The sequence below is a fragment of the Marmota monax genome, unplaced genomic scaffold (assembly GCF_021218885.2).
Source record: "Marmota monax isolate L192 unplaced genomic scaffold, Marmota_monax_Labrador192_F-V1.1 WCK01_AAM20220418_F8-fsc00015, whole genome shotgun sequence".
Classification (NCBI taxonomy): domain Eukaryota; kingdom Metazoa; phylum Chordata; class Mammalia; order Rodentia; family Sciuridae; genus Marmota; species Marmota monax.
The window spans coordinates 6262004-6334092 of NW_026692194.1; the positions used below are offsets into that span (position 1 = coordinate 6262004).

Below are 72089 nucleotides of genomic sequence, written 5' to 3' on the forward strand. Positions count from 1 at the left end.
TTGTTTCTCTTTTCTGTGGTCTTTTTTAGTGGATAAGCTGTCTATTAAAAACACCAGGCAGGGCTGGGGTTGTGGCTTATTGGTAAAGTGCTTGCCTCACATGTGTGAGGCACTGGGTTCGATTTTCAGCATCGCACATAAATAAATGGATAAAATAAAGTCCATCAACAACTAAAAAAAGAAAAACAAAAAACACCAGGCACCTGTCAGCCAGTTAAATGTGACTAGCATGGCTGCCGGTACTAAGACTAAGGTGACAGGCTGGCTGGGCAGGAGGGGCTGATAGCACTTCACCTAGGCATTGGGAATGTGGGTCCTGACTTGCTTCAGTTTCCCTTCTGTGGGAGAGAATTGGTGCATGGGACAGAGGAAGGCTTGAGGTACTTGACGACAGAGACCTGGGTGACTCCTTGGTGCTGCACAAAGATCTCATGTCCAGAGTGTGACCCTGAGAGCCTTCAGGGGTACCAAATATCAACCACTCTCTGTCTTTCTGTTTCTGACTGAATTGGCCCAATGGTAAGGGCGCTCTCACCTGATGAATCTTGGATCCTGAGATGAAGACTTAGTCTGATCCAAGGTCTTTGGGGGAAAAGGTGGCTTGTTAATCCCCAGAGCATGATCCAAGAGTGTCTCTCCTTCTCTACAGAAATGCCTCTTCCACACGCATACCCTGGTGCTCAGGCTACTTCCAACTGTTCTATATGTCCTACTGATCCTCAATTCTTTCATCTTCTCTCACTCTCAAGTGCCTAAATAGAGTCTCTAGGGGTCTCCAAGCTTTCAAATGCTTCCTGGGACCCAAACCCCAAGTTTGACCCTAGTGTCTGCCTCTTAAATAGGGACTCCTTATGGGAGATTTTCAAGATAGAGTTCCCCTAGCTTCAAAATTAGACTGTCTTCTTTGGACCTTCACAAAACACCTTTTCTTCTATATTCTCCCTTGTTCTTCAGGGAAATATCAGAAGTTGTTCTATTTCAATTATGGTGAACACTCACTTATCTCTTCTAGATCAGGGATTGTTTGCCTTCTGAATTGGGGATATCACCCAGAGCACTATCAGGCTTGCCTCTTTGTTCCAGAAAAGACTGTTTCCTTTTTTCTCATACTCTGGGATTTTGCTTTTTCAGTGAGTCCTTTGAACTCCCGACTGATAAAGATGTTCTATATGCTCCATTACTAAAGTAATTATGGCCATTTGGGAGGGTGGAGGAATCTCTTTCTTTCTTTTTTCTTTTTTTTTTTTTTTTTGAGTTCATTTTTTTCTGGTGAATTCACCTTTGACTCTGCACACCTAAACTAATATATTTTGTTCTAATTAGTCTTGTTTTGTCTAACTGTCATTTGTTTGCCTGTTTTTTTTTTTTTTTTTGTCTTCTATATGTATTTTTTTTCCTGTTGTCTTTATTCAGAAACCAAATATTCAAGGGTTAACTCTCAAATATGCTGGGAGGAAAAAAAAAAAAAAGAGCTTCTCCTTTGGGGAATCCTAAGAAGGGAAATGTCCCTAATGTACCACATGAAGGATGAGTGGCTACCTGAACCTTCAGTTTTAACATCCACCGTGGCTGACAGACCCCACTCCTAACATTCCCTATTGTACAAGCCAGTCCCATGCCTGGGTCATTCTGTAAAAATCTATGACCGGCTCTATTTTAATATTTAAAGGGCTAAATCTGATGGACATTGTGTAATAACTTTTGTCCCCTACTTATGGAGTATAAGAATTATTTCTGAATATAAATTTAAGAAAGGGTCTAAAACTAGAAAAGAAATATAAGAAACTTATAGATATGAAAATATATTTTAGTATGGAGAATTAAAAGGAAAAAGAAATGTTTCTGGATGAGAAAGTGTTTTGTATGGTAAACATATTTACCATATACAATATGGTAATATAATATATAATATAATATTCTTGTGCTAAAGTCCAAGATGAAAAGAAAGAACAAAACTAAGGATATAAACAAATTGTAGAATGTCTAAGTAAGTTGTGGAAGGTAAATCTCAAAAAGTTTGCAGATGTGATTAAATTGGCTATAATTAGCACAAAGGATTGCTAAAATCTAAAAACAAAATCTAAAATCTAAAACATTGATCAGCTCTTATCTATCAAGATAATTTTCTTGTATCTATTAGGTTTTCTTACTTAGGGAAACTAAGTCTTAAAGAAATTAGGTTTTATACCTATTTTAAAATCTTTTAAATGATGACTTCATAATTGGTTAAATAAGCAACTGTTATTTTGGGTTATTACAATATAGTTGACACCCTAGATATATGTGACTAGAGATATGTATAATCTGAGAATTAAATGTTCAAGCTTTGTCTAAGTGTTTTGTAAAAGTATATAAAATAAAAACTTATGTAGGTCTAGTGCATGTAAAGTAACCAATAAGTGCTATCTTATACATTCTCCATTATAAAACCTGCCTTACATCTGTTTGCTTTGAGTACATAAAGGTTTTATCATGTAAATAGGACACACCTATGTGTCCCATAAGGCAGAAATGTTAGGAAGAACTTGACACAACACCATTTTGAAATATATCCATTTTAGAACAAGAGTCACCTCATAGTCACTCGGGCTCAGCCTGAGCTTAAACCTCAGTCAGTACTCCACATCATGCAAAGAAAGGAAAGTGTTATCTGGGACTGGAATCCTGAAAACCACCTGGTTTGACATTGAACAGTGACCACCTCAAAGAATAGAGGTGATGACCACAAGGCCCCTTCTCTGAAAACTTCTTAGCAATGGCCTATCCATAAAAATCCCCCACTCCCTCACTCCCCTATATCCCCCTCAGGCTGCAAGTAGAAGAGAAAAAAATTCTTTTATAGAAGTTACAAAGTCTTGCATTTTATATTAAACTCTATAATTCTTTTTTTTTTTCTTGTGATACTGGGGACTGAATCCAGTGGTATTCTACCACAGAGTGTGTCTCAAGCCCTTTTTACTTTTAATTTTGAGACATGATTTTGCTAAGTTGCCCAGGCTCATCTCAAACTTGCAATGCTCCTGCCTCAGCTCCCTGAGTCTCTGGCATTACAGGTGTGTGCCACCATGCCAGATTCTATGATTTATTTTGCATTAATTTTTATATGTGGTACAAGATATGCCTGAAGTTTTTTTCCCCTGAGATATATGTGTGTATGTATATTATATATATATATATATATATATATATATATATATATATATATATATTATACATACATGATTTTATATATATATATATATATATATATATATATATATATATATATATATATATATAAAATCATTCCAGCATATCATTTATTGAAAAGATTATCCTTTCTTTACTGAATTGCCTTTGAACTTTCATTATAAATCCATTTCTAATTTCTCTTTTCCATTGATCTATATACTGTAGCTGCTTAACAAGTCTTGAAATTATGTAGTATGAATTCTCCAGCTTAATTCTTTTTCAGAGTTCATATTGCTATTCTAAGTCATTTGCATTTACACATAAATTTTAGATTCAGTTCCTGAATTTATTCCAAAAAGTCCAACTGGGATTTTATTTGGAATTGCATTGAGTATATGAATTGGTTGCTGGAATTCTACATAGTTGATCATGTTATTTGCATATAAAGGCAGTTTTACTTTTCCTTTATGATGTGGATGTCTTTTATTTTTTTTTATTGCTTGATTGTATCAGCTATAAGTTTTAGTACAATGCTATATAGAAGTGGTGAGATCTTACATCCTTATTTTATTCCCAAGCTTAAAAGGAAATCATTCATCTTTCATTATTAAGTACCATGCTGGCTGTAAGGTTTTTGTTTTTATTTTTGTTTTGGTGCTGGGGATTGAACCCAGGGATGTTTTACAACTGAGCTACATCTCCAACCATTTATATATTTTATTTTGAGACAGGATCCTGCTAACTTGCTTAGGGTCTTGCTAAGTTGCTGAGGTTGGCCTCCAACTTGTGATCCTCCTGCCTCAGGCTCCTAAGTTGCTAGAATTATTACCTCTGTGCCTGGTGATTACCTTTTTTAGATACTATAAAATTGAATGTAATAAATTCTGTTTGAAATTTTGCACCAATGGTCATGATGAACATTGTTCTGTAGTTTTATTATGAGGTCTTTCCCTGGTTTTAATGTCAGAATGACGCTGGTTTTATAAAATGAGTTAAATGATGTGCTCTTCTCTTCAAATTTCTTGAAGAATTTTGTGAGGTTGGAATGATTTCTTCTTTAAATGTTTGATAGAATTTACCAGTTAAGTCATCTGCTCCTGGATCTTTCTTCGTGGGAAGGTTTTTAATTGCAAATTCAATTTCTTTAATACATGTAGAACTATTCAAGGAGGCTATTTCTTCTTTTCTGAAATAATTTCACACTTTATATATACATTTTTATTGGTACATTGTAATTTTACATAATAGCAGGATTCATTATGACATATTTGTACATAGCGTATTTTAATAAATTTAATTCCCTGGTATCTTCTCTTTCCTCTCCCCTCCTCCCTCCTCCTGGTCTCCTTCCTCTGCTTTATTGACCTCTCTTCTATTTTCATGAGTCCTCCCCCTTTCTTCTTTTTTCCTCTTTTTTGTCTCTCTAGCTTCCACATATGAGAGAAAACATAGAACCCTTATCTTTCTGAGTCTTATTTCATTTAACATAATGCTCTCAAGTTCTATCCATTTTCCTGCTCATTACACAATTTCCTTTTTCTTTATGGACAAGTTAAACTCCATTGTGTATATATACTGCATTTCCCTTATCCATCCATCTATTGATGGACACCTAGGATGGCTCCATACTTTGAGTACTGTGAATGCACTTTTATAAATGCGGGTATGTTTATATTGCTGTAGTATATTGACTTTAATTCTTTGGGATAAGTGGTATAGTTGGGTCATATGGTGATTCATTCTTAGTCTTTTGAGGACCCTCCATACTGAATTCCAAAGTGGTTGTACTAATTTATAATCCCACCAACCATGTATAATCCTCTCCAGCATTTATTATTTATTATTATTTGTATTCTTCTTCTTGCTCTTTTTGTGTGTGTGTGTGTGTGTGTATGGGGGGGGGGGGGGCTGGGGATTGAACCCAGGGCCTTGTACATGTGAGACAAGCACTCTATCAACTGAGCTATATCCCCAGCCCTTAATTTGTATTCTTCATCAAGAAGAATTCTAACTAGAGTGAGATGAAATCTTGGTTTTGATTTGGTATCCCTGATTTCTAAAGATGATCAACATTTTCTATTTATTTGTTATCCATTTGTATTTCTTCTTTTGCAAAGTGTCTGTTTAGTGCCTTTGCTCATTTATTGATTGGGTTGTTACCTATTCTTCTTGAGAGAACTTTGGTAGTTTGTATCTTTCAAGGAGTTTGCCCATTTCATCTGAAGTGTCAAATTTATTGGCCTACAGTTATTCATAATATTCCTTGTGTTCTTATTAATCTTTATAGAATATGTAGTGAAGTCTCCTCTTTCATTCCTGATTGGTAATTTGTGTCTTCTCTCTTATTTCCCTTATGGTCTGGCAGGGCGTTTATCAATGCTATTGATCCTCTTTAATAACCAGTTTTGGGTTTCATGGATACTCTCTGCCATTTTCCTGTCATGGATGCCTGCTCTGATCCTCATTATTTCTTTCTTTTGATTACCTTGGTTTAATTTGTTCCCTTTTTTTCTATCTCTTAAGATGGAAGATAGGGTCATTGGTTTGAGGCCTCTGTTTCTTTCCCTCACACAGGTATTTAGTGCTTTAAATTTCCTCCTAACAGCTACTTGAGCAACATCCCACAAATTCTGATATATTTGCTTTTCATTCTTCTCAGAGAAGGCTTCCTAATGTCCCTTTGATTTCTTCTGTGACCATGGCTTATTTAGCAGTATGTTATTTATAAGTATTTGGGGATTTCCCAAAGGTCTGTTATTGAGTTCCAAATTAATTCCATTGTTTCCAGTGAAGACATTTGGTATGATTAATCTTGTAAAATTTATTGAGATTTGTCTTATCCCCCCACAATACCGTCTGTCTTGGCAAATCTTCCATATACACTTGAAAATGCGTGTTCTGCTGTTGTTGGGTGGAGCTGGTTTAAGCCAGATTGATTGATAATGTTGTTCAAACTTTCTAGATCCTTCTTAATGATTCTCTGTGTTCTATCAGTCATTAAAACAAGGGTATTAAAATCGTTAACCACGGGGCTGGGGTTGTGGCCCAGCGGTAGAGTGCTTGCCTAGCACGTGCAAGGCCCTGGGTTCGATCCTCAGCACCACATAAAATAAATAAATAAGATAAAGGTATTATGTCCAACTACAATTGAAAAAAAAATATTTTTTAAAATATTTTTTTTTTAAATTGTTAACCAGGGCCACGGATATGGCTCAGTGATAGAGTGTTTGCCTGGCATGCATGAGGCCCTGGATTCAATCCCTAGCCACAAACAAACAAAAAAACCCTTCAACCTAACTATGGATTTGTTTATTTCTCTTTGGTGATCTTCTATCAGTTTTTGCTTCACGTGTTCTGAAGATCTATGTGCATAAACATTTACATTTTTTGTCTTCTTGATGAATTGACCCCTTTGTCATTATGACTAGACTTTATCCCTATGAAATCAAGCTTTGTCTCATATCATATAGCCACTCCAGCTTCATTTGACTAGAGTTCTCACATCAATCTTTTCCCATCCTTTGTACTTTTATCTTATGAGTCTTTGTATTTAGGTCTGCTTCATGCAGCAGCACCTAGTCCGGGGCTTTGATATCCACTCTGACATCCTCTTCTGCTCTGTTGTGTGTGTGCCTTGCCCATGGTAGAAAATTGCTCCACCACTAAGCTACATCCCAGCTACTTTTACAGGTAATGAACCCCACAACACACTGTTGTAGTTGACTAAACAATTATCTCTTGAGTTGTTGAAGGATACAGCCCTGCCAAGACAGGTTTTTTTTCAGCCTGTGACCTGCAATCCACATTAGGACTGAGTCAGGAAATAAGATGGAGGCCTCAAGTCTTTCCCAAGAGTTCCCTATAAATATTTCTCTGGCAGCATGAGAAATATGTGAACCAACATAATGACAAAGATCATGTTAAGGTCACTGCTTTCTCTCATAACTACCATTTCAGATGTTTCCAGTAGCTACCCTAATGTTGAAGGCAAGAGAACTGCTGAGCAGAGCCAACTGTCAATATCGGAAAGATTTCAGAATTCGGAGCTAAGTTAAAATGAGATATTATGAGGTGTCTGGCTGAGTTTATATGTGTGTATGTGTATGTATGTGTATGTGTGTGCGTGTGTATATATATATATATATATATATATATATATATATATATATTTATATTCATATATACTCATTTTTTTTTCAGGTACTGGGGATCAAGTCCAGGGTTACTTAACCTCTGAGCTACATCCCCAGTCCTTTTTATTTTTTTTTTAATTTTTATTTTGAGTCAGGTCTGTTAAGTTGTAGACTCTGGCCTTAAACTTGTGATTCCCCCTGCCTCAGGCTCCCCAGTAGCTGAAATTACAGGCATGTACCAGCATGGTTACCACATAGAGGTACATGGTTGCAGAAAGTGGCAGAAAGACTTGTATCCCAAACAAGGAAGGAAAGCCCATAAGCTAGCCTTGAACTAGGGGATTCCACAGTTTTCCCAAATTTGGCATTTGACTTTGCTTCCTGCCTTCTGCTTAGCCCCTCCCCCAGGCTGGCCCTCTGTTTTTTCCTGAGGCCCAGATCTGTCATTGTGACCGGCTCAGCCTTCTCCTTATTACCTATACTGGATCCTTTTCTAAAGCTCTAGACAGCCGTTCCCACCCCACCCAGTTCTCCCGGACACCATTCACCAGCGCTGGCCCGTTGAGCTAGATGCTAAGTCTGCTCCCCAGGTTCCAGCTGCCCCGGTGCCAAGGCCAGTCTCCAGATACCAGCCCCTCCAGTCAGGCCTGAACCGCCACCCTCAGCATCCAGGTGTTGACAGAGATATCAGGGGATCTACCTGCCTGGCCAGGCAAAGACCTCGACAGATGGCCAACTATCAGAAGGTGCCCCTCAATTCATGGAAGTCTCTCGTTTCCACCTGAGGTTCTGCTTTTGCCATCTTCTCCATTTCCACAGGACACCCCTACTTCCCTGGCCACCTGGCCACCTGGCCACCATTCACAGGAAGACACTTTGGATCAAGTGTTCCCTCAAGAATACTCCTTTTAAAGGCAAGTCTTTTCAGCTGCATTATATTTAGAAAAAAAAAAAAAAAATATATATATATATATATATATATATATATATATATATATATATATATATTTAAAGCAAAAAGAAAAATTCTGATCCCCACATCAAGGAATTTCCCACCTATTTGGCAGTGACTAGAAAAGATCTTGGCTTTGTGAACCCTAAAGCTTATGTGCTTTGGTTGCTCACTTAAAAGAAAACACAAAACTCCAAATACACACACATATTTTTCTTTTACTATAAAAATAGGAGACAGCCAGGCACAGTGGTACACACATGTAATCCCAGCAACTCAGGAAAATGGCAAGTTTGTGGCCAGCCCTAGCTATTTAGCAAGGCCCTAAGCAACCTGGAAAGACTCTCTCTCAAAATAAAAAAAAATAAAAGTATTGGAGATTAGCTCAGTGATAAAGTGCCCCTGAGTTCAGTCCCCAGTACCAAAATGATGTGATGATGATGATGATAAATAAAATTTTTAAAAAAGAGTGAGCCAGGTATGGTGTCACATTCGGGAGGCTAAAGGAAGAGGATCATTGGAGACTGGGGGTTTGAGATCAGCCTGGGTAACATCTTGAGTCCCTGTCTCAAAATAAATAAATGAATAAATAAATAAGGAAGGAAATACAATTTTTTTTTTTAAAAACTGCCTAAAGCTTAGAAGTAAAAGAATAATAAAATTCAGGAAAATCACATAATATTTTTTATAAACTGCCTAACCCACCTCTATAATGCTTTGTCAGACCCGAGAGTGTTATTATATAACAATTTTGTGATGCAGTTTCCTATAGAATGGAAGAAGAATTTGTTCTCTTTTCTAGCATGTTTGGTCAAAATTAGATTTTCATTGACAGTTTAGAAAAATCTCTTTCAGGGGCTGGGGATGTGGCTCAAGCGGTAGCGCGCTCGCCTGGCATGCGTGCGGCCCGGGTTCGATCCTCAGCACCACATACAAACAAAGATGTTGTGTCCGCCAAATACTAAAAAATAAATATTAAAAAATTCTCTCTCTCTCTACCTCTATCTCTCTCACTCTCTCTTAAAAAAAAGAAAAAAGAAAAATCTCTTTCAGCTTCACAGCTGGTTATCAGTAACCTCCTGTATATTTTTGCAAATTTGGGGAAACTAACAAATACTTCTCATCAAGAAGTTAGTTACACAATTTGGGGGACTTTGGGGCTTTCTTGTCCATCAAAGCTGGATGTGATGGTGCATGCCTGTAATTCCAGCAATTTGGGAGGCTGAGGGAAGAGGATCACAAGTTCAAGGCAATGTCTCAGTAACTCAGCAAGGCCCTATCTCAAAAGATTATAAAAAGGGCTGATGATGTGCCTCAGACGTAGAGCACTTGCCTAGCATGTGTGAGGCGCTGGGTTCAATCCCCAGCACCACAAACAAAACAAAACAGCTCTTCAAATGACTCCACTCATCATCCAGTTTGTTATTAATAACTCCATTGTGGCTTGTCAGGAGTTTTATATTATGTCAGAATTTCATATCAAGACAGGAAAATCTTAGTAAGAATCTATATAAAGGGGATTGGGAGAGGTTCTTTTAGGCTAAAGGAGAAGAACACAGTAGGTCTAGCCCAGGTAAAAGGTCCCAGGGATTGAGTGAAGGGTGGAGGAATGGAGGCAATGGGTAATAAGACTAGGGCATGAGCCAGAAGGAAATGTGCCAAAGGTCTGAGGATAGACTCTCAAGCTTTAGGATAAGGAATCAAAGCCAGTGATGGATTCCTGAAAATATGAAAGCTAACTTAATCTGGTGTAAAATTCACAGAGTCATAATGGAGTGAACCTGGGATCAAATTCAATCCCTGCAAAGTCCTAGTCTGTGCAACTTTACTAGAAACAACATGGCTCTACACAGAACAAGAACCTCTTAGTCCTGTGAAAAATATTTCCAACTCCTCTTCCCCCTAGCCAAATCCTCAAACTACCCGCAGCCATTCCTGTAGCACAGACTCAACTGGGAAGTATGGGGAAGAAGAAGCTGAAGTGGTAAGAGGCACCAGCCCTCAAGTATTTTCTATAAAATTTACCAAAACATGACTGTGTGAACCCATGGCTAGAGATTCTCCCAGGGTCATGCAAGGGACTTGTGCAAGTGAGGAGCCCTGAGGCTTAAGCTTTACAAACTTCTTAGTAAATTCATATCCTGTTGAGAACATAAAATGCATACATGATGTCTAGTTATCTCTTATTGGGTAACAAATCATCCCAAAATTAATACTTTCAAACAACACACACTCATTGCCTCAGAGTTTCTATAGTCAGGAATCCAGGCACAGTGTAGGTGGGTCCTCTACTTCATGGTCTGACCCAAGGCTGCAATCAAGACACTTCCCTGGGATGCAGTCTCACCTAAAGGCCAGACTGCGAAAGGAATGGCTTCTAGGCTCATTCATATGGTTGTTGGCAGGCTTGGGCTCCTTGAGGATTGTTAGATTGAAGGCCTCATTTCCTAGTTTGCAAATGGCCAAAGATCACCTTTAGCACCTTGCCACATGGGCCTCTCCAACATGGCATCTTGTTTCATTAAAACTAGCTGACAAGAGTCTGCTAATAAGACTTTATCTTTCCTATATGCTATTGGTTAGGAACAAGCCACTAAGTCTTGACACTCAGAGGCTCCAAGAAGAAAATTGGTTTCTAGGAAATTTCCAATCACCTTTGACTTAGCAGGGACTCTAGGCAGGACAGGAGATCAAATGTCTGACTGCCATCCTCTGGCTCATGCTGAGAATCAGGTCTCAAAATGAACCATCAAATGTAGGACTGGGGTAGGTATTAAAGCTAAAAGGACTGGAATAGGACAGGCTGAAAGAATATAATGAAGAGGTAGTTCCCATGCACAAAGAACGCTTTCCTGCTTTTTCTTCCGCCCCTCTCTGGAGACCTTTTTTTTTTTTTTATTGGTTGTTCAAAACATTACAAAGCTCTTGACATTTGATTGTCATTAACTTTTCTTCTTTTAAGAGAAGTTCATTCACAAATTGCCTGTTGAACTCCTAATTACGGACAAAGTACAGAGCTGATCACAACAGATAATGTTCCTGTCTTTGCAGAACTTTCCACCTACTTTCACATAAAAGCTGGAAGATAACAAGGACTATGTTCAAATTTAATCAGTCTACCGGGTTAATACAAAATCTTATGAAAAACACTTTGGGAATCTTAAACTGTTATCTATTCACTCACATACTTCCTCCTTCAACCTCATTCTACAGCTATTTCTTGAACTCCTATTTCAGGCAATGTACAGAGGCGAACATGACAGGTGACACCTGCCTTTGCAGAACTGTCCTTCTAGAGGGTGAGACACAGTATACAAAGTAACAAGTTCTTTGAAGACAGTTAAGTGGAGTAGCAGGACAGGAGGCACCCGGGACTCAGGGACAAACAAGACAGAACAGGTGTCTATACTGTGAGAGCACCCTACCTAACAGAGTGACAGGCAGGAGGACAGGGAAGCACTTTGCCCAGGAAAATTCAGCCTCTATCCCAGACTGCACCCTGCTTCCTAGCAACCAGCTCACAAGCCGGCAGGGGTCTCAGGGCATCATGGGATCAGAATGCTGGTATTTCAGCAGCAGAAGAGGTCTTGGGTCTTTATTTTATCACCAGAACTTGGAAGGAGTTATGAAGCACACAGGGAAAGCCCACACTGATCCTGGAGGGAGGCAGGGGGACACCAAAAGGACAACTGTGGCCGGCAGTAATCTTATTAGAGCATCCTGGGAAGGCCCTGCCTGTTCTGGTACTGGAGAAGCAGTCTGAACTGATCCGTTTAATCTGCTTATTGCAAGAATCAGAATTATGTAAACTTTAGAGTCAGTGAAATTATTCTTTAAAAAAAAATATATATATATATATATATATATATATATATATATATTTTAGTGGTAGATGAACATGTTACCTTTGTTTTATTTTTATGTGGTTGCTGGGGATCAAACTCAGTGCCTCACACGCACTAGGCAAGTGCTCTACCACTGAGCCACAACCCCAGCCCTAAAATTTTATTTTTAGTACAACTTTATTGATATATGGTATATAAATCATAAAATTCAATTGTTTAAAGTATACAATTCAATGTTTTTTAGTATATACCCATTGTTGTGCAACCAGCAGCATAATGAAATATTTGAACATTTTGATTATCCCTAAAAGAACGCCACTCTCTACCTCCCTTTGCCACCACCTCCACGCCCTTGGCAACCACTAACCTGTCTTACCACTTACTATCTATTTGAAATTAAGCAGTGGCCTCTCCATGAGCCTCAGTTTTCTCATCTAACAGTTCTGTGTACTCTAGGGTGTCACACACCTGCACTGACAAATATCATGGCTGTGAATAGAAACCAGCCTTGCATAGTAAGCTACCAGGGTGGGGCTTGATGGGACTCGGGTGGCAGAGCCTCAGTGAGGCAGCTGGACAGATGGGCACAGTGGTGTACACTGTGTAATCCCAGCAATTCTGGAGGCTAAGGCAGAAGGATTGCCAGTTGGAGGCCAGCCTCAGCAACTTAGAAAGACCCTTCACTACTCAGCAAGATCCTGTATCAAAATCTTAAAAAATAATAAAAATAAATAAAAATGTCCTCCTTCCCCTGATGTTGATGGCCCATGTAGTGGACACCTCCACACTGGCTATATGGGTAGCTAAGCCCCAGTTCCCCCTCTCAATCCTTCCAGTCCAGTAGAATGGATCTCTCTCTCTCTCTCTCTCTCTCTCTCTCTCTCTCTCTCACACACACACACACACACACACACACATACACACACACACACACACACCTTTCTTTTCCTTTTCTTGGCTCTTCACATTTCACTAGAACAAACACCTGTAAAATTGACCCTGACCAAGAAGCTGCAGCCTGTCACCCAGCATGCATTGACCATACCAGGAGAAAGGCCAGGTACCCTCTGCCGCCCCAGTGTTCCCAGCAACATTCCCCACCCCAACACAAGGGCATCAACTCCCTTTCCCAGCTGCCTACTGCAGGCAACCTTCAGAGACCTGAAATTGGGCTTCTCAGGGTAGGAATCTGGTGGCACCCACAGAGGGTCTCAACCTAGAACCCAGGGAAGGAAGCAGACTCTCGTGACATTGATCAGGACTAAGATACCCAACTCTAGCTAGCTTAAGTGAAAAAGGGAAAGGGAGGTTCACACGGCTGGAGAACTTGCCGGAGGGACCTGGACCCAGGGGCTCAAAGGCTCACCTGTGTCACCACCACTTCCTGCCCCTCTTTCTCACCTTCTGCTCAGGGGAAGCTTCCTCCAGGTGGTTTGGGAGATGGCCAGTGACTCCATCACCCCCTTTAACCACGCCAAAGGGAGAAAAGCTCTCCTTTCCCAGGCCCAGGGAGGATTCAGAGAGGCCAAGCTCCTCACCTGCCCTCCCTACATCCTGGATCCCATCTGTCTCCAAGAGGAGGATGAAGGGCCACTACTGGGAAGGCAAAGGCAGTATACAGAGGTCCTCTCCTGGCAGCTATTTTCAAACATGGGAAACTTCCCGTCTCTGGTAAAAATAGAGGCAAATGCTCCAAAGTAGGGGAAGAGTCTGAGAGGCGGAGAGAGCTGCCAAGAACAGCCATCCTGTAAATAAAGCTGCCACTGGAGCTCCAGGGGCCTGGGAGAGCACTCGCAGCTGCTGCGCTTGGGCCTGGCGTTGGGGGACACTGCGGAGGAGGCCAAGGTTGCCCAGCACCGGCGGGGAAGGCTCCTTGGGGCTCCTCCACCTGACCCAGCTCTCCTCTCTGGGGTGCCCCAAAGGCTGCCTACTGTAGCAGCTCAGCCCTCCTTGGAGAACACCCCACTGTCGTCTCCATGAAGAGGTTCACCCCTGGCTCGTTCCTGCCTCAAGGGCTCCATCCCGTCTCCCCAGTATGGGCTTCGGCCCAGGTCTCCTATGCAAGGGATGTGGGCCCTCTGGGACCCCCACAGTCACCTCTGGCGCGGACACACCTTGCACAGAGGAATCCTTCCTCCTGTTAGTGTGACTTTGTCCCAGGCCTCCACTAACAATAGACTCTTCCTCCACCCCAACCACATGTGCTGAGGAGCACTGAGTTCTTCTGTGCCCCTTTTAAGGCCACAGATGTTTCGAATGCCACAGCCAACACTAATGAGAGGAAGTGAGCAGTCAGGGTGGATCAGCATTCAAGGAAGGGATAATAACAAAACAGTGAGCAGAGACCGAAATAATGACAAAAAGCAACCTCTATTCATTGAGCACGTAATACATGCCAGGCTCCAAACACTACATATGTTAATACATTTAATAATCTGTACATTTGTATATAAATGTCCCCCACATTACTTCTTAATTATAAAGAGAAAGATAGTATTTCACTATAGAGTAGCCCAGTGTACAAGGTCAACATTATCAGTAATAGGGACATGGTGGTGTCATTAACCCCTGCTGTGACGTACTGAGGATGACATTGTTCCTGTGACATTCTGGTCAATGACACAGAATCTCATTCTAACTATGAGATAACATCAGACAAGCCTAATACTGAAGGACAATCTACAAATAACCAGTACTTGTCAAAAATGTCAAGAAAGACAAGATAAGACTGAGAAACAGATGGGTGACCAAGGACAAAATAACACCAAATACGATGTGGGATTTTACCAAGAGTCCTAGAACAAAACATGGACGTTAGTGAAAAACATAATAAAATTCAAATAAGGGCTGCAGTCCATAGGGCCACTGAGTCCATAGGAGGCAAGAGCTGAGGCAGTCTGCAGTGTCCAGGGAGATGTTAGGGAACAGACTGAGGCTAGGCTGTGAGGGTACCTGGTCACTTTCCACCCACCCCAGGAATATTGGGCCCAATATTGATTTTGATAATAATAATATGACTATATGTTATTAGCATCATGGAAAGTTGGATAGAGGTATACAGCTTCTCTGCACTATTTTTATAACTTTACTGTAAGTCAGAAATTAATTCAAAATTGATATTTTAAAAGTTATTTTTGAATTAAAGTCTTCTAAGTGGAAGTTTCACCCAACAAATTCAGTCTGAGAAAATCAGATTATCAGGTTGTTCTATTAGCAATAAAAAATGTCCAAAACCTGGGATAAAGCCTATGTGTGTGTGTGTCTGTGTGTGTGTGTGTGTGTGTATATATATATATATATATATATATATAAAATATTTTTTTATATGTCAATATATATTATACATAGTGTGTGTATGGTACTGGGGGTTGAACTTTACCACTGAGCTACATCTCCAGTTCTTTTTATTTTTTATTTTGAGACAGGGTCTCTCTAAATTGCTGAGGCTGGCCTGGAACTTGCAATCCTCCTGTCTCAGCCTCCCAGTCGCTGGGATTACAGGTGAGCACCATAGCACCTGGCAAGAATATTTTTAAGTGTCTGCTATATCATTAGAAATCTGCCAGGGGCGGGGTTTTTCATGGGTAGGATTGCCCCTATTACTTGAGCAGGTACTCAATAGCACTAAGAAAAGCACTAAGCATGTCTCCAATTTCTGAAGATAGCAAGACAGCAGAGACAAACTGTCTCCCACAAGGAAGGGCTCCTCCCCAGCCTGAGAGCCAGCCGCCCTCCATGGGGTTGTTTTGCATCTTGTTTGTCTTGTTCCTTAGTCCAGCAGGGCACAGTGAGTAAGAAAGTGCTGCAGCCCTCTTGACAGTACATCACCACCCCTCCTCCTTCATTCCTTCCATGGTGACTCACTTGTAGAGGCTTTTGCAATCAAATAAAGAAAGGCATTTCCCACCAACTTTAAGCCCAACAGCTTTATACTTCAATGTCTACCCCTCATTTTCTCTTAGCCCACAAGAGGAAAAATAAATGTGAGATGTTGCTATGTCAAAGGCTTGGATTTGCACACATTTGATTATTTTCTTCTGTTTTTCTCTCTTAGCGTTTCCCTGGGTTTCTCCATGTCTCCAGCCAGGAGTGCAACAACAGATCAGCACAGGCTGCCGCCAAAGAGTCTGCAGCTCTGGCCCCCTGGTTGACTGAAGGCTGAAAGTAGGTATGTTGGTCCTCAAAGGTTCCAACAGCCAAAACAAGAAGGCAGAAACTGCCTTGTCCTGTGCTGGATCTTGGCACTTCCTGTCTGATTCTGGGTCTCTGCCCAGTGGGCTTCCTGCAGCCCTGCCCCTAGCCAAAAGGGTGCTACATTTTCATTCGCCTCTCTCCAGACCACAGGCTAGAAGTAAGTTGTCCAATGATGAGTTATCATCCCATTACTGAACCATATTTTGCAATGAAGAAAAGGCATTCTGACCCCAGCTGCCTTATCCCTTGAACAGGAGGAGGAAGAGTCGCAGAGGGTCACTGAATCCATAGGAGGCAAGAGCAGGGGCAGTCTGCAGTATCCAGGGAGATGTCAGGGAACAGTCAGACTGAGGGGCTGCTGACTGGACAGGGGTGGGTGCCTAGGAAGGAGCCCCAGAGCCTCCTTCTCAAGGACACCTCCCAGCTCCTGAGTTTTGCAGAGGCAGGTACCAGGAATGCAGGACACAGGACAGCTCTGCTCCTAGTTCTTCACCAACAGGGGAATAGATAGACAAGGAGGAAGGGTCCCACCCCAGGTCAGTCAGAAGAAGAGTAGCTCCTACCCATGGAGGAGGGAGTTGACCCTTGGCACAGGAGACATCAGCAAGTCAAAGCAGAACATACTCACCCTCATGACCCAGGAGCTGACCTTAGAGATCAGTATTCCTGCCCTGAAATGGGGACACTCATACCTCCATCACACTCCTGGGCAACCCAGAGTCATGTGGGAGGGAACTGACAGTTTGCATCTCCTTCCTGGACTACCCCCTACCCGTCGCATGGGTGAGAGCACCCAAAAGGATCAGAATGGCTAGCGGGGTAGCTCAGTGGTAGAGCACTCACCTAGCATACATGAAGACCCCCAATATCCCCACACATAGGAGCAGGAGCCAAGAAACAGTGATGTCAGTGATGTCACATCAGGGGGAAATACACTGTAGAGACCATAAAAAAGACCCCCCCTTCCATTTCTTACAAAATGGACCTCCCCTGGGCTGGGGACTTGGAAAAAGACCATACCCCAGGATGGAGTCAGGTTCAGGCGGCCTTTTGCTGGGTTGGACTATGGTACTAAGAGGTCCCCACAAGCAGACAAGTGGGACCTCGTGGGCTTCAGGGAGAACCCAGACAAGTGGGTTCTGCAGAGGTGGAATAATGGAAGAGGAGGTGGGCTTGTCCTAGCCAGATGCCCAGGGGACAGAGGGACCAGACAGCAGGCTGCGTGGGATGTAAACCTGGGAGGTTCTCATTGCTTTGAAGGGCCAATAGCCTCTCACAGAAAGAGACTGGGATCGATTCAGGAAAGAATGAAAGGTGGAAATGTTATGGAGAGATGCTGGGAGAGGACTGTGAGGACTGAGAGGGGACATCAGGGGAGAGGTCCAGGAAGAGGCTGCGGGCATCGTGGGAAGTTCAGAACCAGGATGGTGACAGGATTAAGGAGCCAAAGCAGGGCATCTGAGCAGCAGCTGAACCAAGACAATAGATGCTGTATCACCCAGAAGGGGGAATTTTGAGGTAGTCAGTGCGGCGAAATGCTAGAGGTCAGCAATGACCTCCCAGTTCCCAGTTCAGGATATGGACATTCAGAAGTGTCTGCACTATATGACAGTGAAAAGATTTTGAGACCCGAGGCAGCAGGAGCCATGAAGACAGTTACCATCAACAAAGTAAATGGTACAAATATTTCATTTCTGAAAGAAAAGGCATTGTATTAAGGGACAAATGGAAGAGGAAATTGCAGCCCAGAACATGAACGGGAGAAGGCTGCAGAGGATATGGGTCAGCCTTCTCAGGGGAGCTCCGGAAAGGGGCCCAGCTTGGAGGAAGCTGAGCGGGTAACTTCCTGAGGAGTGAGCTATACAGCAGCTGGACCAACCCCCCCACACACACACCACACACACACACACCTGCACTCACAAGTGCACACACAAAAATACCAGCTGGGTTAAGCATGAGTTCAGATGCTTACCTACTAAGAATTATTCCCTAAACTGAGCAGAGACACAGTTTTCAGGTTGGGAAGAGACACACTATGTAAAACACTCCAAAATAGGCCCAAAGAGGAAGGAAGACAGCTCCCACATGGGGTGAGGGGTGTCAAGGCCACCTGCTCCCCACTTGTTCAATTCATGAAGGGAAACCAGGACACACACTCTCAGTGAGACACTCCTTCAGCTCCACTGCAGGGAAATGGCTTCTTGGATAGATGGTCTTGAAAAAGAAACACTTCCTGGAACTTCTAAAAATCAGTTTAGTCCTTCATTCACAAAAAAGGGCTGAGGATCGATTAGTATTCTCTTCCATGAGAATCAGGGGGAACAGAGGCATAACTAAGCCCTGAGATAACTAAGAATTACCAAAAGAAAAGTCTAATCTGTTTCATTATAAGGAGTCCTTGCATATATAAAGAACTGGCTCTTATGGAAAGAAGGGCAGTCAGGAAACAAGACATTGTTTTGGAAATTTTTTTTTCAAAAAAAGAATAAAGATAACAAAAAATAAAAAGTTCTATACATAGCTAGATAATGGGCTGGTTATGACTCACAACCAAATTGGTTTTGTAGTGGTTTATAGAGATAGTTATGCATAACTCTATGGTTTACCAAAATCGTTTAACACTTTATTTTCTTGAGGCGTTGTTTTTCCCCCCCTAACCTTTCACTGTACACTTTAAATGGGTAAATGCTATAGGAGGAAAATTATACCTCAATAAAGCTATTATAAAAAAATCACCCAGCCAGGGGGCTGAGGTTGTGGCTCAATGGTAGAGCACTTGCCTAGCATGTGCAGGGCCCTGGGTTTGATCCTCAGCACCAAGGTATTTGTCCATCTACAACTAATATATATATATAATCACCTAGCCAGGATCAGTGGTGCAGGCCTTTAACCCAACTACTTGAGATCCGGCTGAAGCAAGATCTCAAATTTGAGGCCAGCCTCAGTAATTCAGGAAGATCCTGTCTCAAAATAAAAATGAAAAGGGCTAGGCTGGGGATGTGGCTCAAGCGGTAGCACGCTCGCCTGGCATGCGTGCGGCCCGGGTTCGATCCTCAGGACCACATACAAACAAAGATGTTGGGTCTGCCGATAACTAAAAAAATAAATATTAAAATTCTCTCTCTCTCTCTCTCAATCTTTCTCTTTAAAAAAAAAAAAAAAAAAAAAGGGCTGGGGATGTCACTCAGTGTTACAGTGCTTGCTTATCATGCATTAAACCCAAGGTTCAATCCCCAGCAACACCCCTCACACACATGTACTCACTCACGCAGGTGCCTGCCCGCAAACCCAACAGCCCAGCTCCCTTAGGCCTCAGGAGAATTCTTTTTTTGTGTGTGTGTGTGTGGGGGGGGGGTACCAGGGATTGAACTCAGGGGCACTCAACCACTGAGCCACACCCTCAGCCCTATTTTGTATTTTATTTAGAGACAGGGTCTCACTAAGTTGCTTAGTACCTCGCTTTTGCTGAGGCTGGCTTTGAACTCGCAATCCTCCTGCCTCAGCCTGCCGAGCCCCTGGGATTACAGGCGTGTGCTACTGTGCCGGGCAGACAGAATTCTGAGGCATATATTTTGCATTTTTCTCAACTCCCCACAGGACAGAACTCCCAGGGTGGCAGTTGGTTTCACACATCCACATATACACTCCCATTGGACACCTTCCCTTCCCAGCATCACTTCCCCAAAACACTACTCAATGAGAATCCTCATCTAAAATTCTGTTTCTGGAAGAACCCAAACCAAGGGTAGCATAATTTTTATTTCATATTCTTCTAAACTGTTTGACGTGATTGCAGGTGGAGCCCTGGATGAAGGTTATTCATAACCTGTCAGCAGAATGATGAGGGAAGTCAATTTCAGGAAGGGCTTGAGTCATGAGCAGGAAGGAGAACTTTAGTTGACAGGTTGGAAAGGGCAAGTTACAGATGGTAGGTTTCCAGAGCAGTGAGGTGAGCCCTGGCTGTATTATTAGAGTTCAAGTTCTCCACGTGCCTTTACTGCCTGAGCAGGATGAAAGAGCTCCTACCCTAGTGCCAGGCACCTTCATTCAATTCAGATTATACTCATATTAAAGCCTCTAATTCTGCTGCTTCAATGCAATTAATAATTCCTGTTCACATGGTGCCACAGGAAGAAAGGAAGTGCCAAAGCCCAAAAGCCACCACAGCTGCTTAGGATGAAAATTCCCAAAACACAGATCAAAGTGACAGAGAAGCAGGAAGCAGTCCTGAACAAACCTCTAGCTCCGAGTCAGGGTTTTAAAATACAAAGACTGTATAGAAATTAACGCTATGTTCCAATTATTCCAAGAAGTAATATTTCACATCTTACTATCTCTGTAATTGAGGAACATCATACAATGGATGTAAATCATACTGATTTGCAGTTTTTCAATGAAAAGTTATTATATCTTACAATGAACAGTATACCAATTCATGTGATATGAGCAAACAAGATTTGGGGGGATTCTTTAAAGAAAAAAGGACCTTATTCTTAACCTCTACCTTCAAGATGTAGTAATATGAAAGGCAAAAAATTTTGTCAGTGTATCACTTTGAGATCTGAGTCAGGATAAATACTTCCAATTTTTCAAATTTACTATTAACTCGAAATACAAAGTTCAGTCTCAAAATTTCTTATTATTCACTGGATGTTCCTGGCATTGAAAACAAAAAACAACATAGAATTAATGTTAAGGAAAAAACAAACTTATCCCATAATCTCAATAGTCCAGCCCATGAATGATTTTGCCCCTTGTTCTAAGAATTTTCCCTTTGTCTGGCTTCGTTTTTTGTTTTGTTTTTGGCAGAAGATAAATCACAGAGAAGTTAACTTTTAGCTCAAGTAAAGGCTTCGTTGATTTCATCTTTCCTGGAAATGAAAAAACGTCATTTCCCTTTCCCGCCTCTAATGGGCTAAGATGGCTCAGGCCATCAAATATTCATCATTAGCAACCAGAATTGCAAACAGAAGGGATGGTCACACTTGGGTGTCTTTAATTCTGGACCCAATTTCTAAGGTAACCAAGATTTTCCCCAATTTCCTATCCTCCTTTTCTAGGCTTCCTCAAACAGCTCCAAAAAAGGAGACATAATAAGGGTCAGGGGTGGGAAGGAGCTGTTCTTGTCTGTCATCCTTTTCTCTTAAGGCCTTGTTATGGCTTAGATGTGAGATGTCCCTCGAAAGAAATAAGGTTTATAGGACAAATGATTAGGAAAGCCTTAACCCAATCACTGAATTAATACCCTGATGGTATTAATTGAGTGGTAACTGAAGACAATGGGAAGGGCGTGGCTGGAGGAGGTGGGCATTGGGGACGTGGCTTTGGGGTATATATTTTGTATCTGCGGCTTCCATCACATTCTTCTGCCATGATGTTCAGCCTCACTTTGAGCCCTGAGGAATGGAGCCTGCTGTCCATGGACTGAGACCTCTGAAAATGTGAGCTTCCAAATAAACTCTTCCACCTTTACAATTGTTCTGGTCAGGTCTTATAGTCAAAGCAACAAAAAAAAGCTGACTGAAACAGGTCTGCTTGGGTTTATGAAACATCCAAATTCTGATGATGCTCATTCTTCCTTTTTGACCTTCAAACTCAAAATCAACACGACTTGAGAGTAGCCATGAAAAAAGCCAGGCTCCAGTTTGTGCTGAACAGTTGTTGAGCAGTTCTCAAAGAACTAATTAGCCTTTTGTACTTGCCTCCATGAGATGGGGGATCAGGACAGAGTCCATCTCACGGGCACCAAGGGAGGGCTTCATGATTAGGCTCAGTCAAGTATTATAACTGAGTATAATGCGTGTACAGCTCTAAATCCTAGAATCCCTTTGCTGCCAAGCCCATGAAGTTAATCTCAAAGCACAGCAATGACCAGCCACTGACCAAAAACTTCTGCCAAATAAAAAAGGGACAGAGATTATCTCACCCAAATATCATCAGTACCAAGGACTCATGTTTGGACAACAGCACATCTGTCAACTGCTGGCTCACAAAATGTCCCCAGCAACTCTCCAAACCTGTTATATGGCTTCTTTCTTTGCAGAAGATTTCAAACCTCAGGGAAGTGGGTTCCCTATAAGGAAATTCCCCTCAGGAGGAATTCATTACCTGAGACTGCAGAGTCAAGTTACAAGGACACATGCATATTGTGAATCAATTACCTTTGAATGTCCTCAGAGCTTCTTTACCCTTCTCTAAACCTAATCCCACAGAGTGGCCCTTTGGGAAATGGGCTAGCAACCACAGGAGTGTAGAGGTCAGATGCAGGCCCCATAAATCCTTCAGAAAGATTAGGCTTCAAAGCTTGAGGCCACACCAAGGATCTGTGAGCTCACACTTGCTCATATGTGGCCTCAGCACTCCAAGCAGCAGAGGACAGTTTGCAACCTTCAACATCACTCCTCCTGTTCTGAGCTTTATCAAATGTCCACTTGTTTTTAAGTGCACGTTAGCAATTTCTTGTTGATATGAGTCTATGAAAGAAACAGGCCAGGCTGAGGCTGCCTCTGTATTTCATCACTTCGGCCATACCCCTGCAAAAAGGAAACAGCTCAGGATTCTATGGTCTTCACCATGCTGAACCATTCCCATTAAATTCTTTATATTCACTACAATAGAAGCATAAATAAACATTCATGCCTCTCTTTAAAATGTAAGGTCCTTGCTTAGCGTCTGAGCAGCCATCTTAAGTGACAGCCGCCATTTTCCCACCCAAGGACCTTTCCGGGAAAGGCTCACCACTCCCTCATACCAACCCCACCCTTAATCCTGCCCACATTAGGACCCACCAGGCTCTGATCCCTAAGCCTGGCCCATAAAAGCCCCCAAATGCAAGCCTGTCCTGCTTCTCTCCATCTATGGAGAGATGGTCTCTGACAAATAAACTCTCTTGTGTATCTCTGGCTGATCTCCGTCTTTCATTTCTCGCTCACCTGTTTCCTGGTTCCTTACTTTCCTTTCATAAAGACTAACTGGGAAAGCACTTTTGAGATTTTTAAAAGCAAAGATGGATAATCCATTGAGAGAGAAAAACTGAGAGTTCAAAATTACTGTAATGGTTTCTGAGGAAAATGGCCTCTTTGGAGAAAATGTAATCAAATACAGGAAAAGACAAATTATTACACATAACAATTAAAAATAGGGTGACTTTATTTCCACTTTTTTACAGTCCCTAGTATTGCATGTGATAAGAATTCTCATCTCTAAAAACACAAAAATATTTCAAGAAAGCATGTTATAAGATAGTACATATAAGCAATAGTTTGGCAGAATTTTAATAGTTCATACTCCCCAAAAAAAACCCAAAATTTTAAAATTCAAAAATAACCATTAGCTTTATTTAACATATGTTACACTTTAACATTTAAAATATCATGCTCTAGTTAAATATATCACCAACAACACTGTATACAAATAAAATATTACACAAAATATATTTAAGAAAATGTTTTGGTCTTTGATCTGAACAATAAATAAAAACACAGGCACTTCTACACTGAGACAGGAAAGCGATCACTACTCAGAATAATAATTTTGCATAAGCAACATGTGAAAATATGGCAAGAATAGAATCCTGGAGTTTTAAATTGACAGACCAGGTAAGAAAAAGCCTACAATTTCAAACCTTTCACTTCCAAGTTCAAAAGTCATTATGCTTTCCTGATCCATAGTGAAAATTCATAAACCCATATGGTTGTCACTGGCAATCCAATTTCCAGTTGGCAATTATGGAATCATAATCATTATTTTCAACAATACTAAAATCAGATCATTATTATGATACCACCTAGCAAACCAAATACAAGAGAAATTAAACTCACTCTCTCCTCATTATGACCATGAGACCACAAGAAGATAAACTGGATGTGTCACACATGATTCAAATTTTGCAAAATTAGCTGATTAAATTAACACAAGGAAATACTGTTAGGGTGGCAGGAAATTTTGACTGAAGTCCATTTTGTAGATAATTTAAAAAATTCACCCAAATTTCATGAAAATAAATATAATTCCATTTCACAAAACCACTGAGTCATGAATAACAAAGTCGTGGTAGCCATTAGGTTCCTAAACACCCGAATTACAGATAAATCCATCATGATAATGGAAGTAGGAATAATATATAACAGAACAAAATAAAAATAACTTAAATGATCACATTCTAGGAACTTAAGATTTCAGATGAGAAGGGAGGATAAATTAGAAAATAATGACCACTATCCAGCAGGAAAGTTCAGAACCAATCATCCTGCCATATTCTCCATTAAAATCATCATCATCTGCTTTCCCTAGTCACAAAAGTACCAAACTAAAGCGTTTGGAGGGCCTCACATGGATACTACCTTTAAAGGTAATTCTGATGGTTTAACACAGAAATTACCCTAATACGAGAAAACAACATGGGAACTAGGGAAGATATGTTTTTCTATGTAAAATTTAGCCTGTATATTTTAGCATTTTAAATGAGCACTTTGCAACCGAGACCAAATATCAATCATCTCTTGAGGTTTTCTACTATGTACTAACATCAGATCTACATAAGAACAGATGTTATTCTTGTTTTTCTCCTCAATATCAAATGTCCTGAAGCCTTTGTGTTTCTCTGGAACAAGGCCAAGTTTCTGAAGGCACATTCCAGTATAAACGTCATCAATGGGATAGAGATGGACCTGGTCAGTTATGTTGTACAGCCTCAGGGCCAGGTGGCCAGAATAGAGGAATCCCCCTCCCCCTGCATAAGGAGGGTAGACCCCAGAGAAAACCACCTCTGGGATGTAGTACTTCAGTTTCTTGTTTCGATGAGGACCAGCATTATGGATCACATCACCTATAAACAAATCTTTGGCTTTGTGCTTGGGAAAGCTATTCAAGTAATTCAGGATGTGATGAGTGTTCACAAAAACATCGTCATCACCCTTGAAGACAAACTCAGTGTCTGGGCAGGAAGTGCTAACCCACCTGAGAAATAGCACTTCCTTTAGAGACAGGTTGAAGAAAGTGTCTCTATAGTTCCACATAAGAATGTCTTGGTGCTTCTCACTCTCAAATTTCAGCATGTCAGAAAGGTCAGGGTGGTTGTCCTCTGGGGGAGTCTGGCCCAACAAGAAGACTCGCACCACTGTCTGGTTTCCGTGGTTGATTTCTTTGCCCCAGGACTCTCGAATTGCTTGCCTTCTGGCGAAATGTGGAGTGAGGGATTTAATTGCCAGCAATAAGAAGGGCTTCTTTGCACATTTATTCGGTTCATCTATAACCAGCGAATAATTTCGACATCTCAAATACAGGAGAAAGTCTTTAAATCTGTCCGGCAAATTATTAAAATCTGTCACAACTGACATGACCCTCAGGTCAGGTTCACAATAATTCAGATGACTTATATTTGATGACCCATTTACATCCCCTGTCTGGTTGGCCAACATGCTCAAAATAGGATTGTATCGCTTGTTCAGCTTTTCTTGTTCTCTGTTCCAGTACGCCTGGGGAGGTACGGTAGATATCTTCCAGAACTTTTCTTTGGGTATTATTACTTCTCCCTTTCCATTTTTTTCTTGGCTGCTGCTTTTGGAGACTTCCACAATCAAATAAATGAAGGCATTTGCCATCATCAGGATACCCAACAACTTTATTCTTCGACGTCCAACACTCATTTCTCATACCTGGAATAAAGAGCAGGGAAGTATTACATTAATTGGATAATTATGAGTTTTCAGTTTCATGTACATTTTAATTCATCTTACTTGCATTTTTGTCTCCCCAGGAAGAGTGGTTGAGCATAAGAACTCTAGACTTGCCAACTCTGGTTCAAATCATGGCCCTTCCTCTCTAGCTTTGTGACCTTAAGCAAATGGTATAATTGTGTCTCAGTTTCTCCATTTGTGCTGTGGGGACTTTAGAGGGTTGTGAGGAATATATGGTTTTGTATACAAAACTTTTAAAATTATGCCTGGCCCATAGCTGGCCCTATGAAAGTGATCATATCAACATCACTGTTGTTTTAGACACCCAGAAAGCAGAGAAAAGGATTATTAGATAATCACCTGGGTGTTCAACATCTTTGCTTATGAGGTTACACACAAATCAAGAGCAAAATGATCTGCCTATAATTCATAACAAATATATTTTATATTGTGCTACAATTCGCATGCACACACAAACATTATTATTTTAAAGAACCCAGGGGTGCTGTATCAATGAGCTACATCCCCAGCCCTTTTAATTTATTTATTTATTTTAAATTTTGAGACAGGCTGTTGACAGGCTTGCTAAGCTGAAAGGGCTGGCTTCAAACTTGTGATCCTTCTGCTGAAGCTTCCTGAATTGCTTGGATTATAGGTGCTACTGTGCCCAGCCATATTTTTTGTGTTGCACTATGTACAACACATCATCCACTCTAAATTTAAATTTTAACAAAGTGCTGGTCCCTCAATTGCTTCCATTTTATGTCCGCCATTTTATAGACAAGGACACTGAGGCAGAGATATTAAGATGCCTATAGAGCTAGGAAGTAGAAAAGATACTAACCACACTGTGTATTCTGAGTAATAAAATGGGGGGAAAAAAAAGAGGGGTCTCAACAACTTTATCCCAATAACCAAAAACTGAGAACAATCCAAATATCAACAAGAAGGGGTTACAAATCCTGGTATATTCATGCAATGGAATATCCGTTAGCAATAAAAAGGGAACAATTGTTACCAGCAACATTACATTATGAATGAAAGACCCTGAATTTCAATTATTTCCATTACCTTCATGAACAGGCAAAACCAATCTAGGCCCTAGAAATCCAAACATGAAAGAGGTGGGGGCTTGGGGAGGGGAGGAGAAACATCCTGGGATCCAAATAAGTACTGTGTACATGCTACTCTGGGTGAGGGCTTCAAGGATGAGTACATCTGTCAAAGCTGAAGATCTCAATTGTATATGGCAAAAAAGCAAATGCAAATGACATTTTAGTGAAACATCAAAGGATTTCAGGCTGTGGGGTAACACAGGAAAAACAAAGGGTAAGGAAAAGTTTTCTGGGGGCAACTCCAAGCTTCTAATACTACTGCAACAGATGACCTGCACAAGAACAACTATTTAGACAAGCTTGACATTAAAAGAAAACCCAAAAAATGTGGAATGGCAAAACACTATAATGACTATTAGGCTTTTCTTACCAGGTCAATTCTACAACTGGGAACTTATCCTTAAGCACTGTCACTATTGTTCCCATCTTATAACCGAGGAAACAAATTTAGAGGAGCTAGGGCTAGGCTGGAATCTCAGCCAATGTCATCAGATTTTAATGGTAGCCACTCTTCTCTAAAAACATATAAAACAAACTGGTCTGACTATTTTAATCAAGAGCAGTATTTACTTTTTAAAAATAGAAGTGGATTTTTAAGTTCACTGGGTTCTAACAAATAATCTCAAGGGGAAAGAACATTTGTTATGATGAGAATGCTGTGAAACTAAGACATGCTGAACAGCCCAGATCAGATCCACAGGAATTCACAGCTATTTTGTTTCTCCCAAGATCTATTTAGTAGATCTTAATCAAGTAGACTGTATTAATACTGCTAAAAAGCTTCAGCTGTTGACACGTTCAACCTGCAGTCAGGCCCTCCACAAACACAGGTCAAAGATAGTAAAAGAAAAAAAAAAAATCCTGCACCTGAACTGAACACATACGGAATTTTCCCTTTTGTTATTCCTCCCTAAACATGACCGTGCATGGCTATTTAAGTAAAATTTAGACAGTATTAGGTGTTTTAAATAATCCACACATGATTTAAAGTCTATAGGAGGATGTGCTAGTATACTAATATCATAGACTAGAGCATTCATGAATTCTGGTATCCACAGCGATTCTAGAACCAAATCAATGGATACCAAGAGATGACTCTAAGTAAAAGGGTTTGGTAAGAGATGGAAGCTATGCTGCCCAGGTGGGGCCCAAACTCCCGGGCTCAAGCAATCCTCCCATCTCAGCCTCCCAAGTAGCTGGTGCCACAGGTAGGCACCACTAGAACCAGGCCCTACCTCACACCTCCAACCCCCCAAAGCCTTTGCACATCTAAAAAACATGAATGGAAGAGAAAGTGGCATAGGTTCCTCAGCTTACCAAAGCAAGCAGCCTCTCATCACCACCACATGTCCCCTCACACTCCAGTCACTACCCACTTCTACCCCTCCAGAATCCCCCCACTGAGCCAGCAAATAAAAAGGGGGAAAGCTTTGGCTTCCTTCCAAATAAAGAGATCACAATACATTTCTTACTACTTAAATACAGTTCAAAGCACAGCCTGAATAATATCAAACTGTCCTTACCTAAATCACAAGACCACACCCTCAGATTGGCTGTTTTTAAATGAGTTTTTGAGCAGGTCTCTGGAACTCCCCCGTAGGTCGAGTCTGGTCTATCTCAAGCACTCTCAACCCCTATGCTATGAAAGTATGAGGGCACAAATGGACACAATGCATTTACGTGGTATCTGATGCAAATCAAGAACTAGTCATCTATTTTAGCAAACCATAGATACATTGAAGGGGTTTTATTTGTTTTTAATTTCCATAATTGAGACAAAATTCTTTTCAAAAATAAATGATTTAGGCTGGGGATGTGGCTCAAGCAGTAGCGCGCTTGACTGGCATGCACGGGGCGCTGGGTTCGACCCTCAGCACCACATAAAAATAAAATAAAGATGTTGTGTCCACCGAAAACTAAAAAAACAAATAAATATTTAAAAAATTCTCTCTCTCTCTAAAAAAAATAAAATAAAATAAATGATTCTCGGGCTGAGGTTGTAGATCAGAAGTAGAGAACTTGCCTTGTACGTGTGAGGCACTAGGTTTGATCCTCAGCACTACATAAAAATAAATAAATAAAATAAAGGAGTTGTGTCCATCTACCACTAAAAAAAAACTATATAAATAAAATAGGGGCTGGAGTTGTGGCTTAGCAGTAAAGTGCTTCTTTCCCACATATGAGGCACTGGGTTCGATCCTCAGTACCACATATAAATAAAAGCCCATCAACAACTAAAAAAATTAAAAATAAATAAATAAAGGTGCTATGGCCATCTACAACTAATATATATACATAATATATATAAATAAATATATATAAAATATATAATAAATAAATGATATAAAATAAACAGTTCTTTCCAAATTGGGACAGTTCTCCAAATGCAAAGGCAGCCCTTGACTGTAGGCTATGAGAAAAGCAACAGGGAAAAGGATGAGGAAAATGGAGAGAACTACAAGGAAATATATCTGGAAAGGTACTGGTGGTGGTTGGGATGGGAGGGAGACAACCAAAACCCAACATCCATTATGAATGATTGAATACCAGGCATAAGTTTTCAACTCAGTAAAGGAACTGAGACAATTCCCAAAATTTCCAAAGTAAAAGACAACAGCTTATAGTTTATAGAAGAAGAAATGGAGGTAACAATACTTTACATAGCAGGCTGTGAGCTTCCAGAGCCAACTCTTCTAGGAAAAGATGCGGGTGAAGAGCATGGAAAAATGACAGCGATAAGTTAATAAGTTATTCATCCAGGTTGTGAGGGAAGCCATGGATGCCTGGAATGCAGCCATAACTATGTGACATTTCCATCACGAAAGCTCCAACTCTTCTTTTCAGAATATTTTGAGGAATACATTAGGCTTGGTGACCCTGGCCAAAATTTCCAACTTCATCTGCTAAAATTCAGGCTTTTATTTCCTCAATCAAGATTTGGTCGAGATAAAGAGTCCTCATGTCACCTCAACTCAAGACAAGTCTTAACGGCTGGCTCTATAAGGAAAACCATCCTCACCCTGTACTTGCTCAAGATCTCCAGCTGGCTGAGCATCTTCTTGCCCATTTGGACCCCCTCCAGGAACTGACAGGATGCCACTTTTACCAGTAAAGAAAATGAAGGCTCAGGGGAGGGGGCAGAAAGTGATTTGCCTGAATGTGACATAGGAGCTAAGTGGCAAGGATGAAGTGTGGCCTCCTTCTCGCTTCCAATGCAGGCTGGCTGCATATCTTCCTTTTTCTACAAGGCACAAACACATTCTGTTAACCTAGCCTGGGTCCATAGTCTCAGGGATGGCTCAAGACTGAAAACACCCAAAGCACAGGGTCATGTACATCTGATCATAGCCAAGAATCTTCAAAGAAAGGGAAATAGGAGCACCTACCAGATCCGGCCCCTTCAAACAATAGGCAGGCCTTTCTTTGAACAGCCTACATTCCCGAAGGCTCAATTTGGGGCAACTTTCCCCATTACTTGCCAAAAGGTATTTTTTTTTGCCAACCTACTGAGAAGGAAGGGTAGAAAAACCAAGATTATCAATTGCATACTTCCTTAAGGTTATATGTCATCTTTCACTTGTGACCTGGGCACAGATTCTTACATAAGACCTCTGCTTTTGGACTCTTTTAAAAAAACTCAAGGGGAGACAATAAAGCAATGACTCCCATCAAAACATCTGTGGGAAAAAGCTAAGTATCTTAACTAAATATTCCCACTGCAGACATAAAGCCCAATTCTGTATCCTTTTTTGAACAGGAAGTTACATTGCTCAAAAAGAATTTGAGGAAGAATTACTTATCCCAAAACTAGGGAAAATGGCATTAAACCTTCACTGTGAAATACAGAATTTTTATAATAACAGAAACAGGAGAAATTCCCATATGCAAAAAAAAAAAAAAAAAAAAAAAAAAAAAAAAAAGACCTTAGCTCGTCCCCAACAGAGGAAAAGCAGTTTTCAAACTTCTAAAATTGTTGATTTTGTTGAATGAAAAACAACTTCTTTATTTTGCAACTCAAATATTTAGAAAGGAATGTGAAAACAGGGAAAATGTGAGCTGAAAATGGATTACAAAACAGAATGGATGTTATGCTTCAAATAATGTGAACATCCAGATAAAATACCACACACGACAGAACTAGTTTGTTCAGGGAACTAGGACGAGAGGCTGTTTCAACATCACCTTTCCTCTGAGCAGCCCCTGTTGCACCTGGAGACTGCCCAGGGAAGGAAGCATAGCACACATGCCCCACCTCCGCAGCCCCTCTCCAGCCTGTCCCTGGCTGCACAGTGCCTCACCAACGTGACCCCTGCCATGGTTAGAGAGGCTGTCAGTACGCTGCCCCAAATCACCTGCACCCCTTGCCTGTGCCAAACCATCTATCAAGAATGACTCCTAGACAGAAGATAACGTGTGAACACAAGTGCTTTATTTTAATAAATATGGACCAGGCACCAGTAATCCTACTCCTCTAAATGCCTCTCTACACACCTTGCAGATGGGGAAGAGACTGAGGCACAAGGGAATGACGGAATTTGCCCAAAGTCACACAGCTGGTAATGTAAAACCAGGATTCAAACACAGGCAAAATGATCCCAGAGTCTGAGTTTTAGACCATGATGCAAGTGAATCCTGATGTACAGGCTTACGATGAAAGGAACTGAAGGGATGCTAGCTTTATTTTCAGTAGTTAATCTTCTTAGAATAATTATTTTAAAAGCTTTATATTTATACATTTTAACCCACTCAACTACCATTAGATAAAAATCAGATATGGGAGGCAGGGATGTCCTAAGTAACCCTTAGGGAATTACTACTCAGGCAAAAGGCAATCACCTCTCCTTCCATAAAGGAGGAAACTAGGACTCTTGGGTTCCTCGCCAGGAAGCAAGGAAGGGAGGATCCGAGACGGGGCAGTCTGCTCCAGACCGCTACATATTGCACTGGAACATGGCGAAAGATCACCAAACTGTGAGAACAGAAGGTGACACCCGCAGCCTTCTCCATGACCTTGGGGAAACCAATTTCTCAAGACCTTAGTTTCTTGACTAAGGAGCTGTTTTTATTTTTTTCCTCCCATACAAAACCATGGTTGTCGAAAACATCAAGTTTTCTAGTTTCCTGTTGTTTTATCAACTGGCAGCTGTGCTCCTCCTCCCCCCCAGTCACAGGAGGTGACCAATGCTACCAGCTACCATTTTTCAGTTGGCTTAACTCCAGCTGAGAGCACATGCTTTCAGCTGCTCAGAGGTGATTTTCTTTAGAACCCCAAAATATTGAAACAATTCCCATGTTTCATGCACAGATACTAGACTGGAAACCTGTGAACCAGATGATCCTAAGAGGTTTCTTACAGCTCTGAAAGCTCTATGAACTCTGAAGCACAGTCTTGGCCAAAAGATGTGAATGTGATCAAGGTGGCCACCCACAGTCCATTCTCACAGACCCCTGAGGCAGGAACTAGCCTCCCCTAACAATGGGCTCAGGTGAGTACAGAGCCAAGCCAGACCTAAAGTCCATGCCAAGATGCCCTGTACTATCCCCAGCACCAAGGTGGGGTGGTGACCTTAAATATCCCCAAAAGCCTATGTATTAAAGGCTGGGTCACCTTTAGCAAACTACTGGGAAGAGGGGAACCTTTAAGAGGTGGGGCTTAATGGAAGGAAGTTACATCATTGGGATATGCTCTTGGAGGAGACATTAGGACTCAGATCCTGTTCCACCCTTGCCACCTCACTCCCCTCCATCCCAGCTTCCTGGCTACAATGAGGTAAGCAATTTTCTCTGCTACTTGCTCCCAATATGATGAACTCTATCACCACAGGCCCAAAAGCAGCAAGGCCAAGTGACTTTAGACTGAAATCTCTTAACATCATAAGCAAATAAACCTTTCCTTCTTTAAGCTGATTTATCTCAGGTGTTTTGTCACAGTGCTATAAATCCAATTAACACACAGGTTAAGGATTAAAAAAAAAAATAGGGCAGAAACTTCCTGTAATCATGAAATAAAATGACTGGACACTCCTACCCAATCAGGCTGAGACAAGGAGGCTGGAAACCCAAACTTGTGACTCAACCCCAGGAGAGTCTGATTCAGCAGCCTCTATGTCTAGGGGGTCCTGCTTCCTGCTCACTCTTCTGCTCAAACCCAATCCCTAAATTCCCAAAGAGAGAGAAGCAGTCAAGGCCCGCTGCCACACGTTGAGGGCAGAGAACCAGTATATCCTTGTGCCTGCCCCTGCTCTGAGGGCCTGGCAAGAGTGGTTTCCCTAAATCTTTACCTCCCAGGCTGCTCCATCTGTTGCCTGCTCTTTGCCAATCCCTTCCAGGTTCTGTTCGGATAAACAGAGACAGTTTGCAGCTAAGTGGTTCTGGGGGAGAGAACAGCACTCATGGCAGATGGTGGGGTGATGAGGATGTGAGTGCAGAGGCTCAGTGGTACCAGAAGGGCTGGGCCATACCTAAAGCTTCTGTGGAGCAAGAGGACTAGCCTGGGTTCCTGCCAGTCCTGGGGCAGGAAGCTCAAGGACTCCCCCACTCCTCACTGAGAGGCTGGCACTAGGCTGTCTGACTCTTTCTGGTCTGTAAATTATAGAACAACTATAGGCTAAATTTGAGGAATTTGGTTCCTAGTCATTAGTTTTACCCTTCATGTCAAAAATTAAAAGGGAAAAGTACTTCTAATGGACCTATTCACCTACACATCCCCACAGGCAACACTACAGATCAAAGTGTCTGGCAGGCTGTGTTCAGGTCCTCATTGATTACAACTCCCACAAAGTCTAGCACGGCTGATTTGCTCAAATGTTATTTATCGTTTAAAATGAAATTAATCACAAGGTGGAGGTGGAGGTAGATCTCAATGGTGGAGCACTTGCCTAGCTCGCACCAGGTCCTAGGTTCAATCCCCGGTACTGAAGAAACAAACATAAATAAATAAATCAATAAAATCACTAAATTCATTTTTCAAATAAATAGGTATAGAAATTTCAGAAAAGAGGAAGGTAAAGAAATGATGACAGGGAGGTCATCTTGCCCTGCCTTTAATAAAACTAAAAGGGTTTTAGGTCCTCAGTGGAAAGATTATGTAATTTAAAAACAAGGCTAGCAGATGTTTGAGGATGGAGATGTCCCAGATCCAACTTCAGTCTGGAAAACCAGTCTGGCATCTGCTGCAGATCAACCAGTTAAATTTTCTGATTATGCTACCTACTGGCTATGTGACCTGAGGCAAGTTACTTCACCTCTCCAACCCTCAGTTTGCTCATTTGTGAAATGGGGATGATATAACCTACCATACCAGCTTGTCGTCCATCATGCCACAGGCACTCAATAGTTGTTTCCCAGGAGTTCTGCTTTCTCCACCAAACAATAAATGGCAGCATATTTCTCAAGTTTTGTCCTTCACTGCCTCTTTAATAAAGTTTTCTTTCTAGAAACTCATCCACCCACTGCCATAAATATCACCTCCAAAAGAACTCATAGTTGCCCATCTAACTCCAGATCTTAGCTTCTGAATTCCTTGTGGAGACCCTCTTTCAAAGTCCCCTGTTTTCAATGGGTCAAGTTCCTGGGCATCTGGATGAAAACCCCAGCATTGCTTTTTTTTTTTTTTGGTGGTGGTGCTGGGAATTGAACCCAGGGCCTTGTGCATGTGACGCAAGCACTCTACTAACTGAGCTATATCCCCCGACTCCTGCTCTTCACATTCAACAAGGATCAGGCCTGTGTTCCCACCTCCACAATTATCACTTGCACCTCCTCCTCACCTCTCCTTTATTCAGTTCAGGTTCTGCCACCACCCAAAAACTAAAGCCTCACTGTCCACTCTGCCCCATTCCCTGCACACACCCTCCCTGCTCAAGCTGCCCTCCCAGTGTGGTCAGCTACCACCACATGCTACTGCTCCCTTGCAGCCTAACTCGACCTACAACACCTGCTACGACACCTCCCTTCACTCCCAAGGATTGGGCTCTGGGTCCTATCACTGCTTCTCCTCCAAGAGATCACCTGTCCAAGGAGGTGCCCAGCCTAACCACCCGCCTCCCAGGGTCAGGATATCCTCCCCAGGTCAGGTTGGCCCACACCCAGGCAGCTGCCATGATCTAGTTCTTCACCCTGTACCACCATGACACCCAGCACATGGCACTCAACCTCTGCTGAACAGATATGCCAGTCATCTGGTCAAGGTCACTGAACACTGTGAGTACTGAGTAGAAACAATTAAAGTACACATCCTTTTTCCAAAAAGATGGTGTGGAAAATCACTCGGACATGGGCTGCTGAAGTACATATAATATATTTAAATGATATACCACCTCACTTGATTTAAGTACTAAAGGACAATAAAAATTTTTTGAAGAATACTCTTAGAAGATGTAAGAGTTTCAGAAGCAGTGAGTCCACGTTGGACCTAAGGGATAAATTGGGGTACAAAGTACAGCCACAGTCACCCCCGTTTACCCCAGTTAGGCCCACATCCACCAAAAGCAACATGACACCAGTGCTCTCTGCCTGAACATCCCCAAGCACAGGAACAGAGGTGTGTGGGAGTCAGCAGTACTTCCCAGGTGAGGACTCTCTCCTCCCTCCACAGTAGACCAGAGCCACTCCCCGCCACATTCCAAAACCAGAGGCCTCCACCTCCCTTCCTGCCCAAGGCTAGACCTCTAGTAATTGTCACCTCCAAGGCTATGACAGGAGAGGGATATGGAGAACCAAGGGCATGACTTGCCTAAGGCAGAACAGTAACTCTAGAGAAGAAATGCTACAATGCAGGCAGTCCCTCCCTGGCCAGCCAGAAGGCCTTGATAAGAATCCAAAGGGGCATTGTTTCCCCTCTGACTCTAGGACCTTAGTATCAGCATGTATAGCTTGGCAGGTTCTCAGAAAACCCTCTAGAGACTTCTTTCTGATCCAGCCTCTGCTTGTTCAGTTGCACTGCACAGGGCGCTTTACAGCAACTCCAACTAGGAGACAGTAATTTAAGCAAGGGAAGTTTCATACAAAGAACATGATAATTGAGTAACTGTGAACATGAAGTAAGAATCTAAAGGATGATCTGGGACAGATGAAAAGTGCCCCAAAAGGACAAATTTGAAAGGGGGGGGGGTTGAAGGTACAGATACAGCCCACAGTCACCAGGAAAAGCAGAGGGACTACCACCTGGGGTGTGGGCAAGCAAGGCTGTGGGGTGGCAGAGCAGGTGTGTGGGAGCAGAGTACACACAGGCAACCTTGGGAGCTGCTGGAACTGGGAACTGAGGAGGTTCCCTCTGCAGGAGCTTGGCACACCAGCATACAGCAGGGCAGAGCAGCTCAGGGAATGCTCAGGAGAACAAGTAGATGGCCAGCACACAGGGGGCACCATGGGTGCTCATACATGGTGGCTGAGGACAGGGTGCAGGGAGCGGTGATCGGGGTTAGGCCCAGGCTGCTCCATCTCAGGTTCCAGTCTAACCACTGCTGCCAGAGAGACAAAGCAGAGCAGCACCATACTGGTGAAAGCTGTGCCCGGGAGGCACCAAGGTATGCAGGGACAGCAACAGGCTCTCTGGGAAGCCAGACTCACACCCTCACCACAGACACACAGACACTGGGCTCAGGAAGGACAAGTTCCTTCCTCCTATGAGGAAGAACCCTCCATTTATAGAAGGGCCCATATCCATTTTCAGAGAACAGGCAACAACAGGTGACTTTGGAGCAGAGAGGTAATAACTGAAAAACTGGCACAAGTTGTAGATATCTGTATCATCAATCAAAAGTCACCTCTAACCATAAACATTTTAAGTCTGAAGTTAAAGGGGAAAGCGTATAAAACATGCTTCCTGTACAAGAATGGGAAGAAGAGCAATAAATATACTACAGTCCTTTAGCTGACACCAGGAAACAAGGCAGGACTTGAATGGGGCTTGCAACAGGACAGATTCCAGAAATGCAGGGAATGATAGGGTTTTAGGATAGAAAGAGAGATATACTGATACTGAGTCTTAAAGGGGTTGAGCCATTGAGATGCAGAAAGCACAGTTGTAAATCTTGAGCAAGAGGCCCTTGGCTAATGCTCTTGTCAAATGAGGAGGGGGTGGGGACTGGCATAAAGTTGTGTGGCTCTACATCCAGTCTGGCCCCTGATACAGTCCTTCTATAAATATTGGACACCCCCAGCCCAAGGTATGGCTTCTCACACTTGATGTAGCCTGCCTACACTCTCTCGAGTGTATCTACTCTCTATGGGAACTTCTGTCATGGGGGGAGATGAAGAACTCCAAACTGGATGTCCACAATGATTACAAACATAGTGGGCTTTCAGATTCTCTGAGACTTCATTTCCAGAAGCAGATTCAGAGCACAGGTCAGGCTAGCCTCCTGTCATCAGATCCCCACATCACTGCCCACAGCACACAGGAATGTTTGGTCTGCCTGAGCAACTGCTAATCTATGAGCCTGAGTTTTCCTGGTTTTCCCTATAACAAAAAGAAGTGACAAACTCACTCCCATGTATGTCTTCTTTCGTCATGTGAATTCTGCCTTTGGAAAAATTACAAAGGGAGCACAACCTGTTGAAGTCACGTAACATCTAATCAAGCAATTCCTTGCACCTTCACCCTTACTCCCCCACAATAAAAAAAGCCAGACTGGGGCTGGGCCTCAGTGGTAGCGCACTTGCCTGGCATGTGTGAGGCACTGGGATTCTCAGCACCGCATGTAAACAGACAGATAGACACATACATAGATGTGGGGAGCTGCTCTGAATGATTCGCATCTTCTGTCTTGGAGTGGAGAGGCTTGTGACTTGGACATTGCCCCGGTCCCCTTGGGCTGAATTATACTCACATTTCCCTTGTAATTCCGCCCCTTCTTACCTTTTTTGGATGGAACTTTCTAAGAAAGGGTCCTCCCAATAAAAGCCCACTTTAGAACCGTGCTCCTCTCTCTCCCACTTGGGGAGCTTGAGGCCAAGTGGAGGAGCTGTCCTGAAGCTTGTTTAAAGGTCAAGTATGTGTCTGTGTTTTATCTGATGTTCCTGGAAATTCACAGGGACGACCTTAAGTTCAGCTACTCCCATGGGCCAGGAATGGCAGATAGATAGACAGACAGACAGACAGATATAGATAGATAGACAGACAGACAGATAGGGTCTATCAACAACTAAAAAAAAAAAAAAAAGCCAGACAGATTTACCTTCTCATTGCACCCGCAAGAGCATGGAGTCATTAACACTGATAGTGGACATTGTCTTTAAATCTTTACTGCATTAAAAATGAAAATTAAAAAAAAAAAACCCACCTCCCTGTTTTAATGCACACCATCTTTCCACAGACTTCCTTCCAAATTTTCCTACTCCACGTTTCCTTTGCCCATTTTTCTAGTTCCCATCTAGAGATGTTCCCATCTTATTTCATCTTCACAATGAGCTTAAAAAAAAAAAAAATAGGTGAAGCTGTTAATTTGAGGTCACAGAGCTAATCTGGGTGGAGCCAGAGTTTGGGCTTTGGACCCTGAGGAGTCCACCCTGAGTCTACCCTCATGCACTTCTTATCACCAGACTGTGGGGCTCAGAAAGGACTTCAAGAATCCCCAAGCAAAGTTGCGCTTCCTAAAACTAATTAAGGCCTGAGATCAGTAGCGTTTATTGGATACTGAGGAACATTTAAGCAATTCCAAGAAAGATCAGGGAATTCTGAAGATCTTTAAAACATCAAATTGAGAAAGGAATAATGTAGACAAAATGGCCACTTGGGTACCCTCCCTGAACTGAGGTGTCCAGAGGCACTGGTGTCATAATGCAGGCACCTTCCACACCTCAGGTAGAATCCTTGCAGATGTTTCGTGTTTCATGGTTACATTGGATTAGTGAGTTATTTACCTATAGTAAAGAACAGGAGATTGGCAGGGGCTTAAACTAGCCTAGTCATAAACACGTCCAGGCAGAGTCTTGTGTCTGAGTTGTTTACACAGAGAGGAAACTGCCTCCTCTCCCCTCTAGCACAACATCCTGAGGAAGAGATCCCTACAGCCTGCTAAAGGACAGACCCCTGCTTTCCTGCTCCGAGAGAACAGTCAGCCACCCTGGAACAAAAGAGGTGACTGACCATAAACTGTGCTAACCACAAACTGCACCACCTCACTCTCTTATTCGTCCTTCCAACAACATTCACATGAATTCCACACGTGGATCATATCCCAATTTCATTACCAGAAAAAAAGTCATAAAAATTTCGTTTCCAAGGCCAAAGAGAACACCTGCTCCAACCAATTCACTCACAGATGAGGAGAACCTGCAGTGAGAATTATTATTAATGCAAAATCTTTTTCCACAACCTACAGCTTCAATTCTGGGTTATCAACATAAAAAAAAAAAAAATTAAGACGCCCATTGGCCCTACACTCCCATTTCTCCCAACCTGGACTGCACTCACTTTTATTACTTCCTCCTCCTTGCTATTACAACACCTCACCCATGTTTATCTGACCTATCACTATGTGATAACATGTCAGGCATACCACAGAAAGCCTGGCTCTGTCTTTAGAGCAGACTGCCACTCAAGACAATAAATATGAGGACAAGAAAGACAAAGAAATGGCAGAGGCAGTAAAGATAGTAGGACCTAAAGAAAAATCTTTATTCTTTATAATCTTTTTGATTGAGAATATTTAATACTGCAGTAAATAACCAGTCTTAGATAATTTCACACACAGATCCTAGTATCCAGCGTACCTCTCCCCATATAAAGCAACCCTCCCTGGCCCAGTCTATCTGCCAGTCCTAGCCACACCTGTCCACAAGGTCATAAGACTTTTCCAATTCTCAAGCTTTCTCAACACCTCACCCATCAGGACTGTGTAAAGTTATCATGTTAAGTTAGCAGTACATCACCTAAAACCACCTCTCAGGAAACAGTCACATACAATTAAATTAATCTATAAACAAATATAGGCCCAAGGGATGGGGGAAGGAAAGGAGAGGCAATTAAAAATTAATAAATATGCACATGCATAAATTGCAGTACTGGATTAGAAACAGATCCCATTATATAAACTGAGTTGTCAAGCTGACTTTATGTAATTGCTTCTGGAAATAAGTAGGCCATCAAGCCCAGTCTGGCAACCTTGGTGTGCAGGGGTATGGGGGTTGGGGAGGTAATGCAGCATCTGCTAGGTGGGCTACTCATACCTACAGACACATAGACAGAACAGCTGGGGAAATCAATTAAGAAAGAATATTTTCAAATGAGCAACAGAAAAGTAACTTATTTTATCTAGTAAAACTCAATTAATGACCAATTAACAAAATTAAAATTTTGACTCCCCTCAAACTCTTTAATTTTCAAAACGACATCCTCCAACATGTAGTTCTATAGGCTGTGACAACTGATCACAAACATAAGTAAAAACTTCAGATTCTAAAAGAATCACTTTACTGTTAAGTACTTGGACAACCAAATTCAACCTGCCATTTTCCATGACATAAAGAACCATCCATGTCACTTCTCACAGGTACTATAAGGACAAATTCAAAATAACCAGTCCTTCCCAATTCTATGAAATTATATTTGGTAATTCTTATCCCATGTCATACAGAGCTTGACAGCATCTCCATAATTTTCCTGAAATTAAAATGTTTATATTTGTATCTCTTCCAAAATAAAAATACAAGCTCTAAAAATAAGGAAAGCATTGTGCCAACACTCTCTAACTAGGGATTGCATAAAACATTAAAAATTTGCCTTCTTTTGTAACTTCAATAAACATTTAAATTTATACCAATGACATTCATTGTGTTTATTTTAGGTAACTTAATAAATTGCCTTGGGAGGTCTCAATTTCTTGGCTCTTAAGAGGAAGGTTTTCAGTGACATATTTTCTTAAAAGAGAACATGCCCTTGGTAGTGAAGGGAATACCAAGGAGCATAAGGGACACAGTCTCAAACTCTAGGACTCCTTGACTTATCCACGTGGAGTCTCTTAGAGGAGCAGCCTTGAGATAGCTGCCTGACTCACTCTTCTAAAAACTGGCATGAAAAATCTCACAGCAAAGGCTGCGGTTGTGGTTCAGTGGTAGAGCACATGCTCAGCATGTGCAAGGTCCCAGTTTCAATCCCTAGCAACACACATACACACAAACCCATACAGAACATTCTGTGAAACTGGCCTGTGCAGAGATTTTTAAATAATGTATTAAAAAGGGCGAATTGACAGGAAGGTTGGCCAAGGACCTAACACCTTGGGGGAGGGAAATTATACAAGAAATGGGACAATCCTTATAACAAGGCAAATCAACAGCTGCACACCTAGTCCCTACCTTGGTCACTAAGGATTCCTCTATGTGCCCAGAAGTGTGCCAAAGGCCAACTGGATATATTCTGTGAAGCTATCCTCCTCTTACAGATAAGCAAACTGGCTCCCAAGATGTCAAACTTGTCTGAGGTTCCCAGAGAGCACAGAGGGTCAAGAACTGGGAACCTATGCCCCAACACCAATACAGAGCTGCGAGGTCAGACATCCCCATCCTCACTGAGGACTCTCACAAAGACCTGACCCCAGATCCAAGCATGACAACCTCAAAATCCCCTTCTGGCAGTCTTCTGAGCACAAGAACCCCTTAAAAACAACTTCTATACTTCCCACCCATGCCTTTGCTCAGACTGGCTTCTCTCAGCTTAAAAATGCCCTTTCTCTTGCTGCTTTATTCTACTCTTATCTTCAAGACTCGGGTTCAAATTTGCCTCCTATTCTGTGAGCACTGGGGTAGGGTTCTGGATTTAACCTCTCCTCCTGGCATTCAGGATCTCCCCAAACCGGAGCCCCTCTAAAAGAGTACCACCATCTAGTCACCTGGAAACCACCCTCCACACTAGCAATGCCTCCCAACCAGGATGGTTCCAAGAGACCTGAGATCCAGCCCTGAACCCCAAGGGAGGAGGAACTACACAGCCCACCCTCAAGTGCCATAAATGACTGACAAGAAATGCACCCAACCACCATGCGCCCCGGCACCACTTCACACACATATAGTGTCCCCTTCTCTAGGATCAGAAATCATTCTCGTTCCAGAAGACCACCTTCCTAGTGACTTGTGACCCTGGGTGGCAAAAAAATTCAAAAGGCTCTTCTCCCAGCTCCCTTTGCTGATTCCTTCCCTGCCCCTTCTCCATTTCTCAAATGTTGGCTAAATTGTAACTAGTTACTGGTAGGGGCTTGAGCACTGTGGTTTCTAACTCAATTTTTAAAATATTATTATTTTTTTTTTAAAGAATTTTTAATATTTATTTTTTAGTTTTCAGCAGACACAACATCTTTGTGTGTATGTGGTGCTGAGGATCGAACCCGGGCTGCACGCACGCCAGGCGAGCGCGCTACCGCTTGAGCCACATCCCCAGCCCAATTTTTAAAATATTAAAATAAATCATGTGAGTTTAGAAAACAAAGCCTCCAAACAAATGACCTTCTGGCCTTTCATCCAAATATCCTATTAAAGGAAGGGGTTGAGGAATCATCCAATCATTCAACCAAGACTTATGGCTACTTATTTAAAGAAGGTGAAATAGTAACACAGCTTTCTCCCACCACTTGCCAAGAAAAACATGTGTTGCCAAAATAAAAGAGATCATGTTGTTTGCTCAATATATGGGCACACTGCTGAGCAGCTAGGAAAGCGGGCCTCTTTTGCCAGGCAATTTAAATCACCTCAGTTTTAAGTACATCTATGAATGTCACGGTCACATACTGTACACTACCATACATGTGGAACCACCAGGACCACAGCAATCCATCCTTGTGCCTAGAGCTTCCCTCGGCGCATTCCCTCTGCTGGATCCCCACAGCTTCGGCTGCCTCTACACTAACAGTAGCCTCCCCACTGTGGACCTCCACACCCTTCAGTATGGTCATGAGTGGGGGAGGGATGAAAAAAGAAAATCATCCAGCTGAAAGAACCGCTGGCCACCTAAGGCTTTATTATACACTTCTCTGTGTCATACTTGTTTGGAAACTTCAATTATAAAGAGTTTTGTTTTGTTTTTTAAACAGGATCCATCAAACCTTGAGGAACAAAAACTCGAAAGAGAAACATTCAGTTAAAAATAGGGCTATCCATAGATATTTTAAGTTCATTTGAAGGAAATAATTTCTATGTGAGGAAGGGAAAGAAGAAAAGTAAAATGACTGCATCTCACTTAAAAGAATAATAGCTACAAAAGTTCCTCATAAATGAGTTTCAAATTCAGCTATAAAATAAGAAGTGTAAAAAATACACCTCATTAGGGCTGGGGTTGTGGCTTAGTGGTAGAATGCTAGCCTAGCACGTGCGAGGCCCTGGGTTCTATCCTCAGCGCCACATTAAAAAAAATTAACAAAATAAAGGTATTGTCTCCAACTACAACTAAAAAATAAATATATATATATAAAATATATCTCATTAGTTCAGTATCTATGAGGAACTGGTTCTAGGACCCTGAAGACAGCAAAACCCTCTGAAGCTCAAGTCTTTAAGATGGCACAGTATTTGGATATAATTTATATGTACATCCTCCAGTATACTTTAAATCATCTCTAGATTATTTATTTATACTACCTAATACAAAGTCAACACTATGAAAGCAGTTTTTTTTTTCTTTCCACATTATTTTACTGGTGTATTATGCTTGAAAACTAATGACGGGGTTTGTTGTCACAAATCATACATGCACACAATATAACAACATAATTTGGCCGATATCACTCCCCAGGCACTTTCCCCTTTCTTGGTCCCTTTCCTCTACTGATCTCCCTTTGATGTTTACAAGATCCTCCCCACCCCACCCCCACCTTTCTTTTCCTTTTTCCTCTCTAAATTTTGCATAAGAGAAAAAACATGACCCTTGACCTCTGAGTCTGGCTTATTTCACTTAACAAAATGGTCTCTAATTCTATCCATTTTCCTACAAATGAAATAATTTCATTTTTCTTTATGGCTAAATAAAACTTTATGTATATATATTACACACACACACACACCATATTTTCCAAAAGCAACTGTATTTTTATACTGTATTTTTTACCTTGCATTATTTGTTGTTGTTTTCTGAATGTTTTTGGCCTACAGTTAGTTGAACCCTTGGTTGTGGAACTCATGGATACAGAGGACCAGGTACATTTAGATAGGATGACATTTGTAACAAATCCACTCTGACCCTTTCTGTGTTAGACAAATATATTTGATTTTGAGAATACCACCAGGCTTCCTACTGAACACCTAGGGCTAGACCTGAAGGGTTTGTTTAAACACACACACACACACACACACACATACACACACACACACACACACTCTGTATCACTCCCTGATCAGGACTCAAAAAAGCAACACTTTAGAGAAGCATTTGAATGTTAAGTGCTTTTCAAAGAAAATAAATGATAAAAATTGTGAAGCAAAAATTATATAAGCTGTGGCAAATTTATGGTTCATAGAAATACCTTACTAGAGTGTTAACACCTTCATATTCACAATTTCAATGGATTTACACTTAAAATAAACCCAGAAAGGTGGCTGTGCAGGTTTTATCCTATTTTGCAAGGGGGTGGGAAAACAGAAGCTAAGTGAGTTGCCATGGTTACAGTGATACTTGATGTCAGCTCTGGAACCTAACCCTCCTTCTGCAAGATCTCCACATCACCAGTCACCCCCACTGACAACTTCTGCTGTGCCCCTAGGTTCTTGAACCACTAGCAATCTCCACTTCTCCACTGAAAAGTTCTCTCTCCAGGTGCTGCAATTACTCACTCTTGTCATGCCCCTTGTCCTGCCTTGACCCCTTTTTAATTCCCCTCACATCTAGCATCTTCACAATCCTTGCACTCTCCTGGATTCCCAGGGCACCCAACACCTTTGGCCACCACTTCTACCCTCCCATTTGGGGCAAACCCTATCACCTCCTGATTCTCTTCCCTCTTGGCAGCCTTAATTCCTGGCCTCAACCCCCCAAAATGGACCAAGTCCATTACTGGGTCTTCCCTCATCCCACACTCCTGTTCTTTGCACCCTTAGACACTACCACAGACTCTAATATTCCGTATGCTAAATGACATCCCAATGGCCCATGTCTGTAGCTCACCTCCTCCTCCACATCTTCTTTAATTGGTTTCTAAATTTTATCCCACCCATCCATGAGTCATTTCATCTCTCACCTCTTTCAAACACACATGGTCTTTAATCCTGTACCACCTCTGCTCTGTTTTTGAACTGAGTTTTTCCCCTACTGAAGCTAATGAGGTGGCCTAATTCAATAAATTCCAACAAGCACCCACTTAAACCAAGCAATGTCTAAAACAAAACAACAAAAACTAAAGGAATAAGGGTTAAGGCTGTGTTAAGCGGGGTGATCAGAGAGAAATGGGTGAAGAATAACTGCAGCCAGAGGTAGCAGGCGGCACCAAGGCCACAGGCAGGAAAGCTAGTGTGTGGAGGGGTGAAGGGAGGTGAGAGACGAAGATATCCACATCCCAATAGGTGACGTGAGAATTTTGGGTTTATTCTGGGGAAGAGAGGGACTCACTGGAGTCTGAATCAGAGAAGTGAACTCAAGGTAATTCCAGTTTCTTCCCAAGAACAGATTGAGGGCAGGGGAAATAGGAAGCAGACAGCCCCACCAGGCTGTCTATATAATGACCCAGGCTCCTGATCAGTCCAGTCTCCCATCCACCTCTCTGGCTCAAGTTCATCCTCTTCAATGCAAGTCTGACCATGACATGTCACCACACCCTGTGCACCCAAGAACTTTCAATGGCTCCCCACTGCCTCTGAAACTATCAAGTACCACACCTCTGCACAGTCATTGAGGCTGTGCTGCAGGCTGTTACCTGCTCCAAAGCACCCTGCACTCCAAACTCACAGGATACCTTGCTGCTTCCCCTGACATGGCTCTATGAGCCTTCGCAGTATCCTGTTCTCTCAGGCTGCAATCGGATGGCCACCTCTGCCTTCCTTTCTCTGCTCCTGAAAAGTTATGTGTTCATTCTTCAAGGCTAAGTCCAAGTGCCCCTTCCTCAGGGAGCCTTTCTTGACTGCCCAACACATACTTTGTTTCTGCCTCTTCAGAAGCACTCTCACCAATTCCTTTTCAGTGTCTATCAGACAGCCAACTTCAGCAGGCCAAGACCCAGAACCATGCCTGACCCACCAGTAAACACACCCAGGACAGAGCACAGTGCTAGGTGTTCTATCAATGGACACTAGCTACTGAACACAGCCCACTTCACCAGCCATCATCTTGAGCTCTTAACTAGAGGAGGAGGATTTCAGAATAGGCATTCCCTCTCAGTTCCTGCAATCTGGAGGCTCCCTAAAGAGAGACTCAGGGGACTGGGTTCCCAGCACTACTAAGAAGAGGGAGAGCTACAAGCAAGAGTTAGAATATGAATGGGCCTGAACCTAGGCATTCTGATATACCTGCCCCATCTGCCAGGCATCTCTTAGGCAAGCCATCACACTGTCAAATAAGCCTAAAGTGCCAGCAGTGTGTTTTTTCTGAGGTCATTCTAGAAGTATACATGTGCAGAGAAGAACACTTACAGGGTCCAAATCAAGTTGTTAATAGTTAGTGTTAAGACACATTGGGATTCATGTTAATTTCCTTCACCTTATCTTGAATGTTGTTTCTAAATAAATATAAGAAAAACTTTTGGAAAGAATGTTAAAATACCACCCAAGTTACAATTGAAGGAGGAGTCCAAAATTAAGAAGTATCAAATAAACCCACTGGGGACATGAGACCATTGAATATATAAAACCACTTATAGAGTTAAGATTACAAAAGTCGAAAACATTTTAAATGGCTTGTCTGAAGCATGCAATTAAAACAATTGGCCCTGTGCTTTCACTTCTGAAATAATTACTTCACAAAACATAATGCAGCAGTAAATGTTCTGAGCATCTTGGGCACTTACTGATGACTTTCATCTAAACACTTCCACACACTTCAAGATCAAATGCAAACCAGCTCTCACTACTGCACCCTTCTGCACGCTAGCTCATAACACAGCTAGCAGATCAAGAGCTATGTATGGGACATTTCAATAAGGGGAAAAATCCACTGAAAGTAATAGGAGACAAATAATACATTTTTTTAAGCTAAATGCCACATCAACAAAGCATTGAATCAAACAAATTTGGTTTCCTAACTTTCAAAAACAGACCTATATTAAAAAAAAAAAAGACCTATCTGACTTTTATAATGAAATGGATTGTATAAACAGAGAAGACATAGTTGCTTCAGTTACCTTTTTAATGAAATAAAAAATTGCCTATCAGCCACAGTGCTAGGTATTTTAGGTATATCATTCACATAAACTTTCCCAGCATATCTATGAGATATTTCACAACAAGAAAACTGGCTCAGAGTCAAGTAACTTGTCCATAGTTACATAGTAAGTGGCAAAACAGAACTCAAATCCCGGCCTGTTTCACAAAAGACTACACACTCTGTACATTCTGAGATTCCACTTATGTGGAGTTCGAGAATAGGTAAAACCAATCTGTGATGATATAATCACATCTATGATGACGTAAGAATAACTGGTCCCTCTAGGGAGTACGTTCTGACTAGAAAGGAACACCAGAACCTTCTATAGTAGAAGAAATGTTTATTTCTGGATCTGGGAGGTAGAAACACACACATAAGCTCACACTTTGGGTACTTCACACACTTCATGTTATATCTCAAGTTAAAAAAAAAAAAAGTCATCCAATTGACTTCAAGTTTAGGCTTATAACCATTAAACCACCACACCACCACTGATAGAACCTAACCACCCGCACTCCAGAGTTGATTACCTTGGATGATACCTTTAAAAAAAACATTCCAGTAAGCAATGAACCTTCTAGTCACATCACACTGAACACATCTGAGCAATAAACTTGGTTTAAAATGCTGCAGAATGAAAAGTGGAAAGTATCGGTTTCCTGGCTACTGGGAATTTCCCCTCTGTAGCCACATGAGAATTTTTTTTAAATAATATAAACCCTGCTACAAGGGAATATTTACAGAGGCACAGAAAATAACCTGTAACAAAGTTCTTCAATTTAACTATGGAAATGCTGAAAGTTTAAATTACACAAATATTTCTAGATATGCTATAACTTTATCAACAATGCTGACTCTCACAAAGGTTGGATTTTGTTACAATGATTAAATCAAACCAAGACAAAGCTGCTGAGCAAAGGACATAAAACTCACAATAGGAGCAATTTAAGTAGTGTAAAAAACTCAACTCAAGAGTTGTAAGGAATAGAAAACTCAGTACAAATAACTTGTTCTAGCAGTAGAGACTGGGCCACTATGTGTGCCACTGCCGCCACCCCCCACACACAAAAAAAATTCTCCATCAAGTAATAAGTTCTTCTCACTGAAGCTTTGTTAGACTTGGCAAAGCCTCATCACCAGTGGGTGATGATGAAATCATTACATCAATTCTCTCAAAGGCTTACCCCACACATGTACACACCTCTTATCCGAACAGTAATTGCCTCTCCAGAGAGAGGAATATATTCATCCTACAATTTGGAGACAAATTTGGCAAGTGCCTACTAACAGTTATCCCACCTTGAGGCAGTGGCGGGAGAACAACTGGACCCACACCTGTTGGGGGTATGCATTCTTCTTCTTCTTCATATGTTGTAGATGGACACAATATCTTTATTTTATTTATTTATTTTTATGTGGTGCTGAGGATCGAACCCAGTGCCTCATGTGTGCGAGGCAAGCACTCTACCACTGAGTCAAAATCCCAGCCCCTAATGGATGCTTTTGATTATGCAGCCAGCAAATATTTACCATAGACTAGTTTAATTCACATTTCAGCTTTCTGGGCACACCAAAAAATATCAGGCAACTGATCAAAATGACTTTAGTTTCCCCTAAGCATTTATACATAAGACCAAAAGGCCTTTATGAGAATCTTTCAGTATTGGTAATTTATATATCCTATTAGATTTGCTGCAGTAGATTATATATTATCCCAGTTGCAGGATCTCAGTATTTATAAAAGCAACCATTTAGCTGGGCACAGTGACAAACTCCTGTAATCCCAGAGACTCAGGAGGCTTAGGCAGGAGGATCACAAGTTTGAGGACAGCCTGAGCAATATAATGAGAATGTATCTCAAAAAATAAAAAGGGATGGGGGGTGGGCACAATGGCACATGCTTGTAATCCCAGCAGCTCCGGAGGCTGAGGCAGGAGGATGGCAAGTTCAAAGCCAGCCTCAGCAATGGCAAGGTGCTAAGCAACTCAGTGAGACCCTATCTCTAAATCAAATACAAAATAGGGCTAGGGATGTGGCTCAGTGGTCGAGAGCTCCTGAGTTTAATCCATGGCATACACATCCCCCAACAAAAGGGATTGGGAGGATAAAGCACCCCTGAATTCAATCCCCAGTACTGGGAAAAAAAATACCCGTTTGCATTCAGTAATTTTTAAAGTCTTTAACAAACTAATAAAACTATCAAAAAAACAACAACACTAAATAAAAAATTTTAAAATGTTAATATACTAAAAGAACTCTAAATAAGGGTTGTGGCTCAGTGGTAGCACGCTTGCCTAGCATGCATGAGGCACTGGGTTCGATTTTCAGCGCCACATACAAATAAATTAAATAAATAAATAAAGGTTCATCAACAACTAAAAAATATTTCCAAAAAAAAGAAGTTAGAAAGAATTAAAAGACTGACTTAGTGGGGCTGGGACTGTGGCTCAGTGGCAGTGACTTGCCTTGCATGTGTGAAGCACTGGGTTCAATCCTCAGCACCGCATAAAAAATGAATGAATAAATAAATAAAGGTGCTGTGTTCATCTACAATTTAAAAAAAAAAAAGTTGGTTTTTTGGTTTGTTTGTTTGTTTTTTAAAAAGACTGACCTGGTGGTCAAGAAAGCAATATTTCAGGGATGGTCAGCATTCTTAAATTAGGTTTTCCAAAAAACTCAACATTATTAGAAATCATTAAAATCTAATGTTTTCAGAAAGAAGGATTCACCTTTTCTCTTAATCCCTCCATCAGCTGAAAAAGCCTCACACATCTCTATCTAGAACACTTTGCCTTATACCAACAATGCATCATGTAAACTAAAATGATTAATGTTCTTGGATCTTCCTGCTTTTTACAGTAACTTTTTTTTAAAAAAAAATCACATTTGAACAAGAGTACAGTGTAAAGTCAATCATGAATTACCAGTTCCACTTTCCTATTTTTAGCATAATGGTAATATAGAAGTTTTAGAGAAATCTAAATCATGATTTTTTTAAAACAAGGAAATCTTCCTAACCACATAAGCCATCTATTTACCCAGCCCTCCTTCAGAAGTCACCCCCCAAAAAATCAATTCAAGTAAGTTATGCTTATTTTCCTCAAAAGACTACCACATTCCTTGGATTTTAAAAACCTTCTTAATGCATTTGCCAAATTTGGCTGATTTCATCCTCAGACAAATCTAACTGTTCCCACAGTTTGGGGTAAAAGGAAGTTGATGCCAGGAGGAAATTCTATATTAATTGCACCAGGACCCCTCATTAAAGCCTCCATAACTTCAACAAGCCAGTGACAGGAGTAGAAATCATCCTACATGTCTTCAAACAGAGCCTCTTAGGGCAGACACTACCATCCCCAAAACCAGATATGGGAAATAAGGCTCTGATGAAAAACAATTCACCCTATGTCACTGAACCCTCTGTAGCAAAACCAAGACTAGTGAAAAGAGAGGGTGGGAACTCAAATTTAACGGAGAATTAGGGCTTTGATCATACATACACCATCTGCATACATACAAAGATACATACAGAAAACTAAATTAAGAGAAGTGAGTTCCTCTGCAGAGAGGGTCCCAAGGAAAAAAGCAATATTCCACACTGAAAAAGAGTTTCTAACAGAAGGTCTTATGATAAACACGTTTGTGAAGGCTGGGCAGGGCGGAAAAGGGTTACTCAAATTACTCCAGCAGAGTTCTTAACAGGGCTCCTTCACCTCTCTGGTCTTACAATCTAATCTGGTTTAAGAGCACACGGGCTCTCTCTTCTCCCAAATTCCATCCGGCTTAATAACCTCTACTCAAAAGAAGCAGAAGTAGGCACTAGGGCAGAGAGAAGTGACCTACCCTCCCTCCAGGTCAGCTGTCAGATCTACAGGGCGCGACCGTGAGACAGCACAAGAGACCCCCCACACACACTCCATCAGGATCCTCACCTTCCCACTCCCAGTCCTGGCCCAGTCGCCACCTCGTTAACCATCCCATCACCTCCCGAGGCACAAATAATTACACTGGAAGAATTTGTTATAACAAGTAGGAGCCCATATTCAACAACTGGCTTCGCAACTTGACAGACAAGGCTCTAAAAAGGGAGGGGCAGGAGAATAATTGTTCTAAACAACGTCTACGAAGTCGGGGAGGTTGAGGCGGCCATGGAGGGAGGGGAGCCAAGATAAACGATCCCTACGTTTTAGGGAGGAGAAAGCCTTCCCACCAACAACCGAGGTTATAAATGTATGTAATTTTTTTTTAAAGACGACCTTTCACGCTATGACACTTGTGGGGGATTTCTTATCTGTTCCTCCACTTGATGGGTAAAGAGGGGGTTCAGCGGCTCCCCAACCCAGAATGTAAAAACCATGGCCTGGAAAGTAACAAGGTGACTCAGTTTTATTAACTCCAGAAGGGTCCACCTGCCATCCCGCAGCCGCCAGACCAGCACGACAGCCCAAGGCCCCCACGCCCACCTTCCCGGCGAGGTGTTTTTCAGAGAGCGGCTTTGCGCGCTCCCTGGCCTGCCAGCTACCCCCACCCTCGCGGTGTCTCGGACCAGCAGCCTGGTTAATCATTCAACGCGGGCAGCGTGGAAATATTTTTAGAGGTCAAAGCGAAAGGTTCTCCCTAAGTTTCGCAGAAACCAGTCTACGGGGAACCGGAGGTGGCAGTGCAAGAGGTTGGGGGTGGGGAGCGGGTGCCGGCGGCTCCCTGGCTCACAAAACACCTGATCTCCCCATGCGGCACTGGAGACCAGCGCAGTGCGAGGGTGGGGTGCGGGGGTGCCAGAGAGAAATCGCACACGGCTCCCCTCCCCCAAATACCCAGATACCCCAGAAGAGGACGCCCCGACCCAGAAGCCCCTTCCCAAATCCTGCAGCCCTGGGCGCGGGATCCCCCGGAAGTTAGGGTGCAGAGAGGAGGGGGAATGTCCCTGGGCCCCAGGGGGTGGGTGTGGAATGGAGCAAGAGGCTCCAAAGACGCGCAACTGGGGGTTTCGTTATCCTCTTCATCTAGGGTTCGGAAGATGCAGAAACCACAGGGGAAGGCAAGAAGCGTAAATGCGGCAGAAGCCACCTAGGAACGGTTTCCTCCGCCGGGGCGCCGGTATGGAGCCGGAACTGGAGAGGAGGTGGGAGGAAAAAGGGGGTCCAGTCAGGGGACCCCCGGAGCAGGGTGGGAGGGGGCGGACAGAGTGGCCCCGGGTAGGCAGCGGGGGAGGGAAGAGCCAGAAGAAAAGAGGTGGGGGTGACCACCCGCTAGGGCCCTACCTTGTCCAGGAGCAGCTCCAGCTCGGCGGGGCGGGGGCGGGAGATCTCGGCCTCATCCACGTCCCAGCCGCTCCGCGCGGCTCAGCCCGGCGACCGCCGCCGCTCACGCTCCATGCGCGGCGCCCGGGACGGGCTGCCCGGCGGAGTCTGCGGCGTGAACAGTTCCGGCTCGCCTCCAGCACTTGTTGCCGCCGCTGCCGCTACGCCTCTCTCAAGGCTCCGGCTCCGGGCGCCGCGGCTGAGTCCCGGCGCCCGCCCTGGGCCCGCCCCCGACCGACGCGCCAATCAGGCTCGGCGCCGCCCCTCGCGTCACCGCCCAACACCGGAGTCCGCCCCGCGCCCCAAGTTTTGGGAAGGCCGGTCTCCTGCCGGCCAGCTACTTGGCTCGCAGGACCCGCCCAGGCTCGTGCTTCCCGTGGCTTCCGGGGACCCAACGAACTCTATGTCCACACCTAGCAAGCAAGGGGTTACACTGGAGAAAAGGGACCCCCTGGGAAATAAACCCTTCTCGAAAAATAGGGCAGCTTGAAACTTTAAAAAATCACTTTTAACTCTGGTCTAACTTAAATGTCTTCAGTTGGCCCCTCTTTTCAGTCCGCTCGATGCAAGGAAAGAAAGCGCCACACTTGATGAGGACCCCAGTGAGCTTTCCTGGCCAGGGCTAGTGTGTGACTGGGCCTAGAGTGAATCCCAGCCGCCCCTCAAGTGCAGGGGTGGGTTAGAAATAGTTCCGCAGTGGGAGATGGGGGGGGGGGTACAGGGACAAAGTGGAACCTGACCTTTGTTTCATGCCCACTCAATACCTGCAGCCACCTCTTGGATGCCTGAGGTCTAGGGTGGTGCCCACTGGGCACTGCCACAAGATCCTCGGGTTTATGAAGCTGCCCAAGACCTTTGGGGAGTCTTGTTCCTCCTAGCAGTGAAGTGAAGAGGATTTCCTCGAGGTCCCCCTCGTGTCTCAGGAAGCCGGAAATGCAAGGTGCCTGGCGCGGGGCTGCTAACCCGACGCCGCAGTCCAAAATGCAGGTACCTAGGCATAGCCAAATAGCTGAACGCTGACCCCTCGCGACATTGCTCGGCTAGGCAAGCTGGATGGAGGCTAGGCGTCAACCACACCCACCAGCCAGACCTCTCTGAGCACCGAAGCGTCCTCCTAACCCAGGGCCCCTGCTGTCTCGCCAGAGCACTGCATGCCACTAGGAGTCCGGCCGGCTGACATCACTTTAGGGCCCCAGGTAAACCTGGCGCGACTGGATGGAGAAGTTGCGCGGGTTCGAAAGGTCCAGCCTAGCCGGCAAGACCCGCCCAAGGTGCACCTGAAAGCGCTGCCTCACCTTGTCCTTACTCCCCTGGGCTGAAAATGATCCCCTCTGGGTAATCGTTCTGAGGAATTAGCTATTTGCAATTATTATTATTTTTTTCTCAGAAAGCTGTCAAGAGGTGAAGTTAGCCAAAGGGAGGGAATTGCTAATGTAAGAAATTTCGGGTACCTTCAAATTCAGCTCAATCCATCATCACAATCAGCACTTAAAGAGCACATTGTCGCTGGATGCACAGAGCCACGTGGGTACGACCCTCTAGAAATAAGGACTGTGAGTCAGTGGATCTGGAAGGGCTATGAATTGCAGTCTCAAGATCTTCCTGCTTTTATGTTGATCACATGATTTTACTAAGACTACGACGTGAAATCCAAGAAGCAAGTTGTATTTTTGTGCATTCATAGGAGAGACATTTGGATTGATGCACATGGACCATTAACCATAGTTACTGGAGTTTGGGATTGGGGCGGGTAAGAAAGGGAGGTAAATTTAAAAGGGCATACAAAACTTGAATGTTGTTTTTCCAGTTTTATTTATTCCCATAATTTAGAAAACTAACAAAACTTTTAAAGAAACAAATTAGAAGAAATCTACAGAAACTGTACATTAATAGATAAACCAATTCGTGTAAAAATAAATAATCTTAAGTCATGTCCCTTGGTTTAAATAAAGATGTTTGTAGGCTCTGTTTTGATCTTTAAATGTTGTAAGGGGGCAAAGCTGATATTTGAAGAAGATCCTTCTAAGCTATCAAAATGATATTCTGTTACTGTGCGAGTTTCTTCTTTTAAAATTCATTCCCAGTAGCCACAGACATGCTTTCAAGGACTGCCAGCCAAGCAGTTTTTAGTAAAGGAACTGCTACAATGTCAGCTGGCAACCAACAAGAAAATTAAGCTTGTGTCCTTCACAGCTGCCAAAGGCTGCCCAGGCCCTGAAATTTAAAAATAAGGGCATTCTCTCCAAGTTGCCATTAATTAGTCCAACTTGGAGTGTATTAGCAACAGTCGTTCTGCGACTTGGGGGAAAAATTCAATGTAGAATTCATACCCACTTATCTATAGTCCCTACTCTTAGTTAAGGACTGGGTTCATCATCAGTAGGTAGAGGTTTTATTCATTTATTCAACAAATATGTGCTAACTACTTATGAGGTGCAGAGCAGAGGGCTAGGCATTGGAGTAGTGAACATGGCAGACATACCGTTCCCTCTTGGAGCTCACAGTCTAGCTGGAGAAAGGAGTTTAACAATTGAATACACTTAAAAAATTGCAATTATGATATGAACCAAAGTGAATGTAAGGTGGTGGGACCATTTGGGAAGTCCAAGAGAAGTTCCTGGCTGATACAAGCTATCAAGGGTAAAGGTGGAAATGTAGGCAGGGTCAGAACATACAATACCTAGTATAGCGTGTTACAGAGTTTGGACCTTATCTGAAGAGCCATCTGAAGCTAGAGTTGTATGCTCAAATTTGCACCTTGAGGCCAGGCATGGTGGCACATGTCTGTAATCCCAGCAACTCAGGACTCTGAGGCAGGAAGATGCCAAGTTTGAAGTCAGCCTCAGCTACTTAGCAAGGCCCTAAGCAACTTAATAAGATCCTGTCTCAAAAAAGACTGGAGATATGGCCCTGGGTTCAATTCCCAATCCCCCCCCCCAAAAAAAAAAATGCACCTTGGTTAAGATCACTCTGACTGCAATGTGAAGAAGGAAGTGGGGAGGGGTGGGACTGAAGGACGGTTAGGAAGGTGTTTGTCTAGAAAAAAATGGTACAGTCAATGAAAAGTAGATACCAACGAGACTTGGGTCATCATTCAGATAAGGAGGAATCAAGGAAAACTCCCAGATTTCTACTGATTCAATCAGGTGGATGATGGTGCCATTTTCTGATATAGGGAACCCAGGAGAAAAGGGTAGAATAAATGCTAACAACGTTCAAACATGGTCAAAATAGTTTGGGATGCCTGTGAGATGTCCAAGTAGAGATGTTGAACAGGTAGTTGGTTATATTCTGGTGCTTTGGGCAGAGGCTGGGCTGGCGTAACTGGTGTAGTTGTGGTGGTGAAGCTACAGGAGTGGGGAGGTCTCATGGGAGAGAGGACAGTAGACCAGAAGGTGGCCTAGGACTGATCCTTGATGCATCCTTATCTCAGATCTGAACAGAAGCAAACTGTCTGGCAGAAGAAATTGAAGAGCAAGCAACTAGAGAGGCAGGAAGAAAGCTAAGAGCTTGAGGAGATGGGGGTAGCAGAGCCTAAAGGAGCCAAAGTGCTATGAGAAAGAGGCAAGATTCAGCAGCCCTCAAGATATGAGACCAGTATGAAATAAAGACTGAATAACATCCACTTGATTTGGTGACCTTGGTGTCACAGACTTTTAAAGCAGGACTGGTGGAGTGAAGGCATAGGGCAAAGATTGGAATGGACTGAAGAAATGAAGAAAGGCACCGAGTGAAGGCAACTTTTGTAAGGTTTGCCTGTGCAACTCCAGGAAGAGAACTAGCTAGAGAGGGATGTTATGTCAGCAATGGATTTGCTCATTCTGGTTTATATATTTTTATATTTTTAGGATAGTATAATTTGAGTGTATTTAAACATAGATTGGGAGGATCCCATAGAGAGAGGAAGACAAAGGTACAGCAGGGAGAGGACATGAGTTTCCTGTATCCAAGGGGGAACGGAATCAGAGTGAGTGGAAAGGCTGATCTCATGTAAGTGACCAACTTTACCTTTGTAACAGAAGGAAGAAGATTGCAGGAGGCTGCACCAGGGAGGTTTGGTATGGATAACTAAACCTTTTCACCTGAAGACTTCCTAATCTGTGACATAAGGAAGATTGTGATGACCAGAGAAACAGCCAGATAGCAAGACTGCATTACGTTCCACCTGAGGTTGCTGGCTTTCCTCTGTGGTTTCTTCCAACAGCTCAGTGGTCCACTCTGGCACAGGCCCAGGTGAGGGAATTGCTAGGGAAGAAGAGCAAAGAAATTGAGAACATTGGCCAGTGAGATCGACATGCTGCATGATCAGAGAGAAAGGACAGATGTCAATGGGCTGGAGAGCTCAAAGGGATCACATGAGAAAGAGAAGAGATTGGTCAGAGATGTGGATGCTTAATGTGGGCTCAGAGGGTGTGGGCTCAGAGGGTGACCTGTAGGGTCATGGCAAATCCAGCATGTGATAGGGGAAAAGTAGAGGAGAAAGTCGTTGAAGAATATTAGATCAAGGAGTTAAGAGGCAGCGTACTGGATGGGTCATCTGTATGAGTGAAGTTGTCCAGGATGTGGGCGGGCACTGGGGATGTGGTATGAAGGCCAGGAGTTAGAGCAAGGAAGAGGGAGTAAACAGGAGATCAGAAGATGGAAAGAACCAGGAAAGGAAGAGGGAATATGACTGAGGTGACAGTCTCCTCAAAGGAGCAAGACTGTTTGCAAGAGGTGGAGGAGTGGCAATTGGTAGAGGATCCACCCTCACCTCTGGACCCTGGGGGACACAGTGAGTGAAAGTCGACAGGTTCAACTCCCAGTGCTGCAAGGGAAGAAAAGAAAGTGAGTTAAATTTTGAGCAGAGGTGGATGAAGGATGGATGGATGGATAAACTGTCGGATGCACAGATTGATGAAACCAACATTGATTCAGCTTGCATGTTGAAGTCTATAGTTCCAAAAGACCATGTTGAAAGATTTTGGGGCAGTGGGTGAGTAGAAGGGATAACTCAGGTGCCAGGAAAAGCAGAATATTATGGCATGATGGAGGGAGAGAGGATCCATAAGCGAAGACTAGAGTGAGAGAGGCACAGTGGATTCTGCCTTAGTTGTCTCTTTATGAAGCCTAACTCATGTAGCTCTTCAGCCAGGGCCACATTCCCTCACTTTCTTTTCCTTCCCAAGATTTCCATCACAACAAGCATGTGAAAGCCTCTCACCCTTCTCCCCACTTCTCTACTAGGGGTGCTGTTGTTACCAAACAAGCTCCTGTAGGCCCTGGGTGTGAGTCCGGAATCCCAGGCTTGTCCTACCTCTATAGGCCACCTCCCTTCTTCAGACAGCTTGTTGACCTCTTAGTCTCATTTCATTGTCTATAAAATGGGGTTGCTAAAACTCACCTACCCCTTAGGGTTATCTCAAGGAATCGAGGAGTTAAGTACTTTCTACAGTGTGAAAAAAGTCAGTGTGAATCACAAAAGCTAGTGATTTCCATGTAAAGAACCCCAATGTGGCCCCAGATACACCCGCATCTCTCCCAGTAGCCCTCCAAAGGAGACTGTGAGTCTTTGCTCCAGAGGAAGTTGTAATTTTTCCCCAGAGACAGGACAAACACATCCAAAACAATTAGCGAGGAATGCACAGCTGTGTCTGATTAAGTGCTAAATTGTAAGGTAAAGACAATAAGAGCTCCAAGAGCAGAAAAGGGAACAATGAACTAAGTTTGAAAAATTCTGGGAGACTTCCTGGAGAAGGTGGAGTAGAGAGCACCCAGATTGCTCACTTATCCTAAGAACATTTGCAAACTTGCCCATTTCTTTGAGACTGCAAACACTGTTGATCTGACATTGCAACATGAGTCTACAAAGAAGTCGTAGGTCATAGATGGCTCTCCAGACATGCCTGCATCTCAGCCTATTCTTGCTCCTGGAGCCCTGTCCCTTCTCAGTCATACTCATGTGCTCCTCCCAGGGGGACCTACAGCCTGGGCTACACAATGAGTCCAGGTGCTTTTCCCTGGGCCTCTCATCTTTGGATTTCCCATGACACCCTTTTTGTGTGTGTGTGTGGTGAGGAAATTGAGGCTGATCTTTACGAAATTTCCCATGCCCTCTGTTTGGTTTTAATATCCACCTGGTATTTTTTGCCAAGCCAGACAGCAAGCTCTTGAGCAAGCAGACTTGGGTGCCCCACCTTCTTATCTTTCAAGCTCTGTGGTTTGCTTTACTGCACCTGGCCGGCCTAGGGCACCTGTATGCCCACACAGCCAAAGCCTAGGTCATACCTGCCTTCTTTGTTCTTTATTGCCTCTGACTTGCTAGCCAGGAGCCCTACAGAGCTGCTACCCTGGACCCAGAGTTCAAGCATCTTGAAGCCAAGAGCTGGTTTCCACCACCTTGGTTCTAATGGAATTAGTTCCTGTAACCCATAACCCTGTGGCCTGGTTGATGCCTCAGCCCTGTACCTCTCCCTCCTTTCCCCACAGGCCCATTAAAACTCTCAGTATACCTATGGGCCAGGCACACATAGATAGCATCAGCAACAGAAATTCCCAAACCACATACATTCTGTGAACTTAGATTATTCTAGAAGGATAGCAGTATTTTGCTAGTCTGTTAATCAGTCCCAGATGGGACTATGAAAACAATCATTGGTCAATGAATAAAAAATTAATTATCGATGGGAAGTATAGGATCTTGGCACTGAGATTCTTAAGAATTCAAATTCAAATCTCTTGAAACTGGCAAATAAGGAAAAGGCCCCAAAAGTAGTTTCTCTAAGGCCAAATACCGATACTGGAGATAGTATCTTGAATGTTAAACAATTAAGTCACAGGTTAAAAACCACCTGGCTCCTAAAGCAGATGCTTTGCTCCCAAGGTTACTGTGACTTTGCAACAGCAGAAAAACATAAAGCCTCATTATCAGATGCAGATACTAGAGACGAATGTCATGATTCCCAGAGGACTCGCTCCATATTCCACAGTCCTGATGCTAGAAGAACTCAAAAATTCCCAGGTTAGTGAAGCCAGCTTGTACTGACATTATGATAGAGCATAAAGTCAGTCATTTGAAGGGGCATGAACAGCTGTCTCTACTAGGGTCATCACACTGTTTTGGAAATGGAACTCTCATTAAGGAGAAATGCAAAATCATACTCCTAATTATCATCAAACTGCAAATGTTCAAGAGGCGAGGCCCATAACTGCAGCACTGAGCATGAGACAGTGCTGTTAATATGATTATCAGGGCATAAGCCTATTAGAGAACTTAATGCCTGTTTGCTGGCATCATCTCTTGTAAAGCTTCCCAGGGTCTAGAAATCATCTCAATTGTAAACACTACTGTGACAAAACAGTGATTTCCAAGGGGCATAACAAAAATTTGCTGACCTTTACCAAAGGCCAAAACTGCCTGGCTTAGGAGAAAGAGAACATTTCTGGAAAATGAAGACTGATCAACCACTCTGGTTGGCTCTTATTGAGGAAGAAAGGGTATCCGGCTGAGTCCCATGGATCCTTGCAGTAACCCAATGGTGGATATAATTGTAAGGTCTAACCACCACCAGGAGTGAACTCAGATGGGCACAATGGCCCAGGTCTTGGCTGCTGCTAGTGAAAAACTTATAGTATGAAAGTCTCTCAACCCATGTTTAGATCCCATTCTGGAAAGAAGCTCAGTGTAGTCCTCATGGGGATAGTAAGAACTATTTGAGAGAGTTCCAAGGAAGAGGAAATGAAGCTGTTTATGTCCAAGTGCCTGCAGACACTCAGTGTTTTATAAGTGTTTATTTCCCTCCTTTTTCTTGGTCATATGACCAAGTCCTAACAAGGATAAAGTATGCGTGGTACCTAGGTGTAGAATGCTAGGCAGTCTCAACCTTTGTCCTGGGTCACAGGAGGAAGTACCATTTTGTCCTCTTTCTAAAAGGTTCTGACACCAACATCACCATCATCATCCAGAACAGAAAAAAAAACAATTGATTATCCCTGGGAGGAGCCACCTGCTTGGTCTTTAAGACCCAGTGACATTTGAAACTCTTCAAGTTCATCCCACAGCAAAACCACCTCCAAGAAGGGCACAGCCGCTTCCTTAAACTATCAGTTAGGAAAATCAGAGAGCAAGAGAACCCATGGATAGTCTTAAAAACAAATCAGAATGCATAAGCATGTAGAATCCTAAAACACCAAATGAAAGGAGCCATATACATAGAATACTTATTAAAGTTCAAGAACATGTAAAAGCTAATCTATGGTGGTAGAAATCAGAACACTGGCTGTCCTTGGGATTAGGAGAGGATTACCTGGAAAGAGATATAAGAGAATTTTGTGGGATAAGAAAAATGTCTTTTGACTAGAATTGTGGTTACATAGGAGAATATGATTGTCACAACTCATCATACATGCATTTCAGACTTGTACTTTTAAAAAAAATCCTTTTTACTGATTAGCTGCTTGACACAAGTGCACTTTGTAAATTTTCTTTTTCAAAAAAGAAAGAAAAGGAAGCAGCCATCTTTAGGAAAGGGGAGTATGGGCAAGTAGAAAAATGAAAAGGGCTCCCCACCCATCAATCCCACTACCATCTAGGGCAATTTCCCCAGTGCCAACCTTTAGGGCAGTAAGAAATTGACATTTCAAAATAAACCAGAGAGGAGGGGATGCATTTTTTTTTCTAAAAATTAATAGCTTACTCTGAGCTCAGCATTTCGGATCAAGCCCTGTTTCTCTACATTTTGAAAGCCATCTCATCACCATTTCCTTCCTTTGTCATCTTAGTGAAATGGCTTTTCAGAGTCAGCATCCTTCACCCCAGCAGCACATATCTGTTGCATAACATTGGCTTTATAAACATCATGCTCACGATACCAAAGAAAAACAAAGCAGCATGTAGTTGATCTAGCAAATATATGTAAATGATCATCAAAACTCAGAAGAAAGAGAGTTTGGGTTACCAGCAAACTTTCAAGAAGAAAGAATTCTGACAATAAAGCTTTTGACAAGCAAAGACCCTTTAAGGGTAAGAAAACAAAATGGGCCATTGAAACTAGAACAAAAATCACAAGCTGTAGATGCAATGCCATCATTAGGTGCCTGTGTGACAAATCCCTTCTGTGCTGTCAAAGGGGACTCATTGCACATGACAAGAAGATTGTAGGCTGGGTAGGCTTCAGCCCAGCATGTTATGGCTCTTCTTCAGCTTGACTTTCCTGCTGTTCTCTTGGCTCTGTCTTCCCACGTCTGTTCCTTTCCACAGCTATTTCAGGCATCTCATCCAGAGTCAGTAACCAAAAGGGGGACTCTTTCTTCCCTTGTCTCTTTTTATGACCCAAGAAAAACTTACCTATAGTTCCCTACCAGATTTCCCTTCCCATCTCTTTGTCTGGGATGGAGTCAAATGACCCTTCCTAAGCCAGTCACTGGCAAAAATGAAGGTACCATCCTGAATCACTTGGCCAGTCAGGATTTACTCCTGAGTCTTCACATGAAGACAATATGGACCCCCAGACACAGTTGGGGCTCTAATGGCCTGAATAAATCAAGTAGGATTGCAGGTAGGGTTTCCCAGCCTAAGAAAGAGGTTTGTAAATAGGAAGTTTGTGTGTGGGGGGGGAGTACTCTTAGCATCAACACCTGAAGGGAAGGGAAGTAAGCAGGAATGGACGGGAAGAAAAATTGAACTGTAGTGCAATCCTGATAATGGCCTTGGCTGATCTCTCAGGGAACTCTGGTACTGGGATAGCTTAGAGTTGCCCAAATTGGATGAGAGGACTGGGCCTTTTTACTCCTGCATCAGTCAGTCATTGGATGTAGGCTGGCCTTGGTCAATGAGAGCATGATCTTAGGAAAGGTCCTTCAGCAAAGGACAAGTCTCAGAGAGGGGCTTCGCTGGCAGGTGCTGCTATCAACTCTTCCAGTAGAGAGACAGAGATATAGTTTAGTAGTGGTGCATATGACGAGTATCATGCACGAAGCCCAGAACCAAACAACAAACAAAGAAAAAAATCCCAAACAAAACCCCAACCTCAGTAGATGGGGGAATGAATATGTCAATCTCAAAGGAAAGGTGGATTTGGGAACATGTCATCCACTTTGGGGGAGATGGATATTGCCTGGGCAATCCCTCAGACCTCCTAAAAATCAAACTGAAATCCACACACTTATTTGAAGAAAACATTATACAGCTACCTTTACCAGGAGTAGCTCTGGAGCCCCAATAACTCCTCACCCCTCCACCTCCTTTTTTTAAAATTTTTAATATTTATTTTTTAGTTTTCAGCGGACACAACATCTTTTTTTGTATGTGGTGCTGAGGATCGAACCCGGGCTGCACGCATGCCAGGCAAGCGTGCTACCGCTTGAGCCACATCCCCAGCCCCCTGCACCTCCTTAAGAAGAGGGGACAGGAGACCTTTCAAGTATCAGCTACTACTTTGGTCTTTAAGAGGACAGCTGAGAAAAGGCTCTCTAGACTGAGTTTGGGTGGAACCCAAGCCCTCAGACTTAAGGGGCATGATGCCCACAAGAATGAAAATCCACAGGATTAATTTTGAACAAGCCAAGAGCCTGCTAAGCCCTGGCATCTGCTGAACTTCCCAAATCACACACATTAGACCATTCAGTTCCACATTTCTACAGTGTACTTCCTGCCAAGCTTCCCAACACAGTTGACACAATAGGAGAATCAAAATGAGCAGTTAGAGCAATTATGGATATGCAGGTCAAATAAATAAGCCTTTATCTAGAGTTTAAACAGACATAGTCAACAAGGGTCTGGTCCAAATCTGAGTTTTAGACAAAGAAAGGCTTTACAAAACAAAGGGGGGAAGAGAGTGGAGATGTTTTTTTTCTGTCTCACTGAAAATACTAAAGTAACATTTTATTCAGCCTCTCCACGGTGCCCTGACCCCCTACCTCCCCATCCTCCACCCCTTGAATATTCCCTAGCTATATTATAATCTGACCGCAGGGCCAACTCACAGGAAGTGTTATGATAGCAAATGACAAGAGTTGACATTGAAAGGAGCTGGGGAAATCACTTGTTCATTGTTACATGTTAAGTTGAATGCTTAAGAATTAGAGCCATATTCATGAATATTTGTATTTATGTGTACATTAAGGAAGTACTCAGATTTTGTTACTTACTGAAACCTCAAGTATTTCAATCAAATGAATAGGTAAAGTAAGAAGGTTGAATCTGATAATTAGAGGTGCTATAAAGCCAAGAGTGGTACAAATCCAGAGGTGTTACAAATTTCTTTTCTTTTTTTGTGGAGGTGTGTGTGGGTGAAAGGTGGTGGTGCTAGGGATCAAAATCAGGGCCTTGATCACACTAGGCAAATGCTATACCTCCAGGCTCCCCCAGTCTCCCCCCCACCCCACCCCGCCCACCGCCCCCTTTTTGGCACTAGGGATTGAGCCAGGGGCACTTTACCGTTGAATATATTCCCAGCCCTTTTCTATTTTTTATTTTGAGACAGGGCCTCACTAGGTTGCTTAGGGCCTTGCTAAGTTGCCGAGACTGGCCTAGAACCCGTGATCCTCCTGCCTCAGCCCCCTGAGTCTCTGGGATTACAGGAGTTGAGTCCTTATTCTTTTTTTTTTTTTTAATGAAAAAAAGTGTATACAAGTTTCACTCCTCATTTTAGCAGTGGAGACACCAAGTCTCCTTGAGAGGAACTGTTGGAAGGCCTCTTTGATTGTGTAGCTGTAAGGCCAGTGGATTCTTGTTGTTCCAGGGAAAAGGAAATGAAGAACCATTTTGTTTTCTTTGTCCCCCTCCTCCCCACCCAGCCTGACAAAAATCACTCCACTCATACAAGCCCACAATCTTCCCTAAAATTCTTTTTGTTCCTATTTTTAGATTTTTGGTGCTTAGGATCGAACCCAGGGTCTCATGCATGCTATGTACTTGCTCTACCACTGACTACATCCCCAGCCCCCTCTGCAACTCTGAAGTCCATAAACCTCCAAAAAATGAGTTTTTTTTTTCATAAGATGTCACTAAAACTAAATTGGCTGTAAAATTCTACAGGAATTTATGGGAGAGTAGTTATAGTTTTTATCATTCCCACTTTATTTATTCCATGTTTATTTACTAATATGTTAATGTGTTTGATCACAGTTGCTTCTGGAAACACATTAATATATCTGTAGTAAAGGATATTAAATAGTATACAGTATATGTACTCTATTACTTCTCTGAAATCTAGAAAGTCCTAATTTCTGAATAAGAAGTGTGGGCCTGTATTAGAATCTAATGTAAGGACCCAGGTAAGATTAAAATACTGGATCATCTCCCCTAGCCCCCCAGTACTGGGGTTTGAACCCAGGGCCTCGCACATGCTAGGCAAGTGCTCTACCTCTGAGCTACACCCTCTGCCCTGGGTCACCTTGACTAGTGACCAAGGTTTAGCTCTAGGGCTCCCATTGGTGGGGAGTAAGTAGGTAGTGTGTGCTGCCAGTTCTGGGCACAGTGAGTAGTTGATGGGGAGCCATCTCATATCCAGCCACCTGCACAGTGGGACAACAACAAAATCAGCAACCCAGCCCATCCTGTCTTTGGTGGACAGAAGCACCTATTTCTGTTGGCTACATACCTAGGTATTGAGATGCTGGGATATATATGTTTAGTTTTAGTAGCTACTGCCAAACAGGTTTCCAACATTGTTATGCCAATTCCTATGCTCCCATCAGGATAAAATTCTAGTTGCTCCAAATCCTCACCCAGAGTTTGGTATCCTTAGGGCTTCTAAAGTGTTCACTGCTTCAGTGGAGCTCTAGTGGTGCCTTATTATGGTTTTAAAATGCACGTCCCTGATAATGATAGGAAGTACCCTGTCTATGCAAGTTAATTGTTTGGATACCTTCTTTTGTGAAATTCCCATTAGTCTGTTGAGCATTTTAAATAGTCTTTTTCTTATTTATCTATAGGCATTCTGTATGTATTCTGAATGAGTCTTTTGTTGACTGTGTGTGTGTGTGTGTGTGTGTGTGTGTGTATATATATATATATATATATATATATATATATATATATAGTAAATGCCTTTTCCCAGACTCTGGGTTGTCTAGATTTTCTTTTCTTCTCTTTCTTTTTTTTTTTTTTAATTTTAGATGGACAGAATGCCTTTATTTTATCTGTTTTTTTTTTTTTAATGTGGTGCTGAGGATGGAACCCAGTGCCTCAAACATGATAGGCAAACACTCTGCCACTGAGCTACAGCCCCAACCCTAGATTTTCTTTTTAAATTACAAATCCTTGCACTGGGACATGTCATTTCTTCAATCACTCAATGATAAAGGTGGAGCAAACAAGCAGGTAAACAGGAACGTTTCTACAGAGCAAGGAGTCAGTGAGTCTGAATGTTGGACTGGATTTTGGAACTTTCTCCCATATATTATTGATAGGTCCTCTTGTTCCACTGACAAGAGGCTGATGTTCATCTGTTCCAAATAAGCGCCTTTGAATCTTAAAATTAAAAAATAAAAAATAAACAAAAACCCCATAGTCCCCAGGATCAAGGAAAGTGACCTGGGGAGAAGCAAGCTGGTATGGGAAGACCAGTTAGAAGGCTGGGCTAAGTAGTTTAGATAAGAGATAGAACTGTGGATGAACGTAACAGCAGTGGGTATGGGGAGTGAGATATTTATGAGGCAATTTGGCTGTTAGGGGCAAGAACGGCAATATTGTGAAAGAGAGAAAAGAGTTGGAATGACTGGGTAGATTGTGGCAGTGCCCTTTACTGAATTGGGGAAAACAGGGAGCGAGGAGGAGCAGGGTAATAGGGAAGGTAGAAACCAAGAGTATAAAGTATGGGATGTCAAAGTAGAGATATCATGAGACAGCTGGGTAGTATCTATAACCCAGAAGAACCACCAGGAATGAAGACATATAGATATCCATAGGGATTATCAGCATACAGATGGTAATTGAAGTCATGAGAATGTTTAGAATGGTGCAGAGAATGAAAGGAACTGAGAGGACAGGGCCTAGGATGGCTCCTCTGAGGATCTAATTTAGCAAATGGGCTAAAAGAGAAAATCTAGCAAAAGGATTCCAGGAAGAACTGAGAAGTAGAAAATCTAACCAGGCGCAGTGGTACACTATAATCCCAGCAACTCAGGAGGCTGAGGCAGGAGGATTGTGAGTTCAAAGCCAGCCTAAGCAACTCAGTGAGACCTGACTCTAAATAAAATACAAAATAGGGATAGGGATGTGGCTTAGTGGTTGAGTGCCCCTGAATTCAATCCCCAGTACACCCTGAAAGAATTCCCCATGCAAAGACACTTCGCCGGGAGAATTCCAATTTTATTGCAAAAAGCTGTGTGCTTATATAGAACTAAGGGGGAGATGGTAGGGCTTAGATAAATGGCAGGCAACCCGTTTATTGGCAAGTTCTTTCAGATATCAGCTCCGGAGCCCAGGAATTAGTTCTCATTGGGGCTAAGGTTCCCCGCCAGCGAGATTTGAAATTGGCGCCGGCGGGAGAGTTCACATGGGCAGGAACTTTTCTCGCCACTGCAGAAAAGAAGAAGGTAGGAAGAAGAAGTCCTTAGGTGCCATGTTGGGGTTTTTCTCTGGGGTATGGCTGCCGTTTATACTTTTCCCAACACACCCCACCCCCTAAAGAAGAAAATCCAGAGTGTGGAAGCCCAGCAGCCCAGGGAAGAGCTCATTTCCTTATGGGGGTGGTGATTAGTGCTGGCTGAAGGAGGCCCATGACTGACCATATGGTAGCTAATGGATTTGCAGCCCTAAAGTCTTGTCTCCTAGGAGGTTGAGAACATGTCTTCAACTTATTTTATCTTTTTAAATAACTGATCTGTGCTTTGATCATTGTAGTTACTCAATAAAGACTTGCTTATTCATTGAATATGTGAATTAGAGCCATAGATCAGAGGCAAACATGTGAAGCCTTGTTTGGGATAAAAGACTGGGGAGACGATGGAAAGAGCAGGAGTTTGCTCACTGCCATGAAGAGCTGAAAGAACATTTTACCTCTTACCACATAGAAGAGCAACAGGTCTGGGCAATGAGAGCGAACATTGGCAAGTCTTTGAGGTAAAAAGAGAAAGAACCATGGTGGGGGAGGAAGTAGATCAACCCAATAAATGTTTGATTCTTAAGCTGTATAAATCAGAGCAATTTATAGAACTTAGAGATAATGAAATCAACTGTATTATTTCACAAGTGAAAATGACGAGAAGTAAGAAGGATATTCAGAAAGCTGAGAGACTCGCTTGAGGGCACAGCTAGTTACTGGTGAAGCTTGGACTCAAACTGAGGGCTCAGTCCCAAGAATTATGCGAAAGGACAAGGGGGTCTGGTGCTATGTCCATTATAAACATAAAATCTCACTACTAAGTCCCTCTCCCATTTCCTGTTCATTTCTTTGTTTGTTTGTTTTGGGGGGGTTGGTACCGAGAATGGAATTCAGGGACACTCAACCACTGAGCCACATCCCCAGCCCTATTTTGTATTTAAACACAGGTCTCACTGAGTTGCTTAGCGCCTTGCTTTTGCTGAGGCTAGCTTGAACCCTGGATCCTCCTGTCTCAGCCTCCGGAGCTGCTGGGATTACAGGCAGGCACTATAATAGGCAGGTCTCCTATTCATTTCTTTTCACTTGCATATGAGTGAAGTTTGGTTAGAAAGGACATCTAGGCACCTGTGATCATTTGCATGAAATCATAGACAATGGGACTAAAGTACTCTCAATGGTCACCCCTGGGGCAGTTTCTTCCCTATTTAGCAGCAAAATTCAGGCCTGGCTGTTGTGCTGTGGTGTCACAGGCCAAAGGCTATTATAATTTACTCCCAAAAGTTGCTTTTAAGTCCCAGAAAGAGGAAGTTATAACCTCTACAACATGGAAAACAAGACTATAAAACACCTGAAAAAGTCTTGGAAATTTCTCCGATGAGGTTAGTTCAAACTTCCCCCTCCCTCAAGGGTCAGCTCCTACAGTCCACTGAGACAGTTCAAGTTGCTATGCTGTCTGTGGGTGAATGAGCCTTCCAAGGACCTGAGAGTCTGGTTTAGAACACTGTAGAAAGTGTCAGCTGTCCTTAAGAGGGAAAGTTTCCTGCCTTGGATATTATAAGCCACAAGTATAGGAAAGCCCAGAGGCATTTTTGCCAGGAGCTTTTAAGTATAGTTCATAACTCTCATTTTCAGCCAACGAAATTCTATCCTCCAGTTTCACTAGGAAGAAAACATTTCATAGCACAGAAGCACTAAGCTCACCATCAGAAAAGCCAGCTTTGTTTTGGGAAGAATCCAGGGGAATCAATCTTTCCATCCAGTGTCTAAAAGATCTTATCACTGACATGAAAATAAGAGGGTCGCCATAGAACTGAGGCAGTGCCTGACAGACTCTCTTGCTACTGCAGGAGATTTCTTAGTGCATGGAGTTGAGCCTAGCCCTGGCTTGGCTTCATACTGCTGGGAGGCATTTCAGGAAAAAGGGAGCCATTGTCCCCAACAGGATGCACACTTAGCCCAAACACAGGTTGGTTTCTCTGTCTATGGACCAATAACATCCTTCTTAACAAATGTCAAATGTCCTTGTGCTTTAAAAGATCCCTATGAATGGATGTGCTAAGGCTTCTGATTATAATTTAGGGATTATTTCACCCAGTCTAATTAAGTAAATATTGACGAGTGGCTTACGTAAAGGAAAATGATGTTACATGCTACTAGAAAACCAATGAAAAACCCAGTCTCCTAACCTTAGGGAGCTCATCGTCTAGTGATGAGGAGCATGGGAGCATGGCAGCTATGGGCGCCCAGAGTCCCCAAAGACTAGACAATGACCTAGTATACTTTTGCTATCTGGTTTTCACTGTATACTGATACATTATGCTCAACTCTATCAACAAATACTCTGCTTCAAAGAGGCAAGATGGCTGGGAAAAAATGTTTATTCAAACTGGCACAGTAGGAGGTGAAGGTGGTAGGATGATAGAAAGAAGGAAGAGAGTCACCCCTCAATGCCGGTAAATCTATTATATAGGGGCTGGGGAAGTAGCTCAGTAGTCGAGCACTTACCTAGCACATGAATTTCTGGGGTTTGAGCTCCTGCACCACAAAAAAAGTAAAAATTAAAATTTAAAAATGCATTGTATAAACACCAAGTGAGGAGACATTTACCTTTATTGCTACCTTTCTCCAAAATGAACTCTGAGTCCAACCCTCTGTTAGATAGAAAGGTTAACTTCTTAAGTAAAATTAGTTTATTTGGAAAAAAAAAAAGCTTTGTTTTTAATATTTTATTGCACAATCATAAAATAATCAAAAAGTCTCTCTTGGTGAGAAGGGCCATTGTTCTGTCCTAACTATATAGTTAATTTACTCAAATTAATGCAGCAGAAGCAGGGTGGGGGTGGAATCTTCTTTTCTATCCCATTTTTGCATTTTTAATACTGATAAGCTTTCAAAAGCCATGCTCTTGCAGCCTTTAGTATGAGGTTAAAGAGAATGAGTTGGAAGGAGTAGGATTATATTTATTTTTACAACAATCTACCCTCTCTGAACAATGGGGAAAAGTACATTTTAGATCTTCTAAAAAGAACATTAAAAGGGTCTCAAATAATCCTAAGCTTTATCTTGCCTCTAAAAAAGTACGTTTTCTCAGCTCTTTGGTGCATATTATCTTGTCTGCCTGGGATCTGCTTTTAAAGCACATTTCCCACTAGGCCAATTCAACAGCAGTCTAAGAAATGTCAGATTTCCAACCTAAGACACAAATGGAAAAACACAGGATCTGAGTTCACTTGTTCTTTCCCCTCCCCCATCCCTTTTAAATAAAGGATGTATTTATTTCTTTCATCCTAAGACTTTTGGCAACAGCCATTTAAAAGAAAGAATCATATGGTAATTATTAATTTTGCATGGAATCGACTCTGGCCTCAGCTTTCATTTGAGATGCAGTTACATGAAAAACAGACTGCGTTAATTTCATCCCTCTGGGGTTGCTTGGCAACAAGGCCTTGTTCCAGACCATCTCTTCTTGGCCCAGAGTGATCTCTTTGGGGTGTCTCTCATGCTAAGGCAATCATCACCCTGTTGCTGTTTCTTTTATGTGTCTTATGATCCTGGTGACCCTGGGGGTTGGTGGCTTGACCCTAATTATACTGACTAGAGTCTGTATAAGTCCAGAACATATCAGGCTTGGAGAAGTTTGGATTTGTTCAATTCAGGTCAGACAGAAAAGATAAGGAGCCTGAGAAATGTCTGAAGTGATGCTGGAGATCAGATGGGCTGAGATGGAGTAAATATTAGTCCTTAAAAAAAAAAAAAAAAGCATTACTACATTCTGCTTTGTTACATTGCTAAATAATAATGCAAGGTTCAGGACAGTATGCCTTGGATACCAGCTTTTGAATATGTGCAGAGAGAGAAAAGGATTAAGAAAATATTTTGCTTATGTTTGCATAAAGAAAAATACAGATGGTCACCCTGTGAGTGTTTGGGAGTGATGCATAAAGAGCAGAAGCCAGAACAATATTTTTCACCTGTGATTTTTTTAATTTCTTTTTCACCTGTGTTTTGCTTAATAAGCTAAAAGATGTGTTACTTAATCTAAAAAAATATCAAAAAACGTTAGCAATCCAATGTAAGTTATTAACATTTTGGGGAGTTGGAAAAACTGAAGGTTTTTTGGTTTTTGTTTTGTTTGTTTTGGGTGAGTATGGAATTATTTCAAAGTTTAAAGTTAAGCATATTAACAACCCAAACAAGTTTTATGTAGTTTTTTCTTTTGCTGTTTAAACCCCATTCTTGCCATCCTTTGTAAAGGAAGGTGATCTGTACATTTTGAACATTTTGTGTGACTTGGTAGCAAATAGGGGTACCACTGAACATTTTGAGCTACAAAGAAAAGCCCGTAGGAACATTAGCCTAATCAGAATGTGGCTCCATTCCTGCCCTGCAGGGCTTTGCTGTGGTCCCTGGGGCTAGCCTCTGAGTGTGGAACTCTCAGGAGGGAAGCATTGCTCTTTGATTCAAATAAGCCCTTGATTTCGCCTTCCTGGCCATCCTTCAGGGTTTTCTCTTAGCAAAAGGCTATCTCCTCTCCTTTCATTGTCCATTTGAATCACTCTAGTTATCTTTCTCCATTAGATTTAGCTCCTTGAAAGTAGGTATAATGGCTGAATTATCACCTTATATGCTTCCCTGGCACATAATTTTTAAAAAACTACTTAAAAAAAATTTTTTTTAGTTGGAGGTGGAAACAATACCTTTATTTTATTTTTATGTGGTGCTAAGGATCAGACCCAGTGCCTCACGTGTGCTAAGCAAGCACTCTACCACTGAGTCACAACCCCAGCCCCACATAATTTTTTCTTAAGTTTTTATGTAAAAATAATTATAGATTCACATGAAGATGCAAGAAATAAATTCTTTGGTTGCATTCTGCATTCCATCCTGGAATCCCTC

The 72089-nt window shown here is 42.5% G+C and overlaps 1 protein-coding gene across 1 annotated transcript; it reads right to left on the bottom strand.

The window, feature by feature from the left end:
• Positions 1 to 23426: 23426 nt before the first annotated feature.
• On the bottom strand, positions 23427 to 52841 carry B3gnt2 (UDP-GlcNAc:betaGal beta-1,3-N-acetylglucosaminyltransferase 2). Its single transcript, XM_046423228.2, has 2 exons — positions 52627 to 52841; positions 23427 to 25951 (listed from the first exon to the last, which is right to left on the bottom strand). The coding sequence occupies exon 2, from the start codon at positions 25940 to 25942 to the stop codon at positions 24746 to 24748; it is 1197 nt and encodes a 398-aa protein (XP_046279184.1). The 5' UTR covers positions 25943 to 25951; positions 52627 to 52841; the 3' UTR covers positions 23427 to 24745.
• Positions 52842 to 72089: the final 19248 nt, after the last annotated feature.

Excerpts from the sequence above, each read along its gene's own strand:
- B3gnt2 (XM_046423228.2), bottom strand. The coding sequence starts at position 25,942 with ATGAGTGTTGGACGTCGAAGAATAAAGTTGTTGGGTATCCTGATGATG.